Genomic DNA, 72,089 nt, shown 5'->3' with positions numbered 1-72,089 from the left:
CTTTACCCAAAAGTCTACAGCATCAGCATCAGCCTGAATCCTGAGGCCATTTCTGTTCTGCAGCGTCTGTACATCCTGGAGGTTGTTACTGCAGGGTTGGCGTTTTTCTAATCCTGTTTGCTTCCATCATATTTATAATGCTGAAAATGCAGTCGCATGCTTCTGGTGTGGCTGCAGCTCAAGGACAGTCGTTATTGTAAATGTGCTTGCTCCCTCCTTTAATACATGTACAAAGGAGTAATAGAGAGGAAATGGTATGAAAATCAATTATGCAAGCTAAAACATCTGGAAAAGAAAGATCTAAAAGCTCCCTCACAGAAAGTTATTACACAAAATGATTATGAGTTTTACGATACTGTTGAGAATTCTTTGGCCTAAAACATACATTTAAAATCCATGTAGTGTGGGGGAGACCATGAAAATCTTCAGATTTTCCACTGTTTTACTGTCATCAACATTCCATATAAAATTCAGAAGATGTATGTAGGTTCACTGGTGGTTTTGGATAGTAAATAAAATGATTATATCTGTGTTGTAGCCATGGTGACCCCTGGTTCCTATCACCACCACTATCACACCAAACCACTTTCGATCACTCTGCTTATATCTCAAACACTGAATTAAACAAAAAAAATGTGGAATCCCCCTTTGAATGAGCTTTCAGTGTGTCAGTGGGTGGAAACTGTATGAAAGACCCTACACATGATATTTGAGAACATTTTAAAGTATATATAAAACATACACATAAAGGATTAAACATTTGAATTTAAAGTCATGTTGAGCTGGTATGTATTTGAATTGTTAAAAACTTAGTTACTATAAGTGTATTGTACAAAAGAAAAAAAAAGCTTAACTCAAAACTTTTGTGTCCTGGCAACCATTGTCTGCATGTGTAGGCTAGTAATGACATGCTTTGCGATAAAGCTGCTATAGTGTATTGTGGGGACTGGGGTTTAACAGCAGCTTTATTTTGCATAACGACTAAAACCGCACACTGTACCCTACGCTGAGCTAGGAAATTCACAATGGCCAAATAAAAAGGTTTGACTTTTCAGTGGAATAAAATAGACTTAAAATGTTAAATGATCCAGGATCGATGTTGATAGTTTAATGCCTTTATTCAAGCTCAAAGATACGGAGAATAAACATCTAATATGTAATTAAAAAAAAAAAAGAGCTGATCAAATTGTTCTGATGATATTAATCAGTTGCACATTGCAGGTTCATCTGCAGGACAAGGGTAAACGACTGAATCTAACTGACTTGTTCTTTCCTGTAGATGTGCCATCTGGTGACTGCACAGTAGAACTACAGTGAATCTAGTCCCCTATGTTTTGGTGTGTGTGTGTGTGTCTGTCTGTCTGTCTGTCTAGGGGGATGACAACAAAACAATGTGCAATATGTCATCATCATCATCATCATCATCATCATCATCATAACTGCCCCATTTATTCAGTGCTGTATTTCTATAACATTCTATAACATTTTCTCTACTGTTTAATAATTATATAGTGCTGTACTACAATTATCTGCAATACTACAATTATCTGTAATAATAATAGTATAGTATTCTATGGTATACTAGGTACTGTGGTAAACGACAGTAATTACTGATTGCGCATTGTAAAGCGCAATGTTCAGTCTGATTGTGAACAGTGAGCTTGCATACAGCCTTTTAATTTGATGAATGTTTTTCAAACAAATATCTAAAAAATATATTTTTTCCCCTTAAGAATGAATGTTAGAACTCTGTGAGCAAAGGTTTGCTCACCCCACTTATGTGATGGTACACTAGCACCACCCAGTTAACCACATGGTAAACTAGCAACTACTAAGCGACAGCCAAGCAACAGTCCAGCACTCAAAGAAATAAATAAAAAAAACGCCTATAGCAGCACCCTAACAACCAACTAGAAGCACCTTAGCAACTACCTTTAAATACCACAACAACCACCTGAAACACGATAGCAACTGCCCAGGAACACTCTAGCAACCACTTAGGAACAGCCTAGCTACCACCTAGCAACACCCTAACAACCACCTGACACACTATAGCAACCACCTAGCAACACTCTAGCAACCACTAAATATACAAAAGTAACCACTTAGCTACACCCTAGCTGCTGCAAACTTAGCAACCACCTGCGCTATCATAGCAACCACCTAGCTACACCATAGCCACTACCATGGATGTCATAGCAGCCCATGGGATACTATTGCAACCAACTAGCAACACCACAGCAACCACTTAGCGACACCTTAGCAATCAGTTAGCAATAATCAAGCAACCAGCTAGGATACCTTCGCAACACTTTACCAATTGTCTGGCAATACCCTGGCAACCAGTCTAGCATTTTCAGAAAATGCACTTTTTTATAATAACCTATAATATTTCTCCTGTGTATGATATTCTTTAGTACAATCTTATATTAATCTTTAAAATCTTTGTGTGATATCCCTTAGTTAACAATATTAATGTCTGGATTCACTAAATCACATTCAGACTCTTATAGGATCAGATATTGTAGGTCTTTTTAACAAGAGAAGATTTCTATTGCTTTTTTTTTTTTGTATATAAAAATAGAAGCTGAAAAATCATTCAGGGCCCTATTACAGTTCACTCAGCTTGGACTGCAACACCGCACTGGACTGTATTCAGCAAAGCAGTACAGTACAAAGACAAGGTTCTTTGACTTCTCAAGTAGAGCGGATCCTGATTGGTGACATTGTTCCATACATTTAAAGCAGTTGCTTGGAAGCTTAGTGATAATGCTACACTAAACATGGCGCACTTCATTAGGGACCTGTGGTGTTAATTAGATGAGTTTGTACTGACCCCTGCTGGATAATAGCAAGTACAACACTTGCAGATCTGTTTGTTCTGTTTTTTGATTAATGCAGGTATTAAGTCAGTAGGTGTGAGTGATTATTTATGTGCATCATTTGTTGAATATGTAATTAATTTAATATAAAAGTTTTTATTGTAAGTAAATTAAATGATGTGTCTACTGTGTATTGAAAAATTTATATTGATCATGAATTTAACGTTTTTGTATTGGGGCAGGACTAAACTGCTGTAGGCTGAACAGGCAAATGTATATACTGTATGTGTCAGTTTTTGTGACATCACAAAAACAGTGAATTCAAAACTTAATTTCCTCATATGGACTGTATGGATTGGAGAGTGAATGGTATGTTTTGAACAGTGTTTATGTGCAACATTAAGCTCTTTTCCTGCAAATAACTGAGGAAAAATAACTTTTTTTTATGTTATGAGGCCTTTAAGGTCACTGACACAGCTTGTATAATCTCAAAAGAAAAGCATTGACCAATAGAATGGGATGCTCTGGAGCAGCTGTACATGATCCTAAGGTCACCATGTCTAATGCCAAGCGTGGGTTAGAGGGGTATAAAGCACCCCCAGCATCGGGCTGTGTAGCAGTGGAACTGAGTTCTCTGGAGTGATGGAGCTTCATCAAATACCTTTGGGATGAGCCAGAACTGACCATCCAACATCAGTCCATGACCTCACTAATGCTCAATCAAATCCTCGCAGCAGTGTTCCAACATCTAGTGTAAATCCTTCCCAGAAGAGTAGAGGCTGTTACTGCGAACTCACTGTTAAAACCTTTCAAACACTGGAGGAGCAGGTGTCTACAAACCTTTTGGATCTATAGTGTACGTATCATGCTTTGTGGACATGTCTTTAAGTACCGTGAGGTTATATTTTTGCTGGATCACCTGCCCCTGCATGTATCACCTCTTGGCACTGCTTACATAAACAATGCTGTAACTAACAGAGCTACTGACACCTCCCCACAGAGTCTAATAAGGAGGAGATTTAGAGAAAAGAAACACTGCAGATGGCTTCCTCAGGTTTATTCCACTGCCAGCGGGTTCAGACGTGCCTCCTGTTAGAGAGATTAAAGCTTCAGATGAGGTTTCTCCTCTGGTTCCTGCATTAGCATACAGCTTCCGGCAGTGAGCCACTCCCTGCTTTGGAGCTAAATGTTTAACCTCTACCTCACTTTAAAGGGCCAATTTCATGGAAAACTGAGTTTGATGCAGTACTTTAAACACTGTTTCGACATGTGTTGTGCAAACCTCAGTCCATACAGTGTATATGTGGAAAATAAAGCTGTTTAGAAATCATTGCATCTATGACATCTTACAGCAGTTGTAAATGAGCTAAGACTGTATTTGCCACATAAAACCACACAAATGGAATAAGCAGGACCAATAAAATAACAGGCATTGGCCAAAAGTCTTATTTAATGTGCCCTCAAAGATAATAAATCAGCCTAGATATGTTTGGTGTCTTCAGTTTTACAATGTTATATAACAAAATAATACACTGGAGCTACGAGGCTAATATAGTTAAGAAGGAATGCAATCTCACCAATTAGCATTGTGCTAACTGAATGACTAAATTGTTGCGTTTGTGAGATGTATGGAAGCTGGATATTGTGTTGGCTGGATATTTTTAGTTGGTGGACTATTTTCAGTCCAGCAGTGACACTGAGGTGTTTAAAAACTCCAGCAACACTGCAGGGTCTGATCCACTCAGACCAGCACAACACACACTAACACACCACCACCACGTCAGTGTTACTGCAGTGCTGAAAATGATCCACCACCCAAATAGTACCTGCTCTCCATGGTGGTCCTGACCACTGAAGAACAGGGTAAAAGGGGGCTAACAAAGTATCAGAGAAACAGATGGACAGTCTGTAATTGTAGAACTACAAAGTGCACCTATATAGTTAGTGGAGCTGATAAAATGGAAATTGGACAGTGAGTGTAGAAACAAGGAGGTGGTCATAATGTTATGCCTGATCAGTGCGTGTATATATATAACAGCTGTATCGCTGTTGTTGGCAATGTATTGTTGTTGGAATGTATATTCAGCAAAACACTTAAAATATTAAAATAAATATTTTTTTCATCTCTCATTGAAAGAAAATGAATCAATAATAAGAAAACTCTAAATATAGCAAGAGGACAGCGGCCCACTGGTGACTGCATCCAGCTGTGCACTGGCTATTTGCTCATCGTTTTCCAGGCTGTTAATCTTTTTACTCTGCTTTTTCACTACTTATGCTCCACATGCAAACCAAATGACTTATTTGTCCTGTGATTGTTTGTTTGTTTCTTTTGTTTCTTTTTGATTTATTGACAACAAAAGACTGAGATGCAGTTTATGAAAAAAAAGCATCGACAGAATGACGAAGAAAATACCCTGACTGCAACCAGTAGATGGCTTAGGTCTGCACTTTCCATCTTCATTGTTGTGCTGTTACATCATTTTGACCACAGCTGTATATCTTTCTGAATTGAGATTTTGTATCTAATATGGAAAGTGATACATAACTAAAATGTACTATTTTAAACCTGATTATGTGGTTTCTTACTCTGTGTGACATGCTGTTGTCTATAAACATGGACAAAAGCATGTTGGCATAGCCAAAAACTATAGCAGCTGTTTCGAAGCATGAATTTAGTCCATGTTTATACATAATAGTGAGTCATACAGTGTCAGAAACCGTATAATCAAATCTGTCAGAGATACTGAACAGCTCCACACTGTGTGGTGATTTAGTCATGCTGTTAGCACCATGCTACATTAGTGTTAGCATTAAACAGAAGGCTTATTCAGCTTTTTTCAGTAACTGCTATACATTGTACACTAACAGGACCCATCTAGGACCCTTAGAGTTTAACGGGTTGAAGTTATAGGTAGAGGTCTATGTTGAAAACCTTTAATTTATGATTATTATTACTTGCCTAATGATTCAATTATTCATGCTTCTTAGCTTGGAATACTCTGTGAATGCACCCCTCTGGTGAACAGCACCCTCTGCGTGTCCAGAGGAGTGTGAGATCACTTAAGTCCAGCGGATCTTCTAGACGGGTCAGCCAAAGTGCGCAATGCCATACACTCAATGATGCTCATTCATTCAGTCACTTCTCCACATATGTTGGCAGTTCAGTCTAAAAAAAATCTGAAAGAGCTGTTCTGGAGATGTTTAGTGCAGAAGTTTAACCCTTTAATGCACAGGCAAAAAGGCAGTTATTCATGAGGAGTCTACTATTCTCTGTTTGTGTAGTTTATCATTGCTTGGATTTATTATGTTATGTAAAGAACAGGATCTAACAAAGTCAAAAATGAATTATTTTTTATTTTTCTTGTGTCACAATCTAACATTTTGAACTGAGGAATATATGAATAGGAATATGCTTCGCACTTTGGTGAGCATTCTTACTCAGATTAAACCTCTGGGGTCCACAAAATGACCTCCATGTCAAATTTGATGTTTGTATATATGTGTCTCTGTCTTTGCGATGATCTAGCTCAGAAATCCAGGTGAAACATTTCCTAAATCTGTAGGTTCGCCTGTCCCGTTGCATCTTATTATGGGATCCTACATGACTCGCATCCAGAGTTACGAGGCTATGAAGACTGGCTGAGATGCACGTCATCTGTCTCGCACTGGTGGATTCGTGTGTCCGTCTATATTTTGTGTGAAACTAACCAACAGACACTGACCCATCCATACCACTTGGAATGACTTTGTCTATATCTAAATTATTGAATTAAAAATGGAGAAAAAAGCCCTTTGAAAGAATAAGCAGAAGTACTTTGCTGCAATCCAGCACCAAAACGTGAATCCTCATTATAGGTTCTCATCTGCTAAACACAGTTAAGACTGTGTTCAGCCCTCAGCTGTCAGGTCTGTTTCAAAAGTGTTCTGCCAAACGTTTGCGTGCGTGTAGTGTTACTGATTCCACAGAGCTGATAACGCTCCTGTCGTGTGGAATTCCTAATCGATTTAGAAGTAAAAACATCCACAATGTTTCTTTTTAATATAAACTGAGAAAGCAGGAAGTGTGTAAGTCACGCAATCTCCACTCATTCACACACTACTCTCTCTCTCCCCTCTCTCTCTTCCTCGCTGTCTCCTTCATCTCTCTCTTTCTCTCTCTCTCCCCTCTCTCTCTTCCTCGCTGTCTCCTTCATCTCTCTCTTTCTCTCTCTCTCCCCTCTCTCTCTTCCTCTCTGTCTCCTTCATCTCTCTTTCTCTCTCTCTCCCCTCTCTCTTCCTCTCTGTCTCCTTCATCTCTCTCTTTCTCTCTCTCCCCTCTCTCTTCCTCGCTGTCTCCTTCATCTCTCTCTTTCTCTCTCTCTCCCCTCTCTCTTCCTCTCTGTCTCTTTCATCTCTCTCTTTCTCTCTCTCCCCTCTCTCTTCCTCTCTGTCTCCTTCATCTCTCTCTTTCTCTCTCTCCCCTCTCTCTCTTCCTCGCTGTCTCCTTCATCTCTCTCTTTCTTTCTCTCCCCTCTCTCTCTTCCTCGCTGTCTCCTTCATCTCTCTCTCTTTCTCTCTCTCTCTCTCTCTCTCTCTCTCTCTCTCTCTCTCCTCTTTCTCTTCCTCTGTCTCTCTCATCTCTCTCTTTCTCTTTCACCCTCTCTCTCTTCCTCTCTGTCTCTCTCATCTCTCTCTTTCTCCCCTCTCTCTCTTCCTCTCTGTCTCTCTTATCTCTTTCTCTCTTCAATAATCATTAATTATTATAATCACAACTTTAGAGTATTATTATTATTATTATTATTATTTATATCATTCTAACCACACAAATACAAATTAGTAAAATAATGACAGTTGGAGTTCAATGGAGTGGGGGTATGGAGGGTGAGGGTAAGTGGAGTGAGGGTATGGAGGGTGAGGGTAAGTGGAGTGGAGGTATGGAGGGTGAGGGTAAGTGGACTGGGGGTATGGAGGGTGAGGGTAAATGGAGTGGGGGCATGGAGGGGTGAGGGTAAGTGGAGTGAGGGTATGGAAGGTGAGGGTAAGTGGAGTGAGGGTATGGAGGGTGACGGTAAGTGGAGTGGGGGTATGGAGGGTGAGGGTAAATGGAGTGGGGGTATGGAGGGTGAGGGTAAGTGGAGTGATGGTATGGTTGGTTAGTGTAGTGATTAACACCTCTGCCTTCTTCGCTGTAGACTGGGGTTCAATCCCCCACCTGGGTAAGCACCCTACACTATAACAATAAGGGTCCTTGGGCAAGACTCCTAACACCACCTTGGCCTACCTGTGTAAAATGATCAAATTGTAAGTTGCTCTGGATAAGAGCGTCAGCCAAATGCTGTAAATGTAAGGGTGGTGAGGGTGAGGGTAAGTGGAGTGGCGGTATGGAGGGTGAGGGTAATATGGGAGAGGTTACCCACTGTCTCTCAGGCAGTGGCATGTTGTTACATATCTGGCAGCGAGGGGGGCTGTGTACCCCTCTCCAAGGAATATTTGTAATTTCTCGAATTCTTTACATTTCTCAAAATTTGGAATGAGTTTGTTGAATTTGTTTGTGTAAATTTCCCTCGTTTGTATTTTTCACAGTGAAAAATACACTTCCTCTCTGTGTCTCTCATGTTTCTCTCTTTCTCTCTCTCTCTCTCTCTCTCTCTCTCTCTCTCTCTCTCCCCCCCCCTCTCTCTTTCTATCTGTCTCTCTCATCTCTCCCTTTTCTCTCTCTCTCTTTCCTTTCTCTCTCTCTTTTTTTCCCTATCTCTCTTTCTCTCTCATCTCTGCCTCTCTCTCATCTCTCTCTTTTTTCTCTCTTTCTTTCTCTTCTCTTTCTCTATTGCTGTCTCTCTCTTCCTCTGTCTCTTTCATCTCATTCTCTCTCTTGCTCTCTGTCTCTCTCTCTTTCTCTCTCTCTCTCTCCCTCTCTCATCTCTCTCTTTTCTCTCTTTTTCTCTTCTCTTCCTCTATCACTCTCTCTCCCTCTCTTTCTGTCTCTCTCTGTCTTTCTCATCTCTCTCTTTCCCTATCTCTCTTTCTCTCTCTTCTCTTTCTCTATCGCTCTCTGTCTCTTCCTCTCTGCCTCTCTCTTCTCTCTCTTTCCCTCTCCTCTCTCTTTCTCTTCTCTCTCTCCATCTCTCTCTCTTTCTCTGTCTCTTCTCTCTCTTTCTGTCTCTCTTCTCTCTTCTCTCTCTCTCTCTATTGCTCTCTCTCTCTTCCTCTGTCTCTCTCATCTCTTTCTCTCTCTCTCTCTCTCTCTCTCTCTCTCTCTCTCTCCCTCTCTCTCATCTCTTGTCTCTCTCTCTCTTTCTGTCTCCTTCTCTCTCTCTCTCTCTCTCTCTCTCTCTCTCTCTCTCTCTCTCTCCTCTTTCTTTCTCTTTCCTCCTGCTCCACCCTAAACACAACCCCCAGCATGCAGGACTGTCAGATGGATCCCAAAACATCTCTGTTTACACTGTGTGTGTGTGTGTGTGTACATGCACATGCATGCACTGACACTGTTACAGCTGTGCAGCGCAGGTTTGGCTTTCTGCCTTTCTCTTTCTTCTCTGCTGATTCTGACTTTTTAAAATCTGAACAAAGGATAGAAACATTAAAGCAATAGTCTGCTAATCCAGTTTACACAGCTCTTCCATTTTTACCACAAATATAGTCGATCAGCCAGGACATGTCTGGTGTTTGATCTTTGCTTCATTGAACTGAAGCTACAGTACACTGTGTGCACAATTATTAGGCAAGTGAGTATTTTGACCATATTATCATTTCTAGGTATATTTTCTAACTCCAAGCTGGATAAATTTATGCTTAATGGATTTAAGCATAGCAGGTGATGTGTATCTGTGTAATGAGGGAGGGTGTGGCCTAAGGAGGTCAACACCCTATATCAAGGTGTGCGTAATTATTAGGCAGCTTTTTTCTTTAGGCAAAATGGGCCAAAAAAGAGATTGAACTGACTCTGAAAAGTTCAAAATTACCAAAAGTCTCTCAGACGGATGCAGAACTCTTGAAATTGCTAAGATATTGGGGCGTGATCACAGAACCATCAAACGTTTTGTTGCAAATAGTCAACAGGGTCGCAAGAAACGTGTTGAGAAAAAAGACGCTAATTAACTGCCAAGGATTTGAGAAGAATCAAGTGTGAAGCTACCAGGAACCCATTATCTTCCAGTTCTGTCATATTCCAGAACTCCAACCTAGCTGGAGTATCAAGAAGTACAAGATGTTCAGCGCTCAGAGACATGGCCAAGGTAAGGAAGGCTGAAACCCGACCACCACTGAACAAGACACATAGACTGAAGTGTCTAGACTGGTCCAAGAAGAATCTGAAGACAGATTTTTCAAAGGTTTTATGGACTGATTCAATGAGAGTGACTCTTGACGGACCAGATGGATGGGCCTGTGGCTGGATCAGTAACGGGACAGAGCTCCACTTCGAGTCAGATGCCAGCAAGGTGGAGGTGAGGTACTGGTATGGGCTGGTATTATTAAAGATGAGCTGGTTGGACTTTTTCGGGTTGAAGATGGGCTAAAAATCAAGTCCTAAGCCTACTGCCAGTTTTTAGAAGACACTTTCTTTAAGCAGTGGTACAGGAAGAATCTGCATCTTTCAAAAAGACAATGATTTTTATGCAGGACAATGCTCCATCACATGCATCCAAGTACTTCTCTGCATGGCTCGCCAGTAAAGGCATTAAAGATGAAAAACCTATGACATGGCCCATTCCCTCACCTGACCTGAACCCAACTGAGAACTTGTGGGCAATTCTTAAATGGGAGATTTACAGTGAAGGAAAACAGTACACCTCTCTGAACAGGGTCTGGGAGGCTGTGGTGGCTGCTGCACAAAAAGTTGATCGTCAACAGATCAAGAAACTGACAGACTCTATGAATGGAAGGCTTATCACAGTTATTGAAAAGAAGGGTGGCTGTATTGGTCACAATTTTTTTTTTTATTTCTCAGAAATGTTCATTGGAAAGTTTTGAGTTGTTTGTTTATCATTCTCACTTGAACAGATGAAAATAAAGTGAGATGGGAAAATGTGTGTTTTTCATTTAGCTGCGTAATAATTCTGCACCATTATAGTTGCCCAATAAATGTGCACATATAGACATTTTCTTAAGAAAGCCAAAACTTCACTTTATTTTTCTTAAACATTCATGTTTGAGGTTTATTAACATTTTGGATTAACCGAGAGCGCTGTAGTTGGTCATTACTAAAAATAATCCTCAAAAATAAGACTTGCCTAATAATTGTGCACACAGTGTATAAGATGTTGAGAAAAAGATCCTAACATATAAAATGCTTTTGCACAAGTTATGTTTTATCATTTTTTTCACCAATATGTTAAATGTAGCAAAGCACAGTAACTTTGCAATAAAATGAGCATACATGTTCTCTGTAAAAGATGTGTTCACTGTTGTAGGTCAACATTAAATATATTGAGTGTGTTGTTTACTAATTTAAGTAACTTTTAATGCAAAACTGAGAAAAAAAATTAAAGAAAGAGCTTTTCAGTGAATGCAAACTAACATAACATTACCGTAACATTACAGTAAGTCCTTGCACAGAGACTCTACTCTGCCTGATTGAATGGAAATATGTGGGATAACTGAATTAAGTTCGTAAAACTAGTTTTTGAGCGCATATCACTATACTGCATGTGGCTAAGGTCGCTATAAAGTATTGGAAGCTTATACCTCACCAATTAGCTCAAACTGTGCCATTTAGATTCATGCATGCTGCTTGTGCTACGCTAATTGTAGATGCTAATAAGCTTCCATTACTTGTTACGTACATTAGCCTCATAGCTCTGGTGCGAAGTTCAAAGAAGTGAAGTTCAGAACATAAACATGTCTAAATCTGAATGCTAATTGGTGGGGTATGTCACTTGTTGCCTACATTAACATCTTGTGTGCATGTGCACTTCAGAATGTAAATAAAAACAAGATGCAATGATGTGCAAATCATTAAAATGCTAGATTTCATAGAAATATAACATATCAAATGTTTATACTGAGAAATTCTATTGTTTTACGAAAAGTATATGACCATTTGGAATTTGAGGCCAACAACACATTCCAAAAAAGTTGGGACGGGGGCAAAAAAAGGCTGGCAAAGTTGTACAGTGCTTAAAAAAACCTGAGGCTGAGTCTTTCAGAAGTAAAGATGCGGAGGGGTTCACCACTCTGTCAAAGACTGCACGAGCAAATAGTGCAACAATTCAAGAATAACGTTTCTCGATTTAAAACAGCAAAAGACATTTGCTTTTCATCATCTACGGTACATAATAACATTAAAAGATTCAGAGAAGCTGAAGAATGCAAGAGAAACTCTGTATGCAAGAGTGAAGGCTGAAAATCAGTATTTGCTGGCCATCATCTTTGGGCCCTCAGACAGCACTGCATTAAAAATGGACAGAAATGGACAGAAATCACTGCACGGGCTCAGAAACACTTCTGAAAACCACCGTCTGTGAAAACAGTTTGGTGCTGCCTCCACAAATGCAAGTTAAAACTCTTAAACATAGAGAAGAATGTATATATAAACAGGATCCAGAAACTCTGCCATCTTCTCTGGGCCTGAGCTCATTTAAAATGAAAAGTGGAAAAGTGTCTTGTAGCCTGAAGAATCAACATTTTGAATTCTCTTTGGGAAAATTATTAATTATTTCAGCAAAACAATGTCAAACCACATTCTGCATGTATTACAACAGCATTGTTCTGAATTAAAAGAGTCTGTGTGCTAAATTGGCCTGCTTGCAGTCCAGACCTGTCACCTCTGAAACATTTGTAGCATTATGAGACCCCAAACTGTTAAGCAGCTAAATTCTTATTTTAAGCAAAAATGGGAAAACATGTCACTTTCAAAACTATAGCAATTTCTCTCCTCAGTTCCCAAACACTTACAGAAGAGCTAATGAAACACAGTGGTAAACATGCCCCTGTCCCAACTTTTTTGGAACATGTTGTTGGCATCAAATTCTCAGTTTCAACATTTGATTTGTTGTCTTTGTGCTATTTTCAAAAAAAATATAGAGTTTACATAATCAAATTTAGTTTTAATTACATTTTGCACAGTGTCCCAACTTTTTTGGAAATGGGGCTGTAAAATTGCAAATATGCCAAAAAGCTGTTGCCTGACAAAAAGATTAAAACCCTGATTTAAGATTTTTCAAGATTCCAAGGCACAAAGCAGTCTAAAAGATAGTGATAGTTGGCTTAAAGCTATCATCAGAAAGCAGGGCTTCCTAGCCACCAGCACTTTATGGGATCCTTAAGGGTGTTCCGTAATTTCCCATTCTCTCCCTTTTAAACACTTCAGAAAGTTTACCCCGTCAAGCACTATTGTTTTCCCTCAGACAGTGCAGTGCACCCTGTTTCTACATAGTGTGTGTTTAGTTGTGCTCATGTGCTTTAGTCCATGTTTATAGATAACAGTGTCAGAAACCACATAATCAAGTCTGTTAGAGATACTGGACACCTCAACATGGTTTAAGAAGAGCCTATGATGACTTAGACATGCAGTTAGCACCATGCTAACCACTGAGATATAAGCTTGCATTACTTGCTACCTACATTAGCCTCGTAGCCACGGCGCTAAAACCAAAGGAGCAAACTCGTCTCGGCTGATTGATTAAGTTTGAAGTATGTGAGGAAAACTTTGTAAAATTATGTAGTTGTTGGTGAAACTACAAATGTATCACTTTAATGTGAAGCTCTCATCAGATTAGAATTATAGCTGCACTAATTCACAGCTGCTGGTGATCTGACTGGGTGGGGGGATTAAGGGGGTATTTGGTATGAAGAGCTCGACCAAGATGAGCGAGAGAATGCATAAGGTCAGTCTACCCTGACCTCTCTCTCTCTCTCTCTTGTCTCTATCTCTTTTTGTCTCTGTCTCTTTTCCTTTCTCTCACTCCATATTTTCTCCTCTCTCTCTTTCTCTCTCTTTTCTTCTCTCTCTTCCTTACTCCCTATACCCCCTATCTTTTTCTCTCTCTCTTTCTGTATGTCTCCCTCTTCCCCACCTTTTATTTTCTCCTCTCTCTATCTATATTTCTTTTTCTATGTTTCTCTTTCTTCTTCCCTCTCTATTTTTTCTTCTCTCTCTCTCTTTCTTCATTTTTGTATGATTTGAAATCTCAAATTTCCATTTGCATCACAATTCAGACAGAAATGTATTATGTCTATTTATTATGAAACGTTCACACAGTGTAAAGAGAATAGAGATGTATGCATATGTTGTCCATTGTATGTATGTTTATTTCTTCTGCCTTATCTCTAAGCTATCTCTCTCTTTTCTTCACTTTGAGGGGTGGGATGGGGATGTACTGTGTGTGTGGAGGGGGAGGAGGGTACATCACATTATCTCTGTATGACTATGAATAAATGGTGAATTGTGTAATATTAAAAAATGTTAATGTCCACGTAAAGGGGTGGGGGTGGTGTGGCCAAGGGATACTGGCCTAGGCAGAGGAACAAAATAGAAACATTTTCAGTAGTGGCTGAAGATTTTTGGACCCCATTTGGTCCCCATGTATATATATACACCATACCAATGTGTATTGGGATGTATATTGGGGTGTGTATTGTATGCGTTGGGGTGTGTATTGTGTGTACTGGGGTGCGCACTGGGGAGTGTATTGTGTGTGTATTGGGCCTCAGACGGAGGGGAGGGGTTGTTCTGCTGTGGAGCTCGTCACTTAGATGATTTACGGTTTGAGGACTGAATGAGTTTGTTCTGTAATGAAGCTTCAAAGAGGCTGTTACGCAAGATTTCCTCACACTCTCTCTGATCACTGCAGCAGGACAAGACTTTCACTGCTGTGCACGCATGTTTATTTCATTCAATGCTCATCTCTCCTTTTTGCTTCACGAGGCTCATAACATTTATTTGTTTTCTCCAGATAAACTATTTAAACTAAGTCAACCCCAATGACAACTAGAGCATCAATCAAAGTGAGAGAAAAATCTTCCATCTCTGTTCTTGCGTAGTTTTGTTGTAGTGAGGATAGCTGATTCGCATATGCCTCTTTCTAATTTAGTCCTTATTTAGTCTTAATTTCAACTAATTTGGTCCTAATTCAGTTTTGGCCAAAGCTGCAGTTACTGTGTTTTGCCTTTATGCGGCAGTACAGGGCTTTTACTGCACCATGAGGTTGTGTATTTATTTATTTATTTTTCTATGTGCACATCTTTTTTACTTTATGTGGTTCATAAAAAAATGTTTGTTTGCCACAAATAAAGCAAGATTGTGTCTTGCACACAGACACAAGTTACTCCCTGTGCTGTGTCTCTGCTGTGTTTGTTCAGTGTTGTAATGTAGTTTCTGTGCTACAGTGAAGTTTCATTCACTCCAGCGTGGACCTAATGTACTAAACAAACAGAGCAGTGGAGATAAAACAGCTACAGCAGATCAACAGCTATACAGACTGAGCTAAACTTACAGCACTGTGCAAAAGTCTGAGCACCAAACAGGTTTTTTCTCTTGTTACAAGCTTCAATCATAACAATAGGAGAACCCATTTGGTGCTGCACAGAACCATATACAACACATTCTAAATCAACCTGAAGAACTATTTAATCAAGAACCATTTAATCATACGCATGGCTCTACAGGTTTCATGGTTCCGTATAGAACTGCTGACTTTAGCAAATAACACTTTAAAGAACCACCTTTTTGTTTATTTGCATTCATGCTAATGTTATAGTGCTATTACTGGCACTATAACACATACGCACTGCTGAGATAAACAGTTTCCACAACTGCTTGACTTTCACACAGTACTTTACACAGTTGTATGCAAAAGTTTGAACATCCCGAAGGCCATCTTTTATGACTTATTTTAGTGATTGTGCATTACAGTGTGCAGAAGTGCGTTCTCTGTAGAGGATTTGTTCACTTATTTACTCTCAGAATAATATAATTTGATCTTGGCACCCAAACTTTTGCACATAACTGCAGTATATATGTGATGCTCACCAAATGTCCGAGAGTCCTACTAAATACTTACGTTTGGAAGTCTTTTCTAATTTAATGCATTTTTTTTCATTGATAACTCAATAATTTGAGTGAAAATATAATTTTAAAAAATGTAACATAAATTTCAGAATTTCTGAATTTGGTATTTGATACCCTCATTTTTGCTTTAGTGTCTGCGTGCACCCGAGCTTCATGGGCTCTACAAGTTCTTGTGAAAGCGTCTGATCTTAACATGGTCAATTTTCTTAAGTTCTCAATAATCTTATGAAAAAATCTTGAGCACTTCTACTTAATTTCGCTTGTAATTATTATTATTATTTTTTGAAATGATAAATGTTCCTTGTGATCTCAGATTTTTGGACCACTGTGTGTATCATCAGTCAGAACTACATTTTGTGTCTCCAAAAGAGTAACTTTACAGGAAAAAATCTTAACTTTCTGTGTAATTTCTGTGTTAATATGAGATTTTATTCTGAGTTAATCTGGCCCATTTCTATATTTTTGCTTGCCATGAAATCTAATTATAAGACAAACATAACAAGTGACAGAAAACTGAGGTTTAAGGTTTCCAGTGTAATATTAATAATACCTTGTTTAATGTTGTGACTCTAAAAGCCACTGTTCCTGATCATTCACTGCTGATTTAATGTTCAAACTTCAGTCTGGAGGGCAAAATGCTCAGCATTGTTTACACAGTAGCAACATTTTGGATTTTATTATTTCATTTCAGTGTAATTGTGTGTGTGTGTGTGTGTGTTTTATTTCAGACCCAGTGATCACTGTAAGCCACTCACCCACACATACAAAGAGTACTGTGATAAATTAAGGAATTAAGGGCACCTCTCCTCATTTATTAAATTTCCAGTCAAAACAGCCATTATGTACAAATTATTACAAACTACACAGACGTACTAAGAACTAAATCTACTATAAGCTGTTTGAGTGTTTAGTGTATCACTCTTTACCTTCATTATAGCTTCCATTCTTTTCAGGAGACTCACTTTCAGTTTTCTACAAAATCTGCAGACACACCCCCAAAGTTCAGTCTTAGAAGTTTGTTGATCATTTTCTAAATTAATCCAAACACATTCAGTGGTGTTGAGGTCTGGACTCTGGGGTGGTCAGTCCAGTGTTCACCTTCTTTGATGTGTCTGCTTCCTTTTCTCAGTGAGGCTTCTTGACAGCTGCACATCCTTTCAGACCCATACCGCTGAGATGTCTTCTCACAGTGGAAGGATGGACAGAAACACCTGTGAATGTTTTCAGGTCTGAAGCAGCTTGATTTTCTCCTCCCTCTCAAAGATGAAAGCCTAACATGCTCGGGGCAGTGTTGGTGGTCTTCCAGGTCTTCCAGGTGGTTGTTAGGAGTCCCATTTTCTTTGCAGCTTTTAGTCATTCCTGTTTTTACACTTATTTCCTTATTATAGCTAATTGTCTAAACATTGCTAAACATGGGCAAAATGAATATCTTGTACTTGATGGCTGTTTTGACTGGAAAGCAAATAAATGACACAGTACTGTGTGAATTTTAACCACAAACTCATAATAAATGTAACTCAAATCAATTAGGAAACGGTTCAGAACATTATATTTTACTTCCATTAAATAAAACACAATAGTTTATCATCAATATCATTATTATTTTTGGATGTTGAAAAACAAACAAAACCAAAATAAACAAAAGAGAGAGAGAGAGAGAGAGAGAGAGAGAGAGAGAGAGAGAGAGAGAGAGAGAGAGAGAGAGTCCGTACCAAACAAGTTGTCCACAGATTAAACCCCATGTGATGGAGCAGATTTGCCCAGGCTGTCTATATCCTACAGCTACATCCACACAGACACATAACCACACACTTACTATATACATCCCCCTTATTTATCTTAATTTTTTTTTTTTTTGCAAGCAAGACTGTTAGGTTTATTTACTTATTTTTTTACCACATGCTGTTTTAAAGTGTGTTTAAAGAGCTACAGCATTCACTCCAATTGGAGATGATCTTTAGACATATATACAGGCGCACAGGCCAAAAAGAAGCTTATGTAAGGAGGGGTTACACCCCCCCCCCCAAACCAGCATCCAAATAGGAGAGTTATCATAATAAAAACTCAAGCAGTAGAGACTTTGCTTCCCTTTGCATTAAATTCCGTCCATTCTGGGTCATCAGTGGTGCATTTATTTATTCTAGAGCCCCCCCCCCCATCCCCTTATAGAGTCCTGGGGCTGGGGAAGGGGTGGGATAAAGAAGGAGTGGGGGGGAATTATACTTTGTCCATTTTTGTTCATGGTGCTCCATCAGCAGTGTAGTTCTAGCTCCCCTTGTTAGAGGGTGCAAAAGTCCTTTAGAAGAGTTGATGGGTAAAATTGGAGGGGGGTGAAATTGGAGGAGGAGGGTAAATATCTCTTCTGGTCACCCACTTTGGGTCACCTTGCACCCTCAGTGTGGATATTCTAGTGCCCTTTGAGAGACGGGGTAATACGTGAGTGTTATGGCTGGGGGTTGGGGGTTGGGGGGGGGGATGGGGGGGGGTTCAAAACTAGGATAATAAATGATAGTTAAAATGGTGGGGTAAGTGGAGGGGCCCAACACTGAGAGCTTTGCATTCCATTTGTGCCATGTAGGTATTTGAGGTTTAGGTATTCTAATGCCCTCTATATAGGGGGTAATGAGGAGGTTTCAGGGGGATACCCAACCTCACAATAAAAACTTTGTGCTAAACTCCATCTATTTTAGGTTATGGTGCACCCATCAGTGTGTGTTCTAGTGCCATGTTAGTGCGGCAGGGTATTAGGCATGTTAGTAAGGTAAGGTCTTTGGGCTTGGAAGGAGGACAGGAACGGGGTAAACTCAGGGAAATGGAGAAATAAACTGGGTGCATGTCCCAGCTCTACATGAAGAGCTTTGCTTCTTACATTTAAGTCTATCTACTTTGGATCGAGGTACACCATCGGTGTGCTTGTACTAGTACTTCTTTAAAAGAGGGGGTGGGAGTTAAGAGTCTTAGGTTTAGGGGTGCCAATTTGAGGGTCTCAAAACTACAGCGAGAGCTTTCCATTTGTGATAAACTCCAACGCACCATTAGGGGCCTCTGAACAGGCCATAGAAGAGGAGATAATAGAGAAGAGTCTCTTGGTGTTCAGGGGGCTAAATTGAGGGGTATAAATGACAGAGAGGGGTGTTTCCAGCCCTACACTGAGTGCTTTTCTTCCCTTTGCGTCCATTGTGGGTCTTGGTGCGCTATCATTGGTGTTTTTTGTTCTAGCGCCCCCTTTATACAAGAGGTAATAGGTGAAAGTCCTGGGGCTGGAGGGTGCGAGGGTGAACAGGGGGTAATTTTGGGTTTTTTCCCCAGTGTCCGATCCCTAAACGGGTCTATCCACTGCATACTGGCATGCGCTGAGGTTGGAAGGGTTTTGCACCCCCGCATAGCCAAAGCTGGAGTGCTGCTTGGCTTTCAGTCTGAGACTGGCCAGACTGGAGTTGCATGTGTCCCGGTAGACATAGGGCGGCGTCGGGGGTGCGTAGGGACAAGCAGGGGCAGAATTGAGCGAGGGTCCGCCCAGGTTGTTCAGGGGGTTACCAAGAGGTGTGTTGAGGCCCGAGGTGGGCACCATGCCCGAGGAGACGCTCATGGAGGAGATGGAGGTGGGTGGAGAGAAGACGGCCTGAGAGCTTAGCGGACTCACGTTGACCGAGTTAAAGAAAGGGAAGCTTTTGGCCGACAGAGAGGCTGGTGCCAGGCTTTTGGCTGCCCAGTTGTTGTAGGGTGGGTAGCTGGCATACATGTCCTCATAGGGCTGCACCAAGCCATTAAACTGGGCACCGAAGCCGCCTTTACACAGCTCTGCTTGCTGGTTGCGCTCACGCTTGCGCCACTTGGCTCGCCGGTTCTTGAACCACACCTGCAGCAGAGAGGCAACAATATAAGCATTAATAATGGGACATCATGCATATTAACCATAACATTGCAGTGAATGCATGTTAATGTAAACTACTGATAAATCCAGGCTGGTTGTTTTATGAGCATATATCTTTGGAAAATTGATAATGGGAATGTATGCACATTCATTAATGCCAGTCACTGCAGTGAATGCATGGTGAAGCAAAACAATACTAAAGTCAGATTAGTTGCAGCACAAGTTTTAAAAGTGAATCTGTGCTATAAGAAAATACAGGTATTAAATATAAGAAGATAAGAATGCATGCATTTTAGTTAATATTAACATCATGCATATTAACCATAACATTGCATTGAATGCATGTTAATGTAATTCAGTTAACAAGACATCATAGGAATGTATGCATATTCATTAGTATCAATGACTGCATTCAAGCTCATTTATATCAAGGACTACAGTGCATGCATCTTAATGTAAAACATATATAAAGTCAGACACGTTGCTGCAGGAACATGCACAAATGAAAAATACAGATGTTTCATGGAAATATATGCAAATGAATCAGTACAATTTATGCATATTAATTTGTAGTAAGTAGTGCATTTCATGCATATAAATTACAGTAGTAACTGCAGTGCATGAATATTAATGCAAACATTAATAAAATAAATTGCATTGTGTGCCTCATTAGTATTAAAACTGAATGTGCACTATAGCACACATTTGACATGTACAGATATTAATAACAGCAGTGCATGCATATTAATTCACTTTAATTATTGCAATGCATGTGCACGATCGGGCTGGTTGAAGCACCTTAACATTGAATTGTGGCGTGCGTGTAGCAAAGTGATCAAATTTTTAATTTGACTGTCTTTTCTCTGTTATTATTATTATTATTATTATTATTATTATTATTAGTAGTAGTAGTAGTAGTAGTAGTAGTAGTATGCGCAGCTAAATACTGTCTGTAATACATTGATTAATCGCAGTGAATGGATCATTAATTGATATAAACTCTTACTAAAAACTATTTAAAGTAAGCGCGCGCGCTTCACACTGAATCTGCACTGTAAGACACAAATGCATGAACAAGACGTGCTGTTTACAGATAAAGATCAGCATTTAAAGCTAAAATTCAACATTTAATGTCACATAAAAAGACAAAGAAATTATGCTGCATGCCCTTTTACCGTAATATACATCTACTACTGTTCCTATTATTTCTGAGTGTGGCGCAAATCTACAAACGGCGGTGGTAAACAAGGCGCAAATTCAGTTTAGAAGGACGTAAAAGGCAGGTGAGTTAAACGCTGAGCTTCCATGCATGGACTGCACGTTTGATGTGTTTTTTTTCATAAGAGATTTTGCAGACAGTGTTAAAAGCCAGGAGACTCGGTCGTGTCTGAACTCTCTCATTAGTCCGGCTTTATCTCTACACGATGCTTTATCCCAATACACATCCTGCTCTCGCCTGTTAGTGTGTGTATTAGGGTCAGAGAAGCCAGTCAGACCAGAGTATTAGTCTACAGCTTAGCCTGCACAGGCGAAAACACATGGATACCATCTCTGCACTGCACGAATGCTAATGTCAACTGGTAATAAGGTCAGTTAGGTTGGTTGCTGCGTGTTAAAACCGAACTTATATAAAACACAAACGCCGTTTACACCTAAAATTTGTCGAGAATTTGAATGTTTGGGCAGATTTAATACATGCAAAACACAGAAACGGGCAACCAGGCTGATTGCTGCGTGTTAAAACGGAATCTGTAAGTCAAGCGCACGTGTTCAGTATTTAGCACATTAATTACGTGTCCAAAAAAGCCTGCGCACGTGTCCCTAATCATAATCTTCACTATAGAACACGACTGCGTTATACGCGCTGCAAATGCAGTTCAGACGTATAGAGAAAAATGCAAAGCTAATTTGAGCGTTTTAGCAGATTATTATTATAATTACAGGCACGCGCTAGGCTTGCGTCTTTAGCATGCAACACTGTATGCGATATATATACGGCATTAAAAGAGTATAGGTGAGCCAGCGTGGTTTTATTTGTTAGAACTCAATCCGCATTATAAAACCCAAAGTGCACGCGCTGAAAACGCAGGTTACAAGCGAAGAAAGAAAAAAGAAATTGTTAGGGATACAATATTTCACTATGTCAAAACATAATGAAAGTCAATGAGCTTGGTTGCTGGGGCGAATGCACGCGCTGCAAAAGCGGGTTTCAAGCAAAAATTCCCAGAAAATGTGAAATTTATGGCGTGTTTGATTTTATGCCGATTAGTTCCACGAGCTGTTAAGGCCACAAATCAACTCTGTCTCGTGGCTGCCTGAAGTTTTAGCCCAATTCACAGCCAGCTTCACGTGCCACACAATAAACTCTATAAAACCCAAATCTACAAATTGCGGTTATAAAATTCAGGCAAATTCACTTCACACGCAAAAGCGATAACTGAACAGAGCTGCACCGTGATGCTCACATTCATTAGCAGATTAGTTACACAGATTATACAGCGTGCACCACTGTCTGTCTGTCCGTCTGCAACAGATCTGGTGATTTATCAGCCCAATACACATCCAGCTTTAGCCCGGAGCGTGCGCGTGTGCGCTATTTCTGCCCCATAATGAGCTCCTCGACAAACAACGATTTGCTCATTTATTTGTCTACTTACATTATTTCAGCGATCACTCACACGTTCTCTATTTATTACAACTCTCCGCTTCTTTCCTCAGTAGCGCGCGATTTCACAACAAAACAGGGATAAAAGCCCCTAACAAGTCGCTGACTTTCCGAGAAAAACTTCACTTGTTAGCGAAAACATGAACTGAATCGACTTCTATGTCGTTCGATTAATAACAAAGCTTGTTCATTTATTCACAACCTAATCAGACGTAGTGAATTACTGACTAAGCACGAACTGAATCAGAAACGTGTATAAATGTGTAAATATTTCATCTGCATTGTCATTAATAGATTTATCAGGCTCTATAAATTACCGGGGGGACTCTACCACTCTACATTCCGAAGATTTCCAGCTGTTTAGAATTCAAAAATAAAAAAATATAAAAATAAATAAATAATACACACACACACACACACACACACACACACATATATATATATATATATATATTACATTTTTGAATCCTAAACAGCTGGAACACTTTGGAATCTCGAGTTGTCCAAAAAAAAACAGTCAAAAAAAAAAAAAAAAAAACACCTGAAGAAATCACAGCCTTTACATTCTGATTCGGACGCGGGTTAGAAATTTACAAAAAACTTTGCATCATATATATATAAATATATATATATATATATATATATATATATATATATATATATATATATATATATATATATATATATATATATATATATATATATATCCATCCATCCATCCATTTTCTAAGCCGCTTCTCCGTATATTATTTTATTTTATAAATCAATCAAGCCCAGTCCGCAGAATAGTATTTGTAATTTCATTTGTTTTAAACTCTATCTGGTCTCTACAGAAAAATAATATTTTTATGGTTATGTCTTTTAACATCAAAAACAAAAAGTAAATTTTAACGTTTGTAAATTTTACTCTATTTTATAACCCTAATCATAACCGCGTCTTTAATGTTGGTATATAATGTTTTACATGTGTTATTATGACTCAACACTGCCCTCATATATATATATATATATATATATATATATATATAATGTTACTTATACGTGTATTTGAGTAACATGGTTATAATAACGATAGGCTTGGTGTGTTGGTTTGATCTCCTCGCGCGCCCTCATGCCCGAGCGAGTTAGTACTTTATTGTAAACACATCTTACTGACCCTCACTCTAAAACTCTAAAACTCTAAAACTCTGAAATCACATTCATGGAAATTTTTATTCCACGTGCATATATTTCAATATATTTAACGCCTCTTACCCTGACTCTGGCCTCCGTGAGGTTCGTCCATACTGCGATCTCCTCGCGCGTGCTCATGTCCGGGTAGCGGTTCCTCTGGAATGTGGCCTCGAGCTCCTGCAGCTGCGCGCTGGTGAAGTGCGTGCGCTGCCGTCGCTGGCGCTTCTTCTTACACGGGTCATCGCACGGGTCATCCTTAGAGCTGGACTTATCCTTATCTGCAGAGAAAAAGCATTTCAACCTGCATTAAACTCATCATCACACGGGTTGTACTTAGAGTTAGACTTATCAATAACCCACAAAGAAAGTGCTGTAATAATAATGTTATTCCCACACTGGTCATATTTAGAGCCCAGTTTACCTTTGGCTATACAACATACCCGCAAATGTAAAGAAGAATTATAATATTGTACATTTATATATTTTTTAAATGATAAAATTAGCAGAGAGATAATCTTTAGAACTGGACTTTCAGCTTTAAACGATAGAATAATACTACTGCTATACCGCTGGTCAGCCTCAGAGCTACTCTATGTATAAAGAATTGTGCATACATGTATATTAATATTATAAAACCAGGACTTTTTCAGAACTGAATATATCCATATTTATATAGAAATGCATTAACATAACAGCATAAGCACCACTTGTACTTATCTAGAAATTCATATGCATAAAATCAAACAACACAATCCATCGCGATAGACAACTTAGACCCAGATTGATCTTCATTTTACATTACAGAACTAAAATTATTGTCTCAATACTGTCACTACAAGCACAGAGCTCCTTACTGACACAGAAACACGCTAAATCAGCGGACATAACATACGGGTCTTTTGGAGTAGAAGCGTCATCAAGCCTCATCTTCATCATCAACACTGCCACTGAATGCTAACTTTATTAGCATACATACAACTGACTTTCTCCTGAAATGACATTCATTATAATGCACTATGATCACGCGCGTTCACAGAATACATATGTACGTACGTACATACACACGCTCGCGCGCGCACACGCACTATCACGACAAAGTAAACCCCTTTAACATTTCCATTCACTCTGAGAGGCGGGCTCCTCCCTCTCTTTACACTCCGTCTACAAACACCACCATTAAATAATAATATTTACATAAACGTTTAACATTCGGCTCTGTTTATTCAGTTCATTACACACACTGATGTGTGCAAATACGGTATCGATAAAGTTGACGCTGACCTGAAGGATTCATATTCAAATATAAAGCGCCGTAGACCCGCTTTAGTGCAAAGAGCGCAATTCAGTTACGCTGAGCGCGCGGCTTCGTGCTAGCGAGAAATGAACCATTTTCCATTTGAAGAAAGTTTTTGTTGAATTCCAGGTTTGAGTATAGATTGGTTTACACAGCCCTTTTCATGACCATGTGTTATATTATTATTATTATTATTATTATTATTATTAGTAGTAGTAGTAGTAGTAGTGGTAGTAGTAATTTTAATTCTTTAATATACACATTTCTATCAATTGTTTAACTCTTAATCTTAATATAATCTTAATTAATTTCCTCTTGAACACGTAATTAATTGAACTCAACCTGTATACTACTGCTATGACCACAGACACATTCACAGTAATAATAATAATAATAATAATAATAATAATAATAATGATAATAATTGTTATTATTGTTATTATTATTATTAGCAGTAGTAGTAGTAGTAGTAGTAGTAGTAGTAGTAGTGTTTTATAGCAGTTTTAGAGTTAATCGCGTCAAACATCTACATACAGAATATTTAACTTTAGCACAAATTTGTATTACTTCTATAAAAATATTGCGCTGCATGAACACAGTCTAAAATATATTATGTAATTATACTAGGTCGGGAAGTAGATACTTTTCTACCTACTTCACACTTACAAACCTAATAAGAAATAAGCAAAACAGTTTGATAATTTAGCCACATGTTCACGCAGCCTCTGTATTAATTTCGCTTCAGAAGGCCGGAGCGTTTTCGTCTCCGCGCGATGTGGGCCCTTACCTGCGCACTCAGGGCTCGAGGAGTCGGCCACGCTGCGCCCTTCCAGCCGCGGTTTGAGGGGCTGAAGGCTGGAGGCCATGGCTAAAGGAGTGTGCAGGGCGGCCGCTTTGCCTCCAGCCATGTGCTGCTGATGCTCCAGAGCCAGAGGATCCTTCATAGAGTTCATGGATCCGGAGCTTTTAGCTTTTTATTTACGCACGGCACGCGGGTTTTCCCACCTCCGCACGAGCTAGCAGGAAAAGCAGAACCTCAGAGGCTGGAGGATCAGCGGGCTCTCTGTGTTCACACAGTCCGGACAGCTCCTCTCCCAGCGAGAAGAAATAAATAGATGACGGCAGAAAGCCGCAAAGCATCGACTCCGCTCGGTTTGCGCTTTTACGCACGGCGCGCAGAGCAGCAGCCTGGAGTTTGGAGTTTTGGTTCGAAGGCGTAAAGACGCAGCAGAGGCGCAGACGGAGTGACGAGGACAGGCAGGTGATATCGTATCCACTGGCATACACACATCTCTCACACGCTCTGCAGCTTTCCTGCTCTGCGCGCGGATCTACTGAGCCCCCTTCTGTCGCTCTCTCCCTCTCTCTCTCTCTTTCCCTCCCTCTCCCTCCCTCCCTCTCTCTCTGCGCAGCGCCCTCCCTCCCCTTTTGACAGCCCATCAAACTCTCCGTGACAGGGGTGTGTGGCCAACCGGGGAGAGAAAGACGAGAAGGAACCCTGGGCGTGTGCGTGCGTGCGCGCGCGCGCGCGTATGTGTGAGCGTGCTTATTTATCCTTTCACAAGAAACCGACGCATAGAAGGAGATAGATGGGACGCGGCGTGGGGCAAAAAACAAAGAAGAAGAACAAACGAAGAAGAAAATAATAATAAATTAAACAAGATTAGCTAACGCTCTCAAATGCGACTCTCAGAGTAGCGAGGAAGAAGAAGAAGAAGAAGAAGAAGAAGAGGAACAAGAAGAAAACCTATGATAATGAGAATAAATAAAGGAGAAGAAGAAGAAGAAGAAGAAGAAGAAGAAGAAGAAGAAGAAGAAGAAGAAGGAGAAAACAGGAAATGGGATAGCAAAGAAGAAGGAGAAGAAAAGAGGAAAAAAACTATAATAATGAAGAAACAAAGAAGAAAGAGAAGAAGGAAAAACGATGAAAATGATAATACAGAAGAAGAAGATGAAAAGAAGATGAAGATTCTATGGGAATTATGAAGAAATAAAGAAATAAAGAGAATAAAAAAGAAAAAAAAGCCAAAAATATATAAAGCAGAAGAAAAATAAGAAGAAGAAGAAGAAGAAGAAGAAGAAGAAGAAGAAGAAGAAGAAGAAGAAGAAGATGATGATGATGATGATGATGATGATAAATAAGTAAATATGAAATATGAATAAGAAGAAAAAGAGTTCTTTAAGCGATGCTGTAGGAGAACCACTTTCGGTTCCCTAAACAACCATTTTTAAAAAGGAGGTTTGTGAGTGTGAAGAAGCTTTTAAAGCTGTACAGAATCTTCACGTAACATAAAGACTCTCCAGCACTTTCAGGGCTCTTCCTGGAACATTTGCATTAGGTTCTTGAAAAGGATCTTCACAGTTAGTCCACAATTTTGTAAATGAAATTTAATTCAGGGAACCAAAAATTGCAGAAGAAGAAGAAGAAGAAGAAGAAGAAGAAGAAGAAGAAGAAGAAGATCTGGTGAGGACAAAGAAGATGAAAAAAAAAGAATCTCAATTCTCATAATCCATAATGTTACTAAATATCGTCTCCATAACTTGATCACTCACCATTTCAACCAGCAGCAACACATGGCCACTATATAAACTCCCTTCATTCTCTGCACTGTAGCTGTCTGTGCTGTAGCCTTTCCTCTGTGCTGAAAAGCAGGCTCTATTTTGTGCATAGCTTAAGGCTGCAGCGTCTAATCCTGACGGCCGAAGCCTGCGTGAATTAGACCCTCCACAAGATAACACAGCACACTCTAACAAGTACTAATCCACTTCGGCCTTAACGGCAGAGCCACTGCCCCGCCAGCACCACCATACAGTTCTTATATTATTGCCAGATTATAGTCACATCAATGCCATGTCAGCATAGAGGGCCTAAATTACACACATGAATCATGCACTGTCCAGCACTGGCCTCGAAAGAGAATGTCACTGATTTCGCAAAGTTTCTGCAGAATGAAATGTAGTTAAGAAAGGTAGAGAAAGTCCTTCAAAGCGGTTTGAAGTTTCTAGGGAAATTTGTTCACTTGTTCACAGTGGTGCTAGGAACCAGACATCTGAAGAGTGTAGTACAAGAAATGGTTATGCATTTGCTGCCTGTGAGTGTTTTTACAATAGTTGTGAGATGGATATGGCCATTGTTTTCAGATTTTCCCAGATTTTCCACTATTTTACCATCATCAGTATTCCATATACAAACTCAGAAGACATTTGTATGCCCTTTGGTGGTTTGGGATGGTAAATAAAATGACTATATTTATAGACATATTGACATCTGGCTCCTATGACCAGTTCTTTTTTTTTTTACTTCAGAAGAGAGCATTTCAGACCAAACCACTCTGAATGACTTTGTTTGAAGTGAATAGTCTTGTTTAAAAGGACACTATGGTCACATACAAATCAAATAACCAACTGTCATACCGGCACTAAAGAGAACCAGACAGACAAATGGACAGCCACATTCAGCAATAATACTCTCTTCGTGCTTTAAGTCACTCGTCACACACTGTACATACACAAATCGTCCTTCATAAGACAGCCTTTCTGACTCAGCTTAGGGAAAACTGCCTAAAACACCTAGAACAGTCATGTTGGAGGAATCTGTGAAGGCTGGGCCTCATCACTCCACTGCGCTCAGTTCAACCGCAGTGCTTTGCACATATGTACTTTTTGCAACCTCATTGTAAAATGCAGCCTCGATTATTGTTGGCATATTAGTCCAGGTGTTCGTGTTCGGTGAAATTAAGTTTACCATGAGCGCTCTTATCTGGACCATCTGCGCTGCTGCCGTCGCTTATCTGCTCATTAAATTGCACTAACTGTGTGCGCCTTTTTTGGGCGAAGTGCGCCTCCAAGTCTCCAAACCACCACCGTGAGTGTGCGTATTGCTAGCCCACTTCTGTCTGGAGTGCGTTTTAATCTGATAAGAGCCTCATTTGCTTAAGGATTTTAAATGGACTCCTGTATTCTGTACTGCGAGCTTCTTCAGCACTACGCAAAAAAGGAGAGAAGAGCGCAAACACGCTTTCACCAACAACGCAGCGGGAGGAAGACAGCTCTGTGAGGTAGCGCCTCTGGGTCTATTGCAGGTGGTAGTCCTAATAGATCAGGAGGGAAACGCAATTAGCCAGGCCGCTGATGGGAGAGAATGTGGCCTGAATATTGGAAACAGCAGAGAGTAACGCTGAAGGAGTTACTTAGGGACTTATGGGTCTTATGGTGGACTCTCGCTCTCTCTCTCTCTCTCTCTCTCTCTCTCTCTGTGGATATAATGGGGGGCAGATCTAATCCCGAAAAAGCACTTCATATGCACTTCATTTGCCCTCTTACGGGGCAACAGGAGAGAGAGTGAGTGAGAGAGATAGATAGAGTGAGAGAGAGAAAGAGAGAGAGAGAGAAAGAGAGAGAGAGAGAAAGAGAGAGAGAGAGAGAGAGAGAGAGAGAGAGAGAGAGAGAGAGAGTTTCAGCAAAATTCAGCGAAACTGATCTGAACACATATAACGTGACATTGCTGATTTATTTATTTATTTATTTATTTATTCACTTATCCATTTTTATATTGTTTCACATTCGCTGTTTTTTAAGTGATGTATTTAGTCTCATTTAAAAATCTCTTAGCTCTGTATATGTGCGGCATTTCTCCGTTTAAAGCGGAGTTATATGATTATGTACAACAGTAAATTAATATTAATGTTTCATATATTGCATTTAAAATGAGCGTAAAACTCCCGCTGCTGTTACCGCTGCTAACCATAATTATAATAACACGACTAAACTGTCGTAAACATCAGAGAAATGATGGGCACTTTTAGACAGAGGAGTTTTAATTCTTGAGACGCGGGGTGACTTTCTGCTGCTTTGGCGAGGCGGCTTCTGTTGTGCATTCATATCACTGTGGATTATTTTTATCATTGTGGATTATTATTGCGGATTATTTTTATTATTATGGATTATTGCTACGGATGCTGTGGAGCCTTTAATTACTCATCGAGTCAATAAGACCCCTCAGCCTCTCTATGTTTCCCCCTCTCGCGAAGCCTCCAGTACACACACACTTTCCCCCTGTGGGGCAGCAGCTGCATTTATTACCCCCCACCCCCCCACCCCCAACACATACACACACTGACTTCATCACTTCATCACTGCTCCACTGCCGTTTTATTCTGTATCGATCAATAACACTGTACAATAACACACACACACACACACACACACACACACACACACACACACACATACACACACATACACACATACATACATACATATATATATATATATATATATATATATATATATATATATATATATATATATATATATATATATATATATATCCAGCATGTGTATGAAATAAATAAACAAACAAATAAATAAATGTGCTGTTCATGCAAAATATTAGTTTTACTGGAAGTTTGGATTCTGTAATGCTGTAATGCAACCACAATTCTGCACGCTATTTAAAAGATGCTGCAAATGATTCTTCGAGAGAAGTTACTGAAGAACCAGCTTTAATTCCCTAAAAATATAAGTAAAGAGCTGCGTGTGTTTGATTTAACCATGTGTCCATATTTACAACTAACCAAATCTCTCTGTCTTAAAACTGCTCTGTTACCTCTTTACTATGTCTTCTGTTAAATATTGTATTCTTCTGTTCTACGTTCTGTCTTTTTTCCCGTGTTCTGTGTGGTACTGTAACTATGAGCGTTTTTGGGTTCTTGAAAAGCACTGTATAAATACTACACACACACACACACACACACACTTTCTAAGCCGCTTCTATAAATACTATATTATTAATATTATTATTATTATTAGTAGTAGTAGTAGTAGTAGTAGAACTTTTACGTTATGTAAAGGTTCTCAATCCAATTACCAATTTAATAGCTCTTTCTAGAAACTTTACATCACTTGGCGGTTCTTTAAACTTTAAAAAGCTGAAACTGCTTACATATCCCTTCTACAATATCTGGTTCGTTAAAAAAACATCCACTGAAAGGTTTTAAGGAAAAATCCCTTTCACTGGCAACTTTATTTTAAGGGTGTACATCGCTCAGCCACCAGCAGGGGGCGACCTTGCACAACACACGGAGCACGCTGCGGCGAAGGCCTATTGCTATAGCACCAAAGGGCGCGCGCACGAACACACTAACAGATAGTCGACCACAAACCAATGACAACAACAACAACAACAACAACAATAACAACAACTATGCCCATCTCAGTTACAATAATCCCCCATTATAAACACGCGCGCACACACACACACACACACTCAAACACATGCACACATTACTCCAATGAATAATATACTGAAACAAAAACACCAATAATAATAATAATAATAATAATAATAATAATAATAATAATAATAATAATAATAATAATAACACAGAAGCAATGTGGTCACTGACAAGCACAAACGGTTGCAGCAGAATTTCACTCACCCAGTTGCCCACAGGTTGACGCAAGTTTGCGGCAGTGGGAATCCATTTAATTCACTGTAGTGCTCTGTAAACAAAGAAATTATAATAAATATAAATATGCAAATGTGTGCAGGACAGTGTCTGTAACATTCTCTTTCTCTCTCTCTCTCTCTCTCTCTCTCTCTCTATATATATATATATATATATATATATAACACAAAATATCTTTATTTCGGGGAGGTGTAAAATGTGTGTGTGTGTGTGTGTGTGTGTGTGTGTGTGTGTGTGTGTGTGTGTGTGTGTGTGTGTGAAAAAGAGAGAGAGAGAAAGAGTGTAAAGTGTTCACGGGCTGTGTGTGAGCGTGCAAGTGTGTGTGTGGTGTGTGTGCGTGTGTGTGTGAGAGAGGGAGAGAGAGAGAGAGAGAGAGAGAGAGAGAGAGAGAGAGAGAGAGTGTGTAAAGTGTGCACGGGCTGTGTGTGAGCGTGCATGTGTGCGTGAGTGTGCGAGTTTGTGGCATGTGTGTGTAATGGGGGATTAGTGTGTGATTGAGATGTCTGTGCGCGCGCTCGAGCTTGCGCGTGTGTGTGTTGTGCTGCAGATGGGCTTTATTAGTCTGATTATGTTTGATTATGCTAATGTGGCTCCTCGCGCTGGCCCTGCTGCGATTTCTGCGTGCGCGCTCGAGGCCCTACACACACACACACACACATACACACACACACACATTACAACTGCATTTATAGTGCCTTTCCTGAACGCGCGTCTAACAATGTATTTGAATTTAATTTCATTCCATTTTTAAAATTTGAAACAAATATTTACAAACACCTGAATTAAAATGCTCAAGATATTGTAAAATAATAAAGACACTGAGAGTATTACGCACGCCCAACGCTTTCCTGTACGTGTGTTAATCATCGTCCTATATAACAGAAACATATTTTAGCTTTTTAAATATAATAAATCAATCTGTGCACCAAATTGCGCAAATGTGAACAGTAATTATTTAAATGTAAAAAAAAAAAATAGGGGTTTATAATCTACACGTATTATAAACACACCACTGATTATTACAAATACAGAGATATTTGAATACTTTAGCATCAATTTCTGCACCAAACATTGCAGGAAAAATCTTATTTTTTAAATTTTATTTGAGGTCATTCTATCCTCATATTTGGATTTGCTTTGCTTTATATTAATATGTATATATTATGTATTTGTTTATCAAGGGAGTAAATAAGTACACGATAAAAATCTTGTTATTGATGGTGATGACGATGACGACGACGACGCCGACGGTGATGAGGATTATTATTATTACTATTATTGTATGGAGATAAAAATGGCCTTTCCAATGTTTCCATAATAATATTTAACACGAGCACCGATAAATGATCAAATCATAAAACAATATAGTGATAAAGATTTGTCATTATATGTGATAAGGTTGTTGAAGTGCTCTAGTTTATTAGGTACTTAATTATATTCATTATGTTAATGAATCCTCCTTCATTAGAGATACATTTAATTTTGAATTAAACAGCACCAGAAAGGAAACATATCAATAATAATGATCAATTATTAATAAAACATAAATTTGAATAATCTTGAATTAGTTTATTTATTTCTGTGTTGGGGAGAATTGTGCGCCATTTAGGTCAACAGTGAGAAACATTACACCATAATAGGCCTGTATTTACACTTGAGGCAGTAAACTATTATTATTATTATTATTATTATTAATAAACATCAAAGGGACAGTTAGTAACACTAATTATTATTAGAGTACTAATAATGCTAGCACTGTTTGTTTTTATTTTACTTCAGCCACATTTCAGAGCCAATAGCGATAATAGCAACAGCCACACAGCATATTTAATAATGCGAATAACACTGAAATTATTAGTAATAATAACAGTAATAAAGTAATTATAGATAAAGTAACAAGAGTAAAAGTGCTACAAATAGTAATAACATTAGCAATAGCAACGCTTGAAGCTAAGTGACCCCTGTTTTTGAACGATTATTGAGAACATTAGGGAAATATTAATGCACGCGACCTGGACATTCGATTCAGACGTGTATTAGAAAGAGTCTGCGTGTTTTAAAGAAAGCAGTTAATTGATTGATTATTGATTATGAATGCTAGCAGTGCTAATGGTGTTCATGCCATTGCAAACTGCTCAGGCCTTCTTCGTCATCATCATCATCATCATCATCATCATCACCATCATTATCCTGCGCGCGAAGGTGAGATATAGCAGCAAACTAAAGCTCCCTTCACCCCAAAAACTCACCCGAGTGTGTGTGTGTGCGTGTGTGCCCGTGCGTGCGCGTGAGCGTGTGTCCTCCCTCCCGCGCGCGCTAGTTGCAGCAGTAAATCCCACAGCGAGGAGCTGAAGTTGTCCGCGCGCATTTAGGAGCAGCGCTGCCGTCGTCTTCTTCTTCTTCTTCTTCTTCTTCTTCTTCTTCTTCTTCTTCTCCTTCTCCTTCTTCCCTAGCTCTCCACACACTAACCGCGCTCCACACGCACTGCAGTGTAGCGCGCGGAATAAAAGGCGCCTTAAAAGCAGCCCTCGTGCAGCAGACAGGCTTCCAGACTGCACCACAACTTTCCACTGCTGCAGCTTCTCGCGGAGTGGCGCGTTTTCCTTCCTCACGAGCTCGTGGGCGTGTGTGACCGTGTGTGTGCGCGCGTGCGTGTGAATATGGGCGCGCGCGCGTGTGTGCGAGTGCATGTGTGTGTGTCAGTGTCTGTATTCGTGTGTAAACGCAGGTTAAAGTTCTGCTCTGTTAAAAACGCGTTCACACTCGCTCGAATTGTCTTAATCGAATCATTTAAATGAGGCGCAATTTCAACAACATAAAAAAATTACAAGTCGCAGCAAGAAGTGACTGAATGCGGCGCGTGACGGCGTGTTCAACTTCAGATTACAGCGTTGCGACTTGGAAGAAAGAGAAAGAAAGAGAGAAAGAAAATGTATCGATTAAATATGAAATTAATCCATTGTGATGACGCATGTTAACTGGAGATAAATAAAAAAATGATTGCACGATGAACATTGTTATTAATGTGATTATTCATTTAACAATTTATTTAAAATTACCAGAAAAGTGAGCCCAGTTTGAACCGGAGAGATCAGGACAAATCAATGCGAAATTTCCCGGGAGAATTTTTTAAACAATTTATTTGCAAAGTAGGGTGATCCAACACGCTAATGGAAGCACGCGCGGATCAGTAAAGCTGTTTATATTTACATTTGATTATTTTCATAACCAGAAAGAAAGAAAGAACGAACGAAAGAAAACAAGAGCGAGAAAATATAAAGATGAAAGTAAGAGATTATAATAAAATATGAATATTATAATGAAGGGGCGATTAGCATGGTGATTAATGGGCCTTAGAAAAGAATACAGCGCCAATAATGTAAACATTAATGATCTAATGATCAGTAATGATCCAATCGTTAATAATCTTATGATTAAGCACGTGAGCTGCAGGTGAGCAGCTGGTCATTCTCATCTGGGTCCCTAATCCGCATTCTGGGCTCTTGCCACCTTGAGCGCGCGGAGCATTAATGAGGAGCAGAGCGAGATTCATTACTTCATTCTCTCTCTCTGTCTCTCTCTCTCTCTCTAAAACAGAACTAAGAATAAAAATGAACAGAATTAAGACACAAAAGACACAAAAAAATAAGGATCAAGTCCACAGCGTAAACAAAGTCAACAATAAAAAGTACATCAATAAGGAACCCGTTACACATAACTAAGTAAACAAAAGCAAAAGCGAAAATTCAAGGATTAAGAATAAAAAACTCTAAACGTACAATTTAAGTCGTGGACACGAAATGAGCCGTTCAGTTACAAAACGATGAACATATTTAGGAATCATGAAATAAGAACGAAGCCAAATCACAATATTATAAATCATACATCTCAAAACTATTATCCACCGCATATACAAGAGAAATGCAACCTGCTCAGCGCGCGCGCTCGCCTTCGCTCTAATGAGAGCATTAAAAGCTCCTCCTCCGCTTTACTGAATCTCAGTGCTTCAGTACTTTAATCAGAGCTGGGCTGCATCATGAGCTCCATGACTTACATGAGCTGTTCATCCATCCACGCCTCCATCGGCATCCCTCCATCATCCCTCAACCAGAGACACTGCTCATGTATACACATAATGTAATACACACACACACACACACATATATAGATAGATAGATAGATAGATAGATAGATAGATAGATAGATAGATAGATAGATAGATAGATAAATAGATAGCAGGTGTCTGCTCTTATTTCATTATCTTTTGATTGTTCTCCTCTGTAAACCTGGCAATGTCCTGTACAAATGTATCTGATTTTTAGTGAGAGGTGTAAAGAGGTGAATGACTGTTTATTTCAGTAAGATGTGGAGGTGCTAACAGTGTGTTTATAGACGCTGAATTAAACAACCATCAGCCTAAAATCAGCAGTAATGAGGTGCAGAGTGCTATAAACACAATGTTTTACAGAATTCGGCCTTGTTTTAGTGATTATTAATGTGTCCACCTGAACACAAAGTGAGAGTGACCTTTTGTCCTTCACAGTTTAGGCAGCAAGAAGGGTTGAAAAAGACATGGGTGGTGTTCGTATTATTATTGTTATTATTATTATTATATGTATCTACCAGTACATACACATTTCTACTCAATCTGTTTTGAGAAAAGTTATAACTTTTATCATTCACATCAGTTTGTGATGTGCTACATTAATTTTAATGCAATGTTAGAAATATTCCAATTTGAACTCCTTTGCTGAGATTCAGGGAGTGGAGTCTGAGTGTGTGTGAGAGTGTGTGAGTGTGTATGAGTGTGTGTGAGCGGCCCACGGCTCAAGCACAACTTTTTAAATGACATTTCCAGCGACTGCTGAGTTCCCAAAGCCGCAAATCTTTAAACAAATCAGTTTATGTACTGCTAATATGTTAGAGCCAGAGTAATGGTCTGGAAGGGGGCTTTATTGTGGGCGTAACATCTTTACCACCACAGCTTTTGTTCTGCTTCGAGGACGAGAGGAGCGAAAGGGAGGTGTGGAAGACAAAAAGAGGGAGGAGGAGGGTGAGGAATAGGCAGAGCAGCGAAACAAATAATAGGAATGGGTAATTCTGCTAAAGATGCATCAATTTAATTGCTTGGTTGATTTATTTCCCATAATTACAATGAACTAAACTGATGCTTCATTCACTGACAGGTTTTTCCACCCACCTGCCAGGACCTAGGAGAAGATTCCGGAGAACATATGTGTCCAGAAGTGTGAGGACACCTGCTCATTTAACATTTCTTCTGGAATCAAGAGGGTTTGCTGCACAAACAGCCTTTACTCTTCTAAGCAGGCTTTACAGTAGATGTTGGATGATTGCTGTGAGGATTTGATTGAGCATTACTGAGGTCATGTTGGATGGTCAATTCTGGATCACTCCAACTCATCCCAAAGGTATTGAATGACGCTCCATCACTCCAGAGAACACAGTTCCACTGCTCCACAGCCCAATGCTGGGGAACATATAGTGTGTGGTTAACATTTACTGTCCTGGCAGGCCTGTGAATGACTAATATGGCTGGCAGTAGCAGTCCCAACACGCACATGGTCAGAGTCTGCCAGATGTTGCACCATATATTTAAAAAACACTCAGCTTTTTGTCTCTGTCCTACATACTATTAATACCTCGTTTACCTCAGGAAAAAAAATCTATCACTGATGTAATGCGGTTTCTGGACTGCAGTTGATTTAATATCTGCTCAATACATTGAACGGCCGCTGATGAAGCAGCAGTGAGCAGAGTTAAGCCATGATCTTTTCTCCTCAGAGCTGGATTACCGTCTTCTTGTTGGACTGGTTGTGGTAATGTACCTTCTTACATTAAGCATTTGGTTGTTAGTAACCATAAAAACGGACAAAAACACAAACATGAGACTTAATTTATGCATTTGGCTGATGCTATTACCCGGAATGTCTTACAATATTGCCAAATGCATTATTAGGAGTCTTGCCCAAGGACTCCTATTGGTGGTCCATGGTGTTCTTCCCCGGATGGTGTTCAAACTCTAATCTGCTGCATGCTTTTACCCACTAAAAGTGTCTGCTTCTACTGCTTTTAGCTATGCTAACATACTTTGTCTGAAAAAACGTCTGTTAGAGCTTACTGCACACTCCAAACGGCTTGTGATGATTTAGGAAGACAAATCAAATCATAATTTTCCTTTTGAGCCAAACATAACTCATCAGCCAAGATGTATTGGGTGTCTGAGGCTTGCTGCTTTAGTTTTACACTGGAAGTACTAGGCTATTGTGCCTACTAATTTAAAAAAGGATATTAGCACACCAGCCCTGGGTTGGACTGGTGACCTGTCCAGGGTGTATCCTGCCTTCCACCAAATGACTGCTGGGATAGGCTCCAGCCACCACCCTCACCCCCCCTTTTGTTATAGAAGATGTTTGTGTGTATTAGCGCACCAGTTAACATTATTCATGTGCCTTAATCACCTTAAACTTTACACCCTTAAACATTTTGCAGGTCCTGTATGTGGGTTACTGTGCAGTTTAGTTACTAAATTAAGGTTCATAAGTGAACTATAAGCCTGCTGTTTAATGCCAGCTCCAATTAGCATGATGCTAACCGCATGCCTAAATCATCACATCTGTAATAGACTTGCTTATGTGGTTTCTGACACTGTATAACACACTGTTATCTATGAAGACAATCCAATTTTTAGTGATCAAAAACCTGACCAGTGACCTCAGAGCTTAGCTTCAGGCTAGCTAAGAAAGGTAGCTAAATAGCCGGTATTATGAAACTGTCCTGATTATTTTTTTGGCAACTTATTGATTATAAGTTCTCTTAAAAACACTCTTAAAAAAGGTCATTCTTCAAGGGTTCTTTAATAAAGACAATGGTGCTATATAGAACCATGAACACCTCTTTACATGCATTCTTCAGATTGATGGAGAACGTGTTGCATATGGGTCTATATAGATATTTTGAACCCTTGTTCTTTTGATGCTTTACCAATGCATTCTCTGTCAATCTAAAGAAGCATTTCACCAATGCAAAGAATCATATATTCATTGTCTTTACTAAAGAACCCTCACGAAGCAATCTTTTTAAAGAGCACATTAACATTGGTTACATTAACTGCGACGATAACAATCTATTGGTGAAAAGGGGCATGGCTTATCCTTACAGTGACTTTTCTATATAAACCTTGGCAAACTGTTTGTCCGAATTGTAAAAATGAAGTTGTTTCTGATGATAAGCAGAGCTGTAACTGATTTCATGATGACAATTGAGAAATCTGTACATCACTGAAGATGAATGCATAAGCAAACTGATGCCAATCCTACTAATTAAACAGCTGTTCGTCCACTCTCTGAAAAGAAGGCACTGAACTGTCACTGGGGTACATCTTTACTACCTTTTAGTTAGGGAACATCATTGTACCAGGTTGTATTTGCAAATACATTTTTAGGTTACCTTGATTCCACACACTCTGCCTTGACTGTAGGCTTTTTATTTCATCATAAAATAATTGATATTATATTTAAAATAGGTTATGAAAAAGTACAATAACACACCTTTTCCTTGGACAAGGTGCACCGTTCGACCTTAACACCGTTGTTTCACCTTTGAGGGTACATTTACATTGTTAAAACATTATTGAACAAAACATGTACCTGTATAGGCACTTTTTTTCTGAGTGTGTAGTATTTATGTAAAAAAAAAAAATTCTAAAAAACAGAAACTTACTTATTATTTAATAACACTTCCATATTTTTTTACCATGTCCTACGTTTATGATCCCAAAGTAATATAAACTATGAATAAAGTGTTGCTTTACGTTTTGGTGTTTTGGTTTTATAGCATATCAATCTACGCTGTATGAGTTATTACTCAACAGCAATCACAATTATGAAAGTGACTCCAAACTTTTGAACAGCAGCTACTCAAACTGCAACTTAAACCTGCCAAAGCCTCTAAACTACCATATTTGGCCCCGCTTGCTGGTTTGTGTGGGGTATTTTGGTGAGATCAGTGTCATGGTGTCATTTCAAAGCACTGCAGTCTTTAAATTCAGAGGATCCAGCACCACTGGGGTGGGGTGGGGGGTTAGGGTGGTGGGGTGGTGTCTGTACAGCAAAATGTTTCAGCTTCGGATCAATTTTTTAGCAGCGATTTTCAAAAACACAGATCATGTTTGCCATAAAGATAAACAGCTTAGATCTACACTTCCTTATATGGGCATGACACCGACTGCTGACATCTGTCAGGACTTCAGAGGTCGCTGAAGCTGTGAAGCTGCGACCGTCCCTGCGAGGTCTGCTCTGTGGCTTTAATTGCCAACAGGACTTGCTCAGGTGTGCAGGGTAACTATCGGCGGTAAACGTACAAGTGAGAGTTTGTACACTAATTGCAGATGCAGGGGGACCAATGAACAGCTGGAGCTGAGTCGAGATCGATGGCTAGCCTCAGAGATGCTAGCGGGCAGCTGCAGGGGAGAATAAAATAGAGCTAATGAAACAAGCGCGAGGGCAGCGGCCGCTCGGCTGGGTTTGGAGACAGGAAAACATTCGCCAACCTTAGCTGCTGTTAGCTATTAGCAAAGGAGAGAGATTAATTAGTGCTGTGAAAAGGAAGACACCTTCGGTTCAGAGAGAGAGAGAGAGAGAGAGAGAGAGAGAGAGAGAGAGAGAGATAGAGAGAGAGAGAGAGAGAGAGAGAGAGAGACGAGTGTGTATCTGTGTGGGGGGTTTTAATCCAGTCCCTGTGTGAAACTGTTGACATTTGTGCTTTTTTTCTCCTTCATTATGTGCCTGCTCCTGTTTTTTGCTGGATTAGCTACAAATCTCCCATGCAGCACTTTCAGCATGCCACTAGTAGTTTAACTTCATCAATAATGGATGAAGAGATTGTAATCTGCAGGGGAGAGAGAGAGAGAGAGAGAGAGAGAGAGAGAGAGAGAGAGAGAGAGAGAGAAACCAGAAGGAGGAAGGAATAGAGAAATAGAGAAGGAAGAGAAATAAACAAATAGAAGGGGAGAAAGAGAGAGAGAAAGAAAAAAGAAACAAGAGGAGAAAGAGAGAAATAGAGTAAGAGAAATAAAATAATAGGAGAAATAAAAAGAGAAACAGAAGGGAGAAAGACAAAGAAATAGAGGAGGGGTTGGAAGGAGAACGAAAGCGAGAGACTGTGAGCAAAAAATAAATGAGAAAAAGATTAAAAACAGTGGAAAAGAGAAGAGGAGAGAGAGAGAGACAGAGAGAGAGAGAGAGAGAAGAAAATGAAAACTAATAAGCTAAAAAGAATAGGGAGAGAGAAGGAGAAGAGGAAAAAAGATGGAGAAAAGGGGTAGGATGAGAGAAAGAAAGAGAAAGTGAGTGCTAACACAGGGAAGGGAGGAGAAGAAATGAAGTAAGAGAAGGAGAAGATGAAAGGAAAACAATAGATAAGAAGAAGAAGAAGAAAGAAAGGGACAAAGAAGAGGACAAAGAGTGAAATAAAGACAGTGAGAGAAAGAGAAGAAATTAGAGAGAGAGGAGAAAAAAGAAACGGAGCAAGAGAGATATATAGTGAGAAAACAGAAGAAGAATGAAAAGAGAAACTGATAGGAAAAAATAAAAAGAAAGGTGAAAAAAAGGGTGAAGGAGAAGGAAATGAGAGAGAAGGAGAGAGAAAGAGGGAGAGAGAGAGAGAGAGACAGAGAGAGAGAGAAAGAGAGAGAGAGAGAGAGACAGAGATAGAGACAGAGAGAAAGAGAGAGAGAGAGAGAGAGAGAGAGAGAGAGAGAGAGAGAGAGAAAGAGAGAGCACTGAAAGCGTCCAGTTTTTATTTCTAAATTGATGACGGCGATTGAAATCATTTCTGTTAGATGGCCAGTGCTCACCGATCGATAGGAATGGTGTGGGAGTGGAAGTGGCTGCGGACCCTCAAATAGACTGACTGGGGGGTTTTGGTGTGTGTGTGTGTGTGGTACTGTTTCTCATTGATTGTGTTTACTCAAGCTTCTCATTGCTGCCTATTACTGGAGACACGCCCTGCCCTGCTGCAAGGATAGGAGGGATTAGCAGAAAGAGAAAGAAAGAAGGGGGGGGGGTGCGAAAGAGAGAAAGAGAGAGTGAGAGAAGGGAGGAAAAGAGGGAGAGAAAGCAAAGCTGGTGAGAACATATTGAACACTGAGGCCAGCAATTTTCTCTCTATTATCAGAATACAGCAGCTGACAAATTATATCATATTACATATTTTCTAATTCTTTATATTTATTGTAACTACTCAGAATATCCTGAAGTAAAAAATAAACAAAAAGCTGTCAGTCCTATATGTACTTACCATGTGTTTCTTTATATGGGTGTTACATATCCTGTTTCTATGATGGCTATGGCTTAAAGGGGAACACCACCAATTTTTAAAAATTCTCACATAAGTCATTGTTTGAGATGTAAACAGTCATCTTGTCATTCAAAATGATTTCATTATAGAGACTTAGATTTCCTGCAGTGGTGATGATAGGAACTAGAGGTCGTCATGACTACAACACAAATATAACCACCAGGGAAGCTACACATGTCTTCTGAGTTTTATAAGGAAAATCTGAAATTTTCCCTCATTATGTTCTGCATGTATTCCTCCACCAGGAACACATTTTAGGGCCTAAATTTTAGGCGGAAACTTAGGGCGGAAACAATGTCTCCATCATCAGGCAGTGTATTCATAACAATTTAATGTAGTAACTTTCATCTGTTTCCTATCACCACTATTGTGAACGATCTGACTCAGTAAGTTTCTCTAGAACAGAGCATTTCACACCAAACCACTCTGAATGAGTTTGATTACATCTCAGCTGTTTAATTATGCAGATTTTTTTGAAAGTTCAGTGGATTTCCCCTTTAATCTCAACTGATCATATGTTTCTAATGTTTGTTGTGTTTTATTTTATGCAGTGGTTTTTATGAGGGGAATATAAGGCTGAGCTGAGTGAGTATTAATGCCCCTCTGCTGGAGTGTGGACGGTCCCTTATGTCGTGTGAGTGAGAGCACATGTCTCATTTGGTTGAGCATCCATATCAAAGGATGGTGTGGGGTAATCCTTAGGAGAGCCAGTATCCACCATCCAGGGTAATTATGTCACACTCACAACCCCCCCAAACACACACACACACAGAAGAAAAGGAGGTAGGAAAAAAATCTGAGCCGCTTTGATCTCTCAGCAAACCTTCCACAGAGAAGCAAAGGAATGACCATCCAAAGAATTCAACACCCTATCTCTCTCTGTCTCTCTCTCTCTCTCTCTCTCTCTCTCTCTCACTGTTTCTTTATCTCTCTCCCCTTTCTCCATCTCTTCCCCTCTTTCTTTCTGTATTTCATGTCCCTCTTTCTTTCTGTTTCCTCCTTCTTTTTTTACTTTTTCTTCATCGTTCCTTACTCCTGCTCTCTTTCTCTCTCTCGTCTCTTTCTCTATAACCTTTTACTTTTTTTCACTGTTCCCACTCTTTTCTAATTTTTTTTCTTTTTATCAGTCCTCTTTCTCTCTCATCTTTTTATCCTCTTCTAATCTATCTCTTCTCTTTTATTACCTCTTGCTCTCTCTCTCTCTCTCTCTCTCTCTCTCTCTCCCTTTTTCTCTCTTTTTACATTCTTTCACTTTTGGCTCTTTCTCTCTTTCCTCTCTCTTTTCTCTCTTTTTTAATCTAACTTTTAATCTAATTTTTACACTTACTCCTTTTCTCATTTTGAACTTTTTATCACTGCCTTCCTTAATTTTCTTCCTCATATCTATCTTCTGTTTTGTTCCTTCTTGCTCTCACTCTGTCTCTCTCTCTCACTTTCCTTCTTCTCTATATATGTTTTCTCTTCCCCTTTCATCTTTTTCTCTCTCTTTCTCTCTTCTTTTTCCCTCCTCTCTCTCTCTTTCTCAATCTCTTAATTACCCCCTTACTCGTTACCTCTCTCCTCTATCTCCATCTTTCTTTTTCAATCCATTGTTTTCTTTTTCTTCTCTTGCAGTAAAGCTTGTTGCAAATGAGTGAACCTCTGGATAAACTCTTCGGGGCGTATTTCAGGTAGTTAGGGGTCATGAGGTGAATCATTTTTTGGGATTTAAGACAACGATAATATTACATCTGGAGAGCGACTCCTAAAACGTAGCAATGAATTAAAAGATTTGCAATGAGTCAACACAGCCATAACACCCCAGTACAGTATTTCTGTCCTTTTTTAATGTTTCACTTATATTATCATTATTTTTTATGTTTAGACTAAGTTGTCAGACTTTGATGCACTAAGCAAAACACAGACATGAATGTGAAACATCATTTAAACCCTTATAATCCAGGCCTATTGCATATGGAGGCTTATTATTCAGTAACTACTGGGACTAAAGTGGAAACTGACTGAGCTATTCTTAGGTAATAGAAGCATGTAATAAAACTTTGGGCCTGTCGTTGGACCCCGGCCATTTAAGGGGTTAATCATTTGGTGTATTGTGGTAGAGGTGATAGTGGAGAGTCTTCCCAGTAGAGCTTTAATCAGGCCTGAAATTTTAGTATGTACCTCTTCATAGATCCGATCCAAACTGCCTAAATCATGTCCAACTACCAACCAGAGGCTAAATGAAACTTAATGGTCTGACTACTGAGTCATTTTGTACTTTTTGGCCAGGAAAGAAAATAAAATAATGAATATTTAAATTTCACTTCACAGAATTTATTCAATGATCTTCATCATGTTCATCAGCTAGTCATCGCTTTTTCTTTACCCTTTTTAACTGAGTTTAATGCAGGCTAAAATACATTAAAGCAGTAAAACTAATAACTAGTAATAAATAAAACTAATAAAAAGGTTAACCTTTATAGAAAAGTTACATTTATATATATACACACACACACAGACATATTCATGTTTTTTCTGTAAGCGAAACTCTAAGTGACCTAAACCTGGCGTGAGCAGTCGGGTCTCAGTGGGTTTGGACAGATATTTCAGCCTCCGCTTCACACTTCATATATAAACTACATTGAAATTAAATCCTGCGATTTGCGTCTCCGTGTTCAGCATGCGGCCATTAATCTGCGTCTTTTACATAGTGGTGAACAAATGATTATCTGTTAGAACTGTTAGAACTGAGTGTGTATATTTCTGTTATTAAGCTTTACAACCACTGAGACGATTCTCACAGAGTCATGTTCCTCTATGAGTTTCATTTCAGATCAAAGCCCCTTTCCCCGTGTGTTGGAGTGTGTGAGATGGGTGAACGGGTGTGTGTGTGGGGGAGGCGGTTGTTGAAGGGATGAAGTCTCGTTCATTAAGGTGGAGGCCAGGGTTAAGCATCATTCAGACTTTAATCTGCCTCTGCTTGCTGCTTTGAGCCGGTGTGATGTTTCACTCGTTTGATGCTTCGTCAGCTCATCTTCATCATCACTGCTCAGAAAAGTTACACATTTCGATCATCTTGCTTTTTTATGTTAATCGACACAAATTAATGTATCTATAAATCGATCTGCCTATCTACTTGTCTGTCTGTCCGTCTGTCTGTGTTTCTGTTTGACTGTCTATCTGTCTGTCTGTCTGTCTAAAAGTAAACAATATAGATCTCTTCAAGTCATATTTAATCTAACAACCCACTTACCTCAAATGTAGCTGTCCAAAGTTTAATTCTTTAGTCTTTCACAGAAGCTACAAGGCTAATGTAGCTCAAAAGTAAAGGAAGATTATATATCACTAAATAGCATGGTGCTAACTGCATGCTTAAATCTTCATGCTGTTGCATCAAATCATGTAGAGTTATTAATTATTCTGTCATTTTTTAATGTTCTTTCTGGAATTCTAAGACATACTGTTATCACTAAACATGTTCCTTGGCCAAATTCCATGATTATAAAAAACTGTGCAATTAGGTCTATTTGGGATTTTTTAACAGCTCCACATGTTCTGAGGTAAATGGACCAAACTAAAGGGAAAACATGTTCATAATGTTCCATTTTAATTTTGGCCAAGCAATGCTGTAACATTCATACATTACATTTCATACAAGTGCTTTGTTTGCTAATATCGGTACAGGCTTGTCACTCAGTGTCCCTGTGAGAGCCACATAGGTCAGGGGGTCATGCTTTGTGGCCAAAAGGACTGAAGGGTTTATCAGAGCAGGACAGAGGCCCACAAAGCCCCTATAAATATCCCAGCCCGAGCAGTTTTTCTTGGCACATCAGCGCCGAGCTACTCGCAAAAAGACATGAGCTTGTTGGCGGCATGCTTCGCGCTTCAGAGTGTGTTCCCGTCTAAGTTTAACTGCAGGCACGTGAGCCTGTTTTAACCCCACAGCCTGAATACATACTGGGTTAAGAAGGACAAATATATTTCCATTAGAAAACCTGAACAGAACACAAATAGGATATTGATCTTTTTACAAAAACATGTTTTGTTGTTTTGCACATTCAGGATTTCAAATATGATTTCTCAAAAATGCAAAAAAAAGGTTATTGGGAGTAAACCATTCTGAGTCTGCAAAACAACATTTAAATGGATAGTTGCTTAAAGAAGCTTAAAGATCATTGTGGTAAATGATATGGAAGAGTATAAAACAACATTTTAAGCCTGACATAACATTAAAGTTTTATAGCAGTTAAAGGTCTTTCCAGCAATTGGACTATGAACCATTACATTTATGTGTACCTTAGAAATAAGCATGCCTGAAAAGCTTCTTTGATGTGGTACCATGGATTCTTTTGTCAGTGGAGAACTATGACTTTTAAAGCTGGACCTTCAGTTTGGCCATAAGTGTCAAACTTGGTCCAAAATGAGAAAAAAAACGATGTTGGTAATGCTAATTTCTGCTGGAGCCCTATAGGACTAATAGCTTGTTAGCACCAAGCCATTCTGATTAAGCATGGACAATTAAAGCTTGTAAAAGACATTTCATGTGTATTATCCTAAGTTTGTAACAGATATTAACACATATATAAGCTTGTATCTTTCGGTTTTATAGTCACTCTTTCAGTAAAGAGTTCTACTACTGTTGTTTTCCATTCCTAACAGCTAACCCAAACCTGCTTAGAGTACAGCTCTTTTTCACAGACAATGACAAATCTAGAACTTCCAGAAGGCCTAGAGTGAAGATTCTGCTTGGTTGATTGTAAGTCAAGACATGTTTAGTACTTTGTTACTTCCTAATTATGATAGTACAACCCCAATTCCAATGAAGTTGGGACGTTCTGTAAAACATGAATAAAAACAGAATACGATAATTTGCAAATCGAATACACTACAAAGACAAGACATTTAATCTTCAAACGGATAAACTTTGTTTTTTGCAAATATTCACTTATTTTGAATTTGATGCCTGCAACACATTCCAAAGTTGGGACAGGGGCATGTTTACCACTGTGTTACATCACCTTTCCTTTTAACAACACTCAATAAGTGTTTGGGAACTGAGGACACTAATTGTTGAGGCTTTCTAGGTGGAATTCTTTCCCATTCTTGCTTGATGTACAACTTCAGTTGCTCAACAGTCCGGAGTCTCCGCTGTCATATTTTGCGCTTCATAATGCACCACATATTTTCAATGGGCGACAGGTCTGGACTGCAGGCAGGCCAGTCTAGTACCCACACTCTTTTACTACGAAGTCACGCTGTTGTAACACGTGCAGAATGTGGCTTGGCATTGTCTTGCTGAAATAAGCAGGGACGTCCCTGAGAAAGACGTTACTTGGACGGCAGCATATGTTGCTCCAAAACCTGTATGTACCTTTCAGCATTAATGGTGCCTTCACAGATGTGCAAGTTACCCATGCCATGGGCACTAATACACCCCCACACCATCAGAGATGCTGGCTTTTGAACTTTGAGCTGATAGCAATCCGGAGAGTCCTTTACCTCTTTGGCCCAGAGGACACGACGTCCATGATTTCCAAATACAATTTGAAATGTGGACTCCTCAGACCACAGGACACTTTTCCACTTTGCGTCAGTACATCTCAGATGAGCTCAGGCCCAGAGAAGCCGGCGGCGTTTCTGGGTGTTGATATATGGCTTTCGCTTTGCATGGCAGAGTTTTAACTTGCACTTGTAGATGGAGCGATAAACTGTGTTCACTGACAATGATTTTCTGAAGTGTTCCTGAGCCCATGTGGTAATATCCGTTACAGAATGATGTCAGTTTTTAATGCAGTGCGGCCTGAGGGATCGAAGGTCACGGGCATTTAATGTTGGTTTTCTGCCTTGCCGCTTACTTGCAGAGATTTCTCCAGATTCTCTGAATCTTTTGATGATATTATGGACTGTAAATGATGAAATCCCTAAATTCCTTGCAATTGCATGTTGAGAAACGTTGTCCTTAAACTGTTGGACTATTTGCTCATGCAGTTGTTCACAAAGTGGTGAACCTCACCCCATACTTGCTTGTGAATGACTGAGCCTTTCAGGGATGCTCACTTTATACCCAGTCATGACACTCACCTGTTTCCAATTAACCCGTTCACCTGTGAAATGTTCCAAACAGGTGTTTTTTGAGCATTTCTCAACTTTCCCAGTCTTTTCTTGCCCCTGTCCCAACTTCTTTGTAAACATTTTGCAGGCATCAAATTCAAAATGAGTGAATATTTGCAAAAAAACAATAAAGTTGATCTTTTTGAACATTATATATCTTGTCTGTGTAGTGTATTCAATTGAATTGGTTGAAAAGGATTTGCGAATCATCGTATTCTGTTTTTATTTATGTTTTATACACCATCCCAATTTTATTGGAATTGGGGTTGTAATTAATCTAATGTGTAAGGCCTCCAGTCAAGCTTATAAAGTCCTAACCATTGGGAGAGCAGCTTGGCTGTATCTACAAAGATACCACAGAGAAAACAATCCTGACTGGCCAGTGTCTTTTATGCGGTTTTAGAATTGAACCCTATTGTTTCCATCTAGAATTGACCAACTGAATAAAATAATTATTACATCACTTGAGGGTTCACCTCTGATTTCACAGTTCCCAAAAAATCTTTAAATGTATAGCTATTTAGAAAAATCTCAATTAAAACTTTCTATATAGAATCAAAAGTACTATTTTTGGAAACTTTAGAGTGTATAGTTGAATGAAATTCCACCAGAACAGTTGCCAAGTGTTTGCAGAATGAAGAGAACTGTCAGAAAAGTAATGATTGTGATTTATTGTAATAAACATGAGTATATTTAGCCACTACTAGTGGACTTGTAAAACCTGCTGAAGCATTAAAATGCTTGACTTCTTTTCTGCTACAGGTTTTTCCATATGTAATAAGAAATTGTATTCTCAAAGTTGCTCCATCAAACTCTGCCAAGACAATCATCAAAGGACCCAACGTGATGAATTTGTCAGTGGTTCATAATGGATGGCAAGTTAGTGGAAAGTTTCTAGCAGTGGACATCATAAATTCCAGTGTGACTGACCCTGATTTGTTGAGTGACACATATTTGAGAGTAAATGGCTAATGGGCAGAGCTTAAGTGTCATCATATTTTACCTCTAATGGCAGGTGCCACACTCATAAATTTTGCCTAAAATAAAATATTTCCAGGAGGTCTTTTGATGGGGCCTTGCTGTTTCGGCATGGCCGCTGACCCCTGGTATGCGCCACATGCAACCGAACATCGGGGGGATTTCCAAAGTAGAACTGCATCCCTACCCCCACCTATTCACACAACTGTACTGTCTTTGGGCTTCATCGAGAAACACCTAATGCCTTCATACATTAACCCTCTGGGGTCTGAGGGCATTTTCTCGATTTGTGCATATCTTCTTAAATTCTTCTTTAAAGGTTCTTCATATGACATGATGCTCATATGTTTCTTATCAAAATGCTCCGTTATCTTCATCACTACTTTCCAAAACCACTGCAGCAACTCCAGCAGCTGTATACTCTCTGCATGCCATTTCACATGTGTCTCTGATACAGACTGAATGAAGAATGAAGGGTTTCCAGCATGATGGGTCAGTGCTTAGAGATTTCAAGAGTGTCCATTGGTCAGTTTTACATAGAATGTAGATAGACACATGAATCCACCAGATGACGTGTATTTCAGCCCCTCTTCATAGCCTCATAACTCCGGATGTGAGTCACATAGGATCTCATGATAGAATGGAAAGGGTGACTCTACAGATTCAGGAAATATTTGAACTGTATTTCTGCACTGGATCATCATAAAGACAAGGAAATAGACATAGAAACACTGAATTTGACAAGTGCATTCATCACCCTGAAAGTTTACAAGTTTTAGGTCATTGGGTCATTTTTCTATATAGGAATTGTCAGCGTACAATAATAATTTATTTCAAATATTATAGTCACTTCAAAACAAAGTAGTGGGATTATAGATAAGCCTGAATGCAAGAATGTCAACTAAGAGTATTTGACAACATTTTATTTGAAGGCTACCTTTGTCAGGCCTTTATAACACATGCATTACCACTCAGCAACATATTTATAAAGCAGTACTTGAGAACTGATGAACAGCTTATGCCCATAATCGTAAGATATTTTGTGAAGTAAATGATACTGTATGGACATGTGGCATCAAAAAGAAAAGTGATACTTGTTCAATTTATAATATTGTTATGGAGGAATATTCCCAAGTAATGGAACATATAAGGTGGCAGAGAAGTTAAGAACATTGTACATTGGTTCTGTATATTTCTACCTGAGTAGAAGCACAAAAATATACTTAGTAGAAATTAGTTATCACCATAATTGAACATAACTATAATAAGTCACAGTAGTTTTCCTTTGCATGCTTAGACTGAACAGTAATTTTGTACTATTTTTTTCTACTTTTATTCAGGATTTTTGTATGTATATATATATATATATATATATATATATATATATATATAGAAAAATATGTATGGAAATGATAATCAAAAAAGTTCAAAGACACATTATAAAAACACTATTCAACAGTTTTTTCTATAAATATGGTTACTTCACTGTGAAATGCTGATAGCTGTGATTACCAGAAATACCTTTTTTATTTGGCAGTAATATCACGTAATTTAAATCTCTCTGTGGAGTAAAATTATTCCTGGCATGTAGTTTTTTTTTTTTTTTTTTTGAAACATCAACTGACAGTTTCAGCACATGCATTTGCTGATAAGTGTTTGTTTAACACATAAAAGTGCTTTGGCATCACTGTGACTGTACAAAGTACTTTTATACAGCAAAATTTGTAGTTTTACCAATTGTTACTGGTAAAGTCACAGGATTGTATTGCATTACTGTTTATGGTGATTTGATATTTTGGAAACAGTATTTTTCTGTTTTTCTATTTACAGGTTTTCACTGTTGCTTTTTAACAGTATTTCACAGACATATTTTATAGTGCTTCAGAAGAGATATACATGAATATTTGAAAATGATGTGTCATAAAGGTTTTATTAATGGAATAAATGTGTTTTACTTTAGTTTAAGACTCCAGTTAATCACCCCATCAGGTCATTTACTTTAAGAAAATGGCATAAACACTTCATATACTCTCAAATATTATATATCTGTGTTATAAAGTCTGATGGCCTTCAAATCAAGTATTAGTAAATATTCATAAGCTGTATTAGCTTGTTTGCTTTGTTGTTTTGTTGTAGAATTCATTATGAAAATGATGCTGTGCACTCAAGATTACTGAAAGATGACATATTTAAGAATCATGTGCGTCAATACATTTAATATAAACAAAAGTGGCTTCACAGATTCTCATTTGAAAATGAACATGAACCCCTTAACTGTTGTAAACTCACTACAGCACACAGTTTTGAGTGGAATATTCCTTTATTCCACAGGTATACAATATGATAAAATACAGTGTTTAATAAATAATTGCATTTGTTATTAATGATAAAAGTCCACATGTGTGATATGGATGTTTGTACAGTGATACACTGAGTAAGACTACCTTGTGTGGTGCCATGCAGTAGAGTTATGGGCTGCAGTGAAGGCTGTGAGGTTTCAAGTCAGTGGACAGAGAACAAAAGCCATAAATAATATGATCTCACAACGTGAACATGTGCAGTGGCATGCTAGCGTCCACATTCGGGGACACACGTGGGGCATTCTGTGGGTGCTAATGCCCAGTTCAAAGCTCCATCTGCCTGGACTCGGAGCCAAGAGCCGAACCCCGACGCTGACGGCTCTCTCTGGGTGGCGGGTGGTGGAGCCGTGGCCAAGGCTGCACTGCCTAGTGTACATTCTTCTTCTGTTGAGTGGCACTTCCTCACTTAGACTTGTCATGAAACCATCCCGAGCTAACAGGAACTGCGCTGGCCGTTGCTGACGGATGCAATTTGAGGTGCGGAGACACACATATATCTATATTTGCAGTGTCCATCTAGCTATCTAGCTATCTATCAGTCTGTCTATCTGTTTGTCTCTCTGTCTGTATATTTTTCTATGTTTTTATGTGACTATGTTACCCAGTCAGGCTATAGTGCTAAAGTTACTGTGAGCCAGCTTAATTTTTTGTTCCTCTCATCATACACACACACACACACACCTACACACACATATATACACACACACACACACACACACTCTAGTGATTTGCTGAAGGACATTCTGACTTATCACCCTCTCAAAGGCCCTCTAGAGAGTCGTACTTGTAATTGCTACAGCAGAAATCGTCTATATGAACACGCACAAATGATATGAATGATTCTGCACTCGTTTGTGTACGTATGACCTCATTTTGCATGTCTGGAGAGGGGCGAGAGGTTTTTGGCTCAGCCCGTGGTCACCCCTGATGGGACTTCCTTTTGAGTCCGTTGTGATAAATAAGGACCAGGATGGGACAGAAATTTGATTACCATTCAGCATTCCTTCTTATTGCCTCACATTTTTGTCGCATGAGTTGATTTGGTCTTTGAAAGCACCTTGTGTATCTTGAGAGAGTTATCAGGATTCCTGTGCTGAGGCGTTTTTAGAGGAGGAGGACATGCTCTAATATTTCTGGCCTCATCTCTCTGTGCTTGTGTTGCAGATGGATGAGTCTCTGCTGATTCGGAAAAAAAAAAAAAAAAAAATCAACCCTGCACAACCTTGTACTGTTCATTTAAACGCCTGTCCATGCCTACACTGAATGTACAGTGCTAAGAGAGAGGTTTAATGGATCTTCTCCAAAAGAAGTTCCTAGACATCCTTTAACAAGTCAGCACTTAGAATGTAGTTTAGTTACATACTTTTAATGAAACAAGCATTTTTGCTCCACCTGAGACTTGTCAGTAAAAAGCTATTATGTTTTTATATGCTTTTTTATGGCATGTTATGTTTTTCATCATCATTACAAAGGACTGTAATTCAGTGAGCTTTACATATTGATACACTGTAGACAAAGGAAAGCATAGATAACAGAGAACAACTCACAACCTTCCTTTCATATCCAAAATCTAACCATTTAGTTAGCTAACCTAGAATAAATTCTCTGTTTTGCACCATTTCATGATGATTGGACCAACAGTAAAGTTAAATGAAGTCAACTATAAATTTCTGGACATTTCTGGACTAAATGTCCAAAATATGTCCAACGCTGAGGGGCTTTATATCTCGCTTGCCATTGGGCATGGTGACCTTAGGCATTCTACTGGTCAGTGCTTCACCACTAGGGAGCTGCATATGGACACTTAAACACTTGTGTCAGCAATAAGTGCAAATATCTGTGTCATTTCTTTATAGAGATGTAAACAAAATAATTCAGTGGTTTATGCTGGAAATGTTGCATTATAATAACCCATTTTCAGAATAAAAAAAATACACAAGATGATCCTTTATTAGACCCACAATGGTAAAATGCACAGTGCTGCAGTAGCAAAGGAATAGGCTTAAGGCACTCAAGAAAAGAAGTAACAAGATGAGAATTAAGAGGGTAATTAACATTGTTAATTACTTAGCACAGCTACAATTTGGTAATTTATTACTGTATAGATAGTGTATATAATACTAAAGACAAAAAATATAAATGTGAAAATATAAAAAGTACAGTATTCACAAAATTAACAGTATAGACATTATCAATAGAAAAGCAAAAAAAAAAAAACATTACACTATAAGAATATGTTCCATGTATTACACTAGGAATATTGTACCAGAAGTACTGATTATATTGCACATGGGTATGGTGGTAATCTTTACACTAGACTTGACTATGTAAGCTTGTAACAATGGAAACACCCTTTTTGAAGCTATGTAGAGCCATTTTCAAATGGGTTCTAGAATCTTACATGACACATTATACATCAACCTGATGATCCATTTTACCATGCAAAGAACCATTAAGGCATGAAATGGTACTATACAGAACTTGTGGTTCTAAACAGCACTAAAGAACCCTTGAAGGCAAGGCAAGTTTGTTATACAGCAGTTTTTATAAACTGTGGTCAGTAAAAGTGCTTCACAGATACTACTATAATACAAAGTAAAACTGTAGAAGTAGCATCAAGACGAATGGAAATAAGCGCGTGTTTGCAGCAGTAGATTTAAAAGAGAAAATGTATAATTAAATAAAAATGTATTTAAAAAGTAAATGATAATAAAGTGATTATAAAGTGATAAGTGGATAATAAAGTGGAGTACAGTGGATTACAGGAGAGGAGTGCAGTAAAGCTAACAGTGTTGAAACTGAGTCGAAAGCTGCTCAAATACTAATGTTTTGAGCCTGGATAAAGTGTCCAGTGTCGGGGCTCTTCTAATGCTCTCTGTCAAGTAGTTCCATTTAAGAGCAGCTTAGTGGCTAAATGCTGCTCTTCCATCTTTAGTCTTCACCTTCAGCAAGCCTAACTGGCTGGTTCCTAGTGATCTGAGAGTTCTGCTTGGCTCTTCTTGCTGCATCACATCAGATAAATATGCTGTTTTTACACCATTAACCCTCGAAATGGCCAGTGCTTACCGGCAGGCACAAAGTTTCATTTGTCATGAGATTTTAAGGGGTTAAGATATTTATAGAGCAATAACAGCACTTTAACGTCTGTTCTGTAACAGACAGGTCGCCAATGTAAGGGTTTAAGAATTGGGGTGATGATCAAATAACCGTGTTTTTTTAAGATCATACACTAAAAGGTAACCAAAGACAAAAAGCAGTATTAACAGAACATACTGGTGTCATGTGGATAATCTTAGAAATCTGTCGCAGGAACAGTGGACATCCTCCATCCCCATGGGTGTGAAGGGCTTGGCTGGAGCTTAGGGTACTGCACTGTCCCAGGTGTGACCCTTCTCTCTCAGGCTGATTCGTGAAGGGATGGGGCGAGTCTAACACCAACAGGGTCACCGTGGAAAACCACATCATCTGCCTCAGCACAATCCTGCCCAGACGAAAGGCCTATCGATCCATGCTCCTGGACCCTCCACGCTGCCTGACCATGGATTACTCACGAAGCATCAGAGAGATTACTCTCCACCAGCTAAAATCACGACAGCAGTCAGCACGGCTGATGGCAAATATGAAAGCTGTGATTTAGAGCATTTTGAAGCAAAAAAAAAACAAAAAAAAAACCCTCTCTTTCCAGCCTTTTATAAGGCTGTGCAACTTTTAGTGGTACAACAAACAAACAACAGGGTAAATATGTAAAAAATAAGTCAGTTTGCAAATAAATTATGTTTAAATTTATCCATCTGGCAGTGTATTTATATCCTACACTAAAAAAGATGCGGGTCTTAATAAAGTTCTAGGAAAAAACCTGAGCTGGTAGAGAACACGTACTTTGTATTGTACTTAAAACATTTTTCCAAATGTTTTTTTTTTCACATTTATAGCTCTTTTACAACAATATTTGTTTGAAGAATCATCCACTGATTGGTTTTTCAGGGGACAAAAGATGTCTCATCTAAGGTGCTACTACACATATCCTTTTTGGCATATTTATTTTTAAGAAAGTAGTAAAATGTCACAGGTGACCTTTAAAAGGTAAAATATAGATCAGAACAACTGTCACTTCGATTTTTTTTCATTTGAATGTCAAAATGTATTTGACAAAAAATTGATGTGTTTTTCCTTTGAATAATTGTGCACTCTTAATAAGAAAAGTTGCAGGTCCCCCGGGGTCCAGCTCTCAAACCTCCTGGATTTAGGAAGGCCAGGAGGATTTTAAGGGACTCTGTAAAGCCACTGTCTATTCTCACAGCTGCCGAGTGCTAGAAGGTACAGAAGCATGAAGTCCAGGTAAAGAAGCACAAAGTGCTGATGTGTCCATCAATTGGACTTGTTACTATGCCTCTGCATGATTGTCATGATGATCTCTGTTTATTTTCAACTAACACTCAACTATATATCTATTACACGCAACTGAACTTGAAGTTGAGTGTGCAAGATTCTATTAAATCTATCCATAATCCTAATCTTAATCCTAACCCTAACCTCAAGGCAACCAGTATCACCAGAATGTTCATTACTAAATTAAGTATCTGTAGATAATCTATAGGGGACCATCCAAATAAAGTGTTAAAATAATTTTGATTTTTTTTGTATTTTAGTTCTATAAGAATTTTCACTCACATTTGCACCTGTGCAAATGTATGGTGACAGTAAACATGATTTGATTTGACTTGATTTTAGTTGATTTAATTTAGAATTAATTTAATTTAATTTAGGGCGGCAAGGTGGTCCCTATCAGCTTAACCCTTAAATGTGTACCAACCAAACACATAAAGATTATAACATAATAAACACATTACTTTTCTTTCTTTCCTTTATTTTCTTGAGAGCAGATGACTGTGTCTGTGGTCCATATTTTGGTGCTACACTTGGTAGATCTCATAAAAAGTGTTAGAGTTTCACTATACGATCAGTCTCTACATTTTCCTTAGCCATGTTTTCCATAATTGTCCACAGTTTTCCATAATTTATCCATAATTGTGAATGGTGGTGTGGAGATAGTAGTTGTGCCCAATTCTGGGGTTCATCCTTCGAAGGACAGGGTCTGCAAGCATAGACATGCAAAGGCTGAACTAAAATGAGACTAAAATGAGTGTGCTCTTTGGCGGATTTCCTGTTTGCATCACAGCACCGCTGTTCCTGCCCTTACCATTCCATCAGGAAACACTGCTCCTCTAGTTCTTTTAAAGTTGAAGCCAGAAACTTAGTACTTTTTTATAGTCCCTATTTACTGTTAACATATTTTTTATTTGAGACCACATTGGCTTTTTCAACATTTGTATCATTAGCTATTCGACTCAATTTAAACCCAACATTTACATTTAAAAGTGAAGCCCTCAGCCGTCACACCCTTGGCTGACACCGGCATGTTCTTGAATCCTCGTTGGCACACAATGAAACTCAGGATGTGTGAGCTGGCGAAGAATCCACCCGTTGGATCCTTCATTGCCATAGAAAAGAAAGACACCTTTCTCTCCCACATGAAAGAGCCTTCGAAATGGGACAGCCACGTCACAACATTGTGACGCTATCGGAATTCAAATGCAGGCTTTGGATGCTGCGGCTAGTTCAAGTTTTTAGCAACCCGTTGACCACATTTATTATGGCACTATTCCAAAAACGTCACAGTTAAAACTGTCTGAGAGGAGCTGAACTTCCACACCATTACACGCTTTTGTACATTATTAGTGTGTATTTTTTTATGTATTTTCATTCTGTGCCAGCCGCCCTATACAGACACAGCAGTTCCTGCTGTTGACCCAAAGCGCAGACCCAACTGTCATGGCGCCGCAACAAAGCATGAGACAGATAGGGAGGCCGACTGGCACCTGTTAGACACACTGCCCCACCACATACCCCAATAACCCCCACCAATACGGGGTACTACGCTCAAAGCACTTTACAAGGTGAGAAGAGCCAGAGACACAACAATTGAAAGATGAGACGAGTGGTCAGCTGTAGTCATCAATCATGCTTCAATCAATCACTGTCGCCCCGACCACGCACCAAAGCCCGCCAGCCCACCGCCAGGAATGCTGGGTAATGAGGATAGGCTTGGACGGCTGGCATGCAACTGATTTCAAATGCCCAGGGAATGCTTCACTACTCTAGCAGAGACCCGGCTGTCTCCACAGCACAAACATGAAAGCGGCTTCTGATGAAATATCAAAATAATTAAATAATCACTGCAGTTATTTGAGGCATTAAACTAAGCATTACAAAAGTTAGTCATAGTTTTCCTTTGTGGCATCATATTAACTCTTAAAAGCCATTATAGTCTCACTGTTCCTTTGCTATACTTCTAAAATGTAATTACATTAATAATTAAATTCACTTTCAGTTTACATTCTGTATCAACAGGCTTGAGTCTATGTGTCTGTTTATTTAAATGGAAAAAGTTTTCCTGCAAAAAATGACTTTATACACAACAATTTTAAACATTTGAGGGGCCATAAGTACCATCCTACTTTGGGTTCCCCTAAATCATAATCCATTCTATGCAAGAAAGAAATAATTATTAAAAATATTATCTCAATGGTCAAATTTTTGTATATATATATATATATATATATATATATATATATATATATATATATATGTGTGTGTGTGTGTGTGTGTGTGTGTGTGTGTGTGTGTGTGTGTGTGTTTTAGCAACTTCACATCATTAGAAAATTACTTACAAACAAAAACTGTCATGTGAGCTGAAAGATTAGAATCTGTACTTTCCACACAGTTTATCCGTTTTTAATGAGCCATAAATCATTTTTATAAAACTATTAACTGCGAGGTCTAATAGTTAAGCTATATATCTGAAGAAGACAGGCCTTTGATTATGGTGTATTTCTGGATTAGTTCACTCTTCAGCCTGTTTGGCTGTACGTTTTTATAATTTAAAGGTGCGAGAAAGGTGCTGATATTATGTGGTATGACTTGTTATTTTTTCCAGGACGTTGTGAGACTAGAATTAGCTCCGACCTTTTCTGACTGGTACTGTGACAGTCTGAGGGAGAATTGTTTTCATGCAACTTTATTTGAACTTGACACCTCAAATAGTATGTTGTGTGTAGGAACACTGGGAACAGAACAAATGACTGAACTCCTGGTGCTCTCAGATCGCCAAAGGACAAGAAAATAAATCTTGGGGAAGTAAATCAGCAAGGAAGGAAAAAGCAAACTAAAAAGGTTTCTTCTTAGAAAGGTTCCCCACAAACCTGAAATTTCAGAATTATGACTGTTTCCATGAGTCTTGTGTGCTTGGATTTATATATGATGTGGTTAGTGATTGCGGGAGGGTTTTTTTTGGGGGTGGGTGGGGGTGGTGGCTGGGGATGGTCACAGTGCTTCATACAGGTAGTGTTGAAAAGGAAAGCACACGAAATGAACAGTAATCCTCAGTGCAGAAGAAACTGTCCTCACTGCAAATGGGAATTCCATGAGAAAATTCAGAAGCATTTATTATTTATAGTGTCCTGTGCAATGGTCCTGGTGTGGATGGCGTAGGAGGCATGAGCAGGAAATGGAGGTTTATTATGAAACATGTGATCCCTGTCCTGCTCAGTGATGTGGAAAGGCATGATTTTGAAATGATATGTGCCTGCTAATGCGGCTGATTTAATAACAGCGTGCTAAACATTAATTTGCCTCAATAATATAAGAGTTTGCGTTCAGCACATTGCTGCAGATAATCTGCATGTTTTAAGATGGTTCTCCATGTTACTGTTGGTTATTGACAGGTATTTATTTCATGCATGGCTGTGCTCAAGACATTATCCACTTTTCTTCTGGCATCCACATTTAAACCAGTGAAAACTCTTCTGATCATGAATTTTTACAGCCAAAGTATAAGGAGTTTGGAGATCGACCCTTGAAATCATTAAACCTCTTTTATGGCCAAAACATTATTACACACATTTAGAACCTACAATAGGTCAACCAATTTCAATTGAAGTCTCTTAGTATTTAAAAAATCCTGGATTTTAAGGGTTTAAATCCTCTGCTAGAGGAGTTAAAGCACATGCAAGTTTATGTGTGCTACTGCATTTCCTATCACTGTGTTAAAGATGCACAAAAGTAAGAAAACTATTTTAGTAAGAAAATAAAATGTAACTGGACAAAATATCTCGCTGATATTGTGATCAGAAGCTAACATCACACTTTTTGTTGCTTTTTTACATTTATTTCAGATGTTACCTGGTGTAATGGAAATGTTATTAAGTCAGGAAATTTATCCTGGCATGGCAAATAAGCTAAGATGAAATCTTGCTTTTTTGGGGGAGATTTTTTTTAAATTTTCAAACAAAACCACCAGTGCTAGGAGGGTGAAAACTAGCACAGGCTTCCTCAGAGACCTGTAAAGCACCACCACATCTTATCAAACTGCTGCTAACGCAACATCATTGGACAGCTGAACATGCTCGGAGGAGAACACTAACCACCAGTTCTGTTGTGTCAGCTAATAGATGCCTCCACTGGCAAGCATCACACTGAGTGATGGGAGGAGATGGGGGGGTTTGGGTTGTGCGGTCATCCTAACCACCCAGAAATAACCAATTTTGCTCTCTTGGCCATGGATGGCTGTAGCATTACCATTGAATCTGTGATCCCCCCATGATAATGAAATCTTGCTTTTAATTTGAACTAAACTAAACTCTAAACTAATGTATTGGATGCTGTGATATTTGTATATATATATATATATATATATATATATATATATATATATATATATATATAGGTTATAAGGGCTGATGAGGCACACTTGACTAGCCAAACCCCCAAAAAAATAAACTGGCTTTTCTGACTCATTTTCCTGGAAAACGTTTTGAAAACTATGGAAATGGACAGAAAACATTTTAACAGAGTCTGCAAACACATCCACAATCATACAGACACAGCCTGAGAATCAAGAAGTACACTCAGCTCTAGAGAAATGTCTATGTAAAGACAAAATCTTATCTAAGCTGGGCCTTTAATCTGCACCCATGCTAAATGCTACATCGTAGTTATTTAGTGCTCTATAATTTTGTGGGAAGTATCTCCATGCTCTGGGAAACCTCCTCGTCTGGAAGTCTGGCTGCTCGGTTCTGGCAGTTCTGTTTTTCAGACATTCTAGAGAAGCAGATAACCTTTCAGAGTCCCAGGAGAGGAGGCTAATGAGATTTAGGAGTGCCTCCTGGTTGGGCTGATACCAATCTTATGGTGTTTTAGTGGGGCATTCTCCTGGTTTTGAGCTGTTTTTCTAGAGATTCCGTTTGCTCATTATTCCTGTGGTTTTGAAGTTTTGCAAGTTTGGGAATGCTTATTTTTATTTTCCCTTGAAGACTGCCTAGTTCTGAGGTATTCCTGATTTAGTAGGTTGTGTCTCCTTGTTTTTTATGTCTGGGTCAAGTTTTCCAAGGATCATCATCTTTACCAAAAAAAATAAATATTCACACAGTTTCTTCTCTTGACCCAAATGTAGTACAAGACATTTTTCGGTGTCTGAAGTTTGCTAGTTTACTTTTACACTTGAGCGATGAGGCTAATGTGTCTAAAGGGTAATGAAGTCTATGTACACCAATTAGCATGGTGCTAACTGAAGGCTTAAACCACCACACACTCATTTCAAACTGTGTGGTTGTGTACTTGATTGTGTGGTTTCTGACATTGTATGTCAGACTATTATGCAAAAACATGGACAAGTTGAAGGGCTAAAAAGAATATTAGCCATCTTCAAGCCACAATCCTGTTGGGAATTTCTGACTGATTTCAACAGAGGTGGACGAAGTACACAAATCATGTCCTTGAGTTAAAGTAGAGATACCCAAGGTAAAATATTACTCCAGTAAAAGTAGAAGTCCTTACTCTAGACCTCAACTTGAGTAAAAGTACAAAAGAATTTGCTTTCAAATGTACTTAAGTATCGAAAGTAAAAGTACTAAAAGATTAATTATGGCTCTGATGTTCTGGTATCATTTTTGTTACAAGACTGGCTTCATGAACTCATTTTAGGTGAAAATACTCCAGTGTCTCTCTTGGTAAACCAGTCTTTTAATAGAACGTTATAACTTATAACTGAAACTAATTTACTATAAAATGAAATTGTTTGTATGAATTCAGAAAAAAGAAACATGCCAGTCTTATGCATATGTGTACATTAACTGCATATGTGTACATGTTTCTATATTGTGGTCTATTTACACAAAGTTAGGTTAGTTCCATCATTTAGGTCGACGTATGTGCTCCCAAATTTTTACACTGCTGCAATGACGTTGAAACGTGTGCTTGCAACTAGGTTGGTATGACCAACAGGTCAAAACAAGTTCAGAACAAAGTGACTGCTGTGCCCTGATTGGTGTCCTTGCTTTGCACTTCTTTTGTTTTGACGTTACGTTTTATTTCTCAAAATGTAGTGGAGTAAAAAGCGAGATATTTGACTTTGAAATGTAGTGGAGTGATAGTAAAAAAGTCTCCCAAAATGGAAATACTTAAGTAAAGTACAGATACACGAAAAACTACTTAAGTACAGTAACGAATTACATTTACTTAGTTACTGTCCACCACTGGATTTCAGTGTTAATTGGAGGGATACAAGCTTTGCTATGTGTTAAGATGGTAAAATCTTTTTCAATTTTTAAGTGACAGTTGCTCTTACATGTTGCAAAGCTTTACATTAATGTCAGTATAATATAGTGTATATATAGATTAATATAGTGGTCATTCAAATTATTACAATCAAAACTTTTTCCCCTGAAATGTTATCAATGAGGCCGAGGACACTATTTTCTCTCTCTGTGTGAAATGTTGTGACTCTCTGTTGAGCTGCTAGTGAGCATTGAAGATGGAAAGAGGAGGAGTGAGAACCCCTGCTGTGAAAAACTATTCACACCTCTCCACAAAGATGGCCATGCTAAGATAAAACAGACAACTACAGCTTTATTCATGTCAAAAATCAAACTAACACAATAAAAAAATGATCATCACAATTAAAACACTTTTGCACGTTTTGGCTTGCTTGCAAGGTTTTATAAAGCATGATTTTGTTTTTCTGGGTTATTATGGTATCATATTAGTTGAGATCATCTGGTGTTTGAGCACCGTAGCGGGCTGTTATTTGCAAATTTTCAGGTTCCTCTCTGCCAGCTCATCCTCACTCAACAGGAATGTGCTGTCCTCTCCCTATCTCTCATTCTGTTCTTTGGCAAGACACAACACATTCTATTTCTTTAAAGTTCTTAAAGTTCAGACTTGCTTAATATTTCTAATGAAATTAAAACGGCAATGGAAATAACCTCCTCTAATCTGTCATTTTTACCATTGGCTCATCTGTTTTCCTCTCCGGGCTGTCTGCTTTAAAAAGGTACATTTTTATGGAAGCACATTTGATAGCCAGACATTTGCTTCTCTGGAACCTATTAAGAAAATATATTAAGTAAATTCCCTCCCAGTGTGATTTGTACCAGGAGTCTTAACTCCTGACTAGCATCAAGGCTTTTGGAGCTTTTGACATCAGAGTGATGGCTTTAATTGGGACACTTCATGTTAATGTTATTGTCTTTGGCATGGTTGCTCCACTGCTTGCCCACTCAGTCGTATCTTCCTCTATAGGCCTGTAATGTGCTATATACATTATGTCATCTTCTCGAATGTTATTTTTCCAATGTTAGCAACAGGATAGAAGCCTTTACCTTTTATGCAGGATCTACAGAGAAATCCACTTCACATTCATGGCAATACAGTTATACTAAGTAGTCAGAACTACTTAGTTATGCCTGTTGTTGTTTACATTGATTCGTGTTTTTACACTGAGTGGATCAGAAATAGCAGTACCGCTGGAGTTTTTAAACACCTCAATGTTGCTGCTGGACTGAGAACCAAAAACATCCCACCAACAGCATCCTATGGGCAGTGTTCTGTGACCACTGATGAAGGACTAGAGGATGACCAAATGTGCAGCAGCAGATGAGCTATTGTCTCTGACTTTACACCTAAAAGTTGGAGCGACAAGGTAGGAGTGTCTAATAAAGTGGACAGTGAGTGGGCACAGTATTTAAACACTCCAGCAGCACTGCTGAGCCTGATCCACTCACACCAGCACAACACACACTAAAATGCCACCACAATGTTAGTGTCACTGCTGTGCTGAGAATCCCCCACCCAAATAATACCTGCTCTGTGGGGATTCTACGGGGGTCCGGACCATTTAAGAACAGGGTAACAAAGTATGCAGAGACACAGATGGACTACAGTCTGTAACTGTAGAACTACAAAGTCCTCCTATATGGTCAGTAGAGCTCATAAAATGGACAATGTGGGTAGTAGGTGCTGGTTTTAACGTTATGTCTGATTGGTGTGGTACTTCTGTTTCCTAAATTTGACATATAAGTCACATTTCCTGAAGAATATCTTGACTATCAGTATGCATTATCAAATTAAACAATTGCTCCCTCATGCTAGATATATCAAATCAACCAAGACATGTTTGGTGTCTGAAGTTTGGTTGTTTAGTGTTTGCACTGGAGCTAATGTGCATAAGCAGTAATGATTTTTGTATTCACCAATTAGCATCATGCTAACTGCATGCCTAAATCACACTCTGACATCTAAGCACATCAATCAATTTCATACATGCTTATGCAGTTTCTGACACTGTATGACTCACTGTTATCTGTGAAAGTGGAGAAAAGTACACTAGCATAATTAAAATTAGCAGCTAGCAGCCAGTTCTAAGCCTGAATGTCCATTTTTCTGGATAACAGTACCACATAGAGAGTGTCTACAGTCTTAAAGTACGTAACACTATCAGTTTAAGTCTGTTGACTGAGGGCTTATAAGCAAACTTGTTAAGTGGATTTTCTCACTGTGTTTTTATGCTAGCTGCTGAAAAGCTACAGGCATGTAGATTGCGGAGGGTGTAAATAATAGCTCATTCTGGGCTCGGGAAGCTGGAAGGAGAAACTCGAGGCCCTTGCGTCAGCAGGAGACATGTGTATTGTGACAGGCGGCTGGTTTGTGTGCACAAACGAAGGCTGAGCTTTGCGGGGAGAAAGGCTTTGGGCTTGGCCGAGTGTTGACACCTCCAGCTGTCTCTGGCGTGAAGGAGAGATCCAGCTGGGCAGAAGGCCAGGTGAACCCACAGCCATGTCTTCTCTTTTTCTTCTCTTTCTTTTTTGCCTCTGTCCTCATTTCTCTCATATTTGTAGTGAAAGATCAAGCTTAGGGGAGCATTTTTTCTCAAACACAAATGCTATCATTTTTCCCATCCTTGTGTAAAGGATCTTAGAAAATCAATCGAACATACAAGCAACTATATAAAACTGTCCAAATCAATGTTTTTTTTTCCCCCTGAATGCAATGACTATGCCTAATTTCTGTAAGTATGGAAATTCAAGCTTCCAGAGCACTGCTGCTTCTGCTTTTAGCTATGCTAACATACTTTAGTCCTTGTTTGTAGATAAGTGTGAGTCATACAGTGTCAGAAACCACATAATCAAGTCTATTAGAGATACTGAACAACTCCACACTTTGAGGTGAGGGTGTAACGATTAGCACTATGCTAATTGGTGCACATAAACTTAATTGCCTTGTAGCTACATGGGAGCTACCTTGTGGAGGCCCATTGCAAAAGCTGAAGAAGCGGTTCAGACACCAAGCATGTCATGCCTTATGGACTACATTTGGAGGAATTATCCATCCATCCATCCATCCATCCATTTTCTAAGCCGCTTCTCCGTCAGGGTCACGGGGGGTGCTGGAGCCTATCCCAGCAGTCATCGGGCGGAAGGCAGGATACACCCTGGACAGGTCGCCAGTCCATCGCAAGGCAGACAGACAGTCACTCACACGTAGGGGCAATTTAGCATGTCCAATCGACCTGACTGCATGTCTTTAGACTGTGGGAGGAAACCAGAGGAAACCCATGCAGACACGGGGAGAACATGCAAACTCCACACAGAGAGGACCCCGGTCACCCCGCCAGGGAATCAAACCCAGGCCCTCCTCGCTGTGAGGCGACAGCGCTACCCACCACACCACTGTGCCGCCCCTTGGAGGAACTAAGGAACATGAATTTTGATGAAGTTTTTGGAAAACTGACCCAGTCAAGAAGATGACACAATCGTGACCACAGGTTTAGGAAAACAAGGGATATGCACTGTGAAAGTAACTCAAAACCCATAAGAACATTGTGAAAAACTCCATCTGGACAGACCAGCAGAAGCACAACAGAACATAACTAGGTAGATGTGAGTCTTATATATATATATATATATATATATATATATATATATATATATATATATATATATATATACACATGACAGGTTTGGAAAATAATAAAAAATTTAAAAAATTACCTGTTTAAGATTTAATATTATAGCTATTCAGTTACCTTTTGCATTGCATTATTATTATTATTAATACTTTCCTTTGCCTTTCACTATTACCTGTATATTTTTCAATTTTACTCTCTTGCCTGTCATTCTACTTACTCTTTTTCCTTTCCATTCCTCTTTACCCCTTTACTGTTTACTGCCAAAACAAACAAACAAACAATTTCTTGGTATGTTAATATACCATCTTAAATGCACACACTTTAGAAAAATTGTTCTCCTTTTAGTGAAGGTAATTTACTATTTAGAACCATGTAAAAACATTTCAAGCTTCAGTGGTTATTTGCATAGCGAAATGGTTCTTTATATTGATGGGGAACTATTGTAACAAGTTGTAACATTGTTGCGGTCGTAACCCTTTTTGCTATAGGTTCTATATAGAAGCATGTACAACACATTGCCCATCAAGCTGAAGAACTACTTCACCAAGCAAAGAATCATTTAAGCATGAACTGGTTCTATATTTTCTAAAGAACCATTGAAGAGCCATTTTTTAAAAGTATGAATTCAATATTTCTAATGTGTCTTATTTTGAAATTGTTGTAAGAATATTTTAAGAATATTTCATCTATTCCAAGACATTACTACTTGTATTTTAAGGAATTTTCTTCCAGTGAAACTATTTAATTCCACTGGCAGATAATTAGCTTGTTTAAAGAGTTGTTTCATGCAACCAGCAAAATGATCTGCCAACAGAATAGCTAAATAAGTAAAAATGTCTAGAAATTGCTCCTGAACATTGTTATAATATTCAATATTCTGCTACAATAATCTCAAAATGAAAATATTCAATTTGTTGTCTAGATTTGAGATTATTTCATGTGCCAGGATGTCACTTTTTAGAGTGTAGTCACACAGTTACACTCTGCTGTCCATTATTATTGTCTCTATCATCCACATTCTTCTCAATATTTTCCTGATTTGCTCTCTAGTTCATCACTCTTTCTTTCCTGTCTCACTCTCTCGCTTTTTTCTCGTCCATTTGTCTTTTTCCTTGCCATACTCTTCCCAATCTCCTGTCAGTTCTCTCTCTCTCTCTCTCGCTCTCGCTCTCACTCTCACTCCCTTTGCCAGATGACACTGTACATAGAGCAGAAGGGAAGAGAGATAAAGAGAAAAAGAGAAAAGGGGAGAGAGTTATTGGATGACTCTTCTCCTCCCACTCCGTTCTTTCTCTTCTTTCAGCCACAGTAGCTGCTCACCCCCCTCTCCTCTTTTTTGCTATCCCAGCCCCCCAAGTTCCTTTTGGCCAGTCTGACAGCTTCAGGGAAGTTATAAAAACTGTTGATTGTGCAGAAAAGGGGAAAGGAGTGATGTTGTGGCTGAGCTTCTTGGCTCTGCGTTTCTTCTTCTTCTTCTTCTCTCTCTCTCTCTCTCTTTCTTTTTTTTTTCTTGGTTGCTTCCTCACATCCTTATTTTCCATATCCTCATATAAACTGCTACTGTACAGCTTCGCCATCCCTGATGGCCTTTAGTTCAGTTACTGGCTGACGCATCTTTGGGCTATAATACCAGCACATGGAAAATCCTGATCGAGATAAATAACAGCAAAACTTTCTGAAAAGGAAAAACAAGTTATCTGGAATGATTGAAATGCACACATTGTTATTTCTATGCCAATTTTTTTACAGCATAGTCCAGCTAATGTTTTTAACTTTCTGTGTCTGTTTGTTTACTGATTTATTTGGGAAAAACAACCAAAGCACAGAAAAAAATAAACTTTTTATTTATGGTCTTATTTTCACATTCTTTTTTAATCACATGATTTTGCTTGCCATTAACATTTTTGACTAAAAGAAACGGGCTTTGATTTACCAGCCCTAATTCTAAGAGTGCAAATGCTTGGTTTGACAATATACTTGTTTATTCATTTAAAGCAACATTTTGCAACAATCTTACCTTAAAAAAAAACAACTTCAACATAATTTTGATGGTACACTGATGTATAATAGTGAGAATGGCATCTCTATCATTGCCAGTGCAGGACCAAAACACCTGCTACAGCACTATGTAACTTTGGAGGAGCACATCACTGCTATGGAGAAAACAATGGAAATCTGACAGCAGTGTTCATCCCTGCCGTTGTTATTTATGAGTGTGACATAGACTGTAAACTATGCAGAGTCATATGTCCTGTAATATTTCCCCACCCTTATCAGTTGACATGGTTCTTTTACTTCTGTTGTTTCTTTGCTGGTGTCCTTCAGCACATCAACAAATGCATTCATTTGGCATGGTAGCAAAACAAAACAAAACAAAAAAAATCAACAACGCTATTTTAATGTTTATTTATTAGATACAGATACATGAGCATTGAAAATCACAAGCCATTGTCTGATGCCAAATATCACAATGTTTATACTGATGTGCTAATATAGTGTATTAGCTAATATAGTAGATAATATCAATGTTATGATATAGTTCACTTTCCTCAGTATGTAGTGATTACAGTCAGTGCTTTTAGAACACTAAACAACTTTTCTAACTTAAAGCCAAGTTCTTCTCTCCCCTCCTACATTTATACAATCTCTACTACAACCCTCTTCATCTGGTCTAGCAAAACATGAGTAGTCTAATGAGGATGCTAGTTGTTATCCAATATATATATTCCTCTTCTTTTTTCCACTAACTTGTCCAATAGTTTCTTGAGATATTAACACACTTCTAATTCTGGAATGTTCAGATCGGGAATGCCATGCTTGTATACAGCTTTTTGATCTTTTGATGGTTTTCGTATAATCATCGTTAAATATTTTTCCCCAAAGGAATGAATGGAATGCAAAACTTTATGCACTCAGCTTATATTACGATGATAGAAATCCATTAGTATCACCCAATTAACCATGCAGGATGCCATAGTAACCACCTAGCAACAACCTAGAAATGACCTGGGATACCATACCCACTATATAGCAATATCTTACCTAGCTTTAAGCCGTGCACTCACTTCGCATTTTCTTCAAGAAATGCACTAGTTTAAACAGAAAAAAGGGATTTAACAGATCAAATAAAATAATTCAGGAACGTTTTCAGCAGTAACACATAAGATCAACCACTAGTCAAATTAAAGCCACTCTTGGTTTACTAAGGAAACTTTCAGTAGATTGGTTGCGTTTAAGAATGAAGACACGTTTTTAAATGTAAAGAACATCAAAATAATGTAAACATTTTATAGTGTTTTTTTTTTCCTAGAACTGTATGCTGAGGCCAAGAAGCCTTTATAAACCCCGTAGATAGTACCTGTTTGTAAAATTCTGGATAGCAATGTTGAAAGCTGAGTTTACAGGCTGAAACTCAAACAGCCAGAACCTGAGAAAAGTTCAAGAAAGCTGAAATAACTTTAGGTGTCTAGAAAAGCTCCAGTTCATAAGTAAGCTGTGTGTTCACTGTAACATTTGTGTACGTTAACTGGAGTCTTTCATCAGTTGTCAGTGTAATTTCAGGAGCTGTGAATGCAGCGATGTTCAGCCGCAGCCGAACACTGCCAAAGTAAATTGGTGGAACACAGCCGTATAAAAGATAAAAGAGCAGAAAATTGCACCAGTAAGTTTTTGGAGCATGAAAGATACCAGCTTTCCTTTTCCTTTTTTATGAAACGTTCTGCCCTCGGTTAGTGGACAGAGATCCTGCCAGCAACAGCTCAATCAGAAACGCTCATACGCAATTCATTTAGAGCGGCTCTGTAAAAGTGCAAAGAAGGCAGTTTGCTGGCGAAGAGGGGAGAATGTGTATGTGTGTGAGAAAGCACTGTGGCATTTTTAAACATGAGATGTCTGTAATGTTAGCCCATTGCCAGTGTGCCGCAGCCCTGAAGCCTTCGTCATGTGAAATTAGCCCTGTGGCTCCTGCCAGGAAACATTTGTGTTTTCTCTTCAAGAGAAGCTTTTGCACGGTTATGGCTCTGCTGAGTGTTGTAATGGTGTTTCTATGATTTTCTGCTATAGAAACAGTGCAACGTTCTACAAACCAACAAACATCAACAAGCCCACACACTGGCCCATTTGCCCATTTCTTGTTTCATTTACAAACCAATAAACATGTCTACAATTTACAGTACTATGAAAGAGAGAGAGTACTCTGAAAGAGTTCAACATTTTCAAATTCATTCAGTGTGTCACTCTTTACCTTCATTACAGCTGCCATTCTTTTCAGGAGACTCACTTTCAGTTTCACAAAGAATCTGCAGACACACCTCCAAAGTTCAGTCTTAGAACTTGGTTGATCATTTTCTGAACTAGTCCAAACACATAAAGTGATGTTGAGGTCTGGACTCTGGGGTGGTCAGTCCATTGTTCAGCGTCTTTATTTGATGTGTCTGTCTCCTTTTCTCAGTGAGGCTTCTTGACAGATACACATCCTTTCAGACCCAGACTGTCCAGTGCCTTATGCAAGTGCATTGTTTTATATCTAATCTAAGATGTTGAAGCTCCGATGTATCTTTTTAAGCATGGACATAACCATTATCAGCAGTCATTTCAGCCATCCATGGCTAAAGGTCCAAGAGAGCATAATTGTCCACTCTCTTTTTCTATACTTTCAAAATGTGGTGGGAACATGTCCCCAGTATCTTTAGAGTGAATGATGACAAAAGTGTGATCATGTGTTTACACTGTGCTATACTTCAAATGAGTTTTGGGCATGTTTAGGTGAAATGAAGCAAGATAGTGTTTTTAATAATAGTCATTAAATACAGTTATATACAATAGACTGTATAATATATATATATGTATATACACACACAATATTTACATAATTATTTTAAGTGGTTTGGTGCAGACACTGTGTTTGCTTCTTTTCACATCAAAAATCAACAAAAATATGTAACTTAGCTAGGGGCAGCCAAACTTTTTGGTCCAACTGTTATTATTGCAATGTGTACCAATATATCCACAACACTAGTGTTTTACCATGTTGAGTTATGCATATGTGGAAAGACCTTGGTGTAGGTCTGAAATGCTTAAACCTAAATTAATTCTCCCACTCTCCACTGATAGAGGATATAATATATCGGCCCAATCCTATTTCACCCCTCACCCCTACCACTAAGCCCTACCCATCCGTTTTGCATGTCCACGTCTAGGGGTAGGGTGACCCAGTTGTCGTTGAGCTAAAGGAGTAGGGGAAGTGACAGGGATACATGGCCCTCCAAACAGAGGTTTTTTGAGGCACACTCCAAACTGAGTGCTATGTTAAAAAAAAAAAAATCAGCAAGATGGCTGCAGAAGCAACAAAGAAACTAACAAATTTAAATATTTTATCCATTAAAAATGACAATAACCATAATATTGTCTTAGTTCAATGTCTCTTCAATGTATTTTTTTTTCCTTCAGAAGAAGCATAATTATAGTTATATGCTAATTTCTTGGTAGCTAGCTAGCTAAATATCCTGTTCCACTTAAAATGGTCCAGGATTACTGATGCCTGAAGTGCCAGAATGTAACTGCTCATCCATTTAAGGTAGAACAGGAAACTTTGAACAAGAAACTGGTGAATAGCTGACTTCAGTTTCATATCACTAAAGAACTAGTGGTGGGCGATAATAAATAAGTGTAATCTCCCTTCTTGGACAGCATATAATGACTTAATTGTAACAAAAGCCCATTAGCAAGGTGGCTGAACCTTACCCTGTTTTGGCGTCACTGCAGGCTGGCAAGGTCATTTACAGAGCACCACTACTAACCTGTTAATGAAGTAATGTTCTTTTTATTTTAGGGTTGTTCCATTTCATAGGAACCACTACCCCTTGTAAGTCAGTTTCAAGGGCCAATGAGACTCTCGAAAACATGGGGGTAGGGGTAAAAATAAGAAATGGGATCAGACCTTAGTTATCATATTGCACGACTACGGGACTGTTATGGATGGTGCTTGACATGATAGCTAGAGTAATTTTGTTGTCACATGGTCGTTACTGACAGAGATTGTGTAGGACACTTTGATCTCAAACCTAATATCTTTATGAATGACCCTTTGAATGCCAGCTGTGCTTTAACTGCCAGAAAGCTGAGATAACATAAGTACACCATTGTGATTATTTCTATTATACAGGACTTTCTCCCAGCCTTTGATAGTAATATATGTGACTTAAATGGTAGAAAATGCTTAGTGAGTTCCCTTAACAGTGGCTTGAGGAAGCACTTTTGCTTTTATTGCAGTAAAATAAGGCGCTTGTGCTTTTGATGGGGCTTTGGTTGCAGCTTTAAGGTTTTTTTTTCACTGCTTCTGTGTGGATTGCCTTCAGATGTCATTTGGGGGGGCCAATATGCTGATGTGGCTGTAAGTGACTGCAGACGAAAGAAATGAAAAGGAGAGAAAAGGGAAAGCAAACGGGAATAACGATAAAAGACTCACGATGGTTCGCGGCCAGGATTGTGTGGTCAGTCAGCAGTGTACTGTATCAGTAGAGTTGTAGGAACGCTTCCATGACCGTTTTTCTTCTTCTCTGTCTGTGTTGTCCTCTCTCCACGAGCCTTACTCATTCTTTTATAGCTCCTCTTCTCCTCTTCCAAGGAGTTTGATGTGTGTTGAGAAGAATCTGCTCAAGCCGTGGAGGAAACCCCTGTGTGTTGTGGTCAGGT

The 72,089-nt window shown here is 38.9% G+C and overlaps 1 protein-coding gene and 1 long non-coding RNA gene across 4 annotated transcripts; one reads left to right on the top strand and one right to left on the bottom strand.

Moving 5' to 3' along the window:
• Positions 1-17,600: 17,600 nt before the first annotated feature.
• pitx2 (paired-like homeodomain 2) lies at positions 17,601-33,891 on the bottom strand. Of its 3 annotated transcripts, XM_017693286.2 has the most exons (4): positions 33,539-33,891; positions 31,260-31,323; positions 23,607-23,803; positions 17,601-19,672 (listed from the first exon to the last, which is right to left on the bottom strand). In XM_017693286.2, exons 2-4 carry the CDS (start codon positions 31,303-31,305, stop codon positions 19,133-19,135), a joined length of 783 nt encoding a protein of 260 aa, XP_017548775.1. In that variant the 5' UTR covers positions 31,306-31,323; positions 33,539-33,891; the 3' UTR covers positions 17,601-19,132. The 3 variants fall into 3 exon arrangements, with proteins under 3 accessions (XP_017548775.1, XP_017548774.1, XP_017548777.1); XM_017693285.2 differs by lacking the exons at positions 31,260-31,323; positions 33,539-33,891 and adding an exon at positions 25,607-26,170; XM_017693288.2 differs by lacking the exons at positions 31,260-31,323; positions 33,539-33,891 and adding an exon at positions 24,418-24,487.
• A 17,608-nt stretch (positions 33,892-51,499) lies between these two features.
• On the top strand, positions 51,500-54,802 carry LOC119263799. Its single transcript, XR_005130530.1, has 2 exons — positions 51,500-51,571; positions 54,410-54,802. It is a non-coding gene; the product is annotated as an uncharacterized LOC119263799 (long non-coding RNA).
• Positions 54,803-72,089: the final 17,287 nt, after the last annotated feature.

Source organism: Pygocentrus nattereri, chromosome 8 (assembly GCF_015220715.1).
Source record: "Pygocentrus nattereri isolate fPygNat1 chromosome 8, fPygNat1.pri, whole genome shotgun sequence".
Taxonomy (NCBI): Eukaryota; Metazoa; Chordata; class Actinopteri; order Characiformes; family Serrasalmidae; genus Pygocentrus; species Pygocentrus nattereri.
Note: the sequence above shows the minus strand (reverse complement) of the source record. Positions and strands in the feature narration are given on the sequence as shown.

Bases quoted from the DNA above. Each gene is read 5' to 3' on its own strand.
- pitx2 (XM_017693285.2), bottom strand. From the start codon at position 25,772: ATGAACTCTATGAAGGATCCTCTGGCTCTGGAGCATCAGCAGCACATG. The intron at 23,804-25,606 runs GTAAGGGCCCAC...TTTTCTCTGCAG, and splicing joins CTCGAGCCCTGAGTGCGCAG to ATAAGGATAAGTCCAGCTCT. The intron at 19,673-23,606 runs GTAAGAGGCGTT...TCTCTGCTGCAG, and splicing joins TCACGGAGGCCAGAGTCAGG to GTGTGGTTCAAGAACCGGCG.